The sequence below is a fragment of the Gossypium hirsutum genome, chromosome A13 (genome assembly GCF_007990345.1).
Source record: "Gossypium hirsutum isolate 1008001.06 chromosome A13, Gossypium_hirsutum_v2.1, whole genome shotgun sequence".
In the NCBI taxonomy this organism is placed as follows: domain Eukaryota; kingdom Viridiplantae; phylum Streptophyta; class Magnoliopsida; order Malvales; family Malvaceae; genus Gossypium; species Gossypium hirsutum.
In genome coordinates, this window is record NC_053436.1 from 7,008,410 (window position 1) to 7,080,498 (window position 72,089).

General features: G+C 31.6%; 4 protein-coding genes, 1 non-coding gene and 3 pseudogenes across 9 annotated transcripts; 4 read left to right on the top strand and 4 right to left on the bottom strand.

Moving 5' to 3' along the window:
* Window positions 1-10,068: 10,068 nt before the first annotated feature.
* Window positions 10,069-23,708, top strand: LOC107894681 (methylmalonate-semialdehyde dehydrogenase [acylating], mitochondrial-like; annotated as a pseudogene).
* A 5,756-nt stretch (window positions 23,709-29,464) lies between these two features.
* On the top strand, window positions 29,465-33,163 carry LOC107894173 (gamma-glutamyl peptidase 5). Of its 2 annotated transcripts, none has more exons than XM_041084656.1 (4): window positions 29,465-29,980; window positions 32,308-32,463; window positions 32,542-32,709; window positions 32,854-33,163. In XM_041084656.1, the coding sequence occupies exons 1-4, from the start codon at window positions 29,669-29,671 to the stop codon at window positions 32,962-32,964; spliced, it is 747 nt and encodes a 248-aa protein (XP_040940590.1). In that variant the 5' UTR covers window positions 29,465-29,668; the 3' UTR covers window positions 32,965-33,163. The 2 variants fall into 2 exon arrangements, with proteins under 2 accessions (XP_040940590.1, XP_016674878.1); XM_016819389.2 differs by having other exon boundaries at window positions 29,467-29,980; window positions 32,863-33,163.
* Window positions 33,164-33,490: 327 nt separating this feature from the next.
* Window positions 33,491-36,622, bottom strand: LOC107894174 (coiled-coil-helix-coiled-coil-helix domain-containing protein 10, mitochondrial). The gene is made up of 5 exons (XM_016819390.2): window positions 36,422-36,622; window positions 35,980-36,042; window positions 35,543-35,626; window positions 35,240-35,421; window positions 33,491-33,747 (listed from the first exon to the last, which is right to left on the bottom strand). Exons 1-5 carry the CDS (start codon window positions 36,438-36,440, stop codon window positions 33,649-33,651), a joined length of 447 nt encoding a protein of 148 aa, XP_016674879.1. The 5' UTR covers window positions 36,441-36,622; the 3' UTR covers window positions 33,491-33,648.
* On the bottom strand, window positions 34,394-34,487 carry LOC121212993 (small nucleolar RNA snoR1). Its single transcript, XR_005908360.1, has one exon. It is a non-coding gene; the product is annotated as a small nucleolar RNA snoR1 (small nucleolar RNA).
* Window positions 36,623-47,283: 10,661 nt separating the features above from the next.
* LOC107894172 (dynamin-related protein 3A-like) lies at window positions 47,284-54,969 on the top strand (annotated as a pseudogene). The gene is made up of 20 exons (XR_005907411.1): window positions 47,284-47,768; window positions 48,122-48,404; window positions 48,492-48,520; window positions 48,633-48,734; window positions 49,304-49,372; window positions 49,461-49,520; window positions 49,968-50,081; window positions 50,174-50,222; window positions 50,334-50,443; window positions 50,971-51,063; window positions 51,235-51,327; window positions 51,416-51,553; window positions 51,673-51,786; window positions 51,888-51,983; window positions 52,125-52,167; window positions 52,386-52,528; window positions 52,623-52,769; window positions 53,799-53,851; window positions 53,966-54,065; window positions 54,282-54,969. The product of XR_005907411.1 is annotated as a dynamin-related protein 3A-like (transcript).
* A 510-nt stretch (window positions 54,970-55,479) lies between these two features.
* Window positions 55,480-59,291, bottom strand: LOC107894170 (GATA transcription factor 28). Of its 3 annotated transcripts, XM_041084658.1 has the most exons (8): window positions 59,139-59,291; window positions 58,554-58,906; window positions 57,541-57,624; window positions 57,192-57,325; window positions 56,974-57,096; window positions 56,706-56,811; window positions 56,085-56,156; window positions 55,480-55,962 (listed from the first exon to the last, which is right to left on the bottom strand). In XM_041084658.1, the coding sequence occupies exons 2-8, from the start codon at window positions 58,872-58,874 to the stop codon at window positions 55,864-55,866; spliced, it is 939 nt and encodes a 312-aa protein (XP_040940592.1). In that variant the 5' UTR covers window positions 58,875-58,906; window positions 59,139-59,291; the 3' UTR covers window positions 55,480-55,863. The 3 variants fall into 3 exon arrangements, with proteins under 3 accessions (XP_040940592.1, XP_040940591.1, XP_040940593.1); XM_041084657.1 differs by lacking the exon at window positions 59,139-59,291 and having other exon boundaries at window positions 58,554-59,090; XM_041084659.1 differs by lacking the exons at window positions 57,541-57,624; window positions 59,139-59,291 and having other exon boundaries at window positions 58,554-59,091.
* Window positions 59,292-61,229: 1,938 nt separating this feature from the next.
* On the top strand, window positions 61,230-62,897 carry LOC107894171 (costars family protein). The gene is made up of 2 exons (XM_016819388.2): window positions 61,230-61,452; window positions 62,529-62,897. The coding sequence occupies exons 1-2, from the start codon at window positions 61,372-61,374 to the stop codon at window positions 62,721-62,723; spliced, it is 276 nt and encodes a 91-aa protein (XP_016674877.1). The 5' UTR covers window positions 61,230-61,371; the 3' UTR covers window positions 62,724-62,897.
* Window positions 62,898-64,386: 1,489 nt separating this feature from the next.
* Window positions 64,387-70,758, bottom strand: LOC107894169 (KH domain-containing protein HEN4-like; annotated as a pseudogene).
* Between the last annotated feature and the right edge of the window lie 1,331 nt (window positions 70,759-72,089).

The window sequence follows — 72,089 nt, forward strand, 5'->3', positions numbered from 1 at the left end:
GATGTATCCTGAAAGCGATCCACTATTATACACAGAGGTGAAGACCTCACAAAGGAATAGTTTCTCACTCTCACTTAAAGGGTGTAACCGTGCAGTCATGCAATGCAATGTGCAGGAATATACAAAAAACCTCGAAGCAAATAAAGAAAATATGAATAAAATGACGAAGATCATAACACAAAACAGATGAAATGCAATGAAAGGATCATATATCAAAACCAAATTTCAATTTTCGACAAAAAGACAAAAGTTAATCAACTTGTTGCTTGACTCTCTTATTTGATTCCACAGCGGAGTCGCCAAGCTGTCGAAACCATTTTTGAAAAAACGGAGTCGACTTGATTTTGAAAATGAAAACGAAAAAAGACGGGAGTCGCCACCGATCTTTAGTAGGTGTGATCGATCACCTCATAATTTTATTGTTTTAAAATGTTTTTTTTTTACTAAAACAACGATTTTGGTCTACAAAAATTGAAAAAATGGGTTTGGGAGTCGGTTACATATGAGGAAGGATTAGCACCCTCGTAACGCCCAAAATTTGTACCAAATTGATTAATTAATGTCTTAATGTCGAAAATTGAAATTTTGAAAAGATTTTAAAATACGATCCCTTGTTTATTAATGTTAATTTTACAAAAATATTTGAATAAATCAAAGCGGATGCTAAAGACCGTCTTATCCTGAAGTAATAAAATGTCACATCCAGCACGTTAGGACATGATAGTTTAAACCCCCGAAAAGAAGCTTGCCTTTTGATTTTCAAAGCTCACGCATTTTAATTTTAAAAGGATATTCAATTATTTCGGTTAAACGAGAAAAATTGAAACCCAGTAAGTTAGGGCACAATTCCTCGAGTTTCCAAATACAGATCATTGCCTTAATTTTTAAATTTTTCCGAATGAGTACACATGTAATGTTTAAAACTATGCATATTTATTTTATTTGAATTATAGTGTAAAGAATGGACATTTAAGCACGGCTCGTGACATAATTGGAATAGTAGTAGAATGATAACACGAATAAACGAAATGACGATACATCTATAATGATGAGACAACAAATAAGCAATGACAATGATCAATTAAATCTAATGTTAATTAAGTAATAATGGTAATAAAAATGAAGTACAATGGTGATAAGAAAATAGGTGAAATGCATATACATGAAGTTAAAGTTAAGTGTTTGAAAATGAAAGAATGAAAAATAAAGAAATTAGTATAAGCAAATATAAGACTAGGTAAAAAATGAACATAAAATACTAATAACAGTAATAATAGTAAAAATAATAAAAATAAATAATATAAAATTTGAAAGTATAAAAAAATATAAACAAATAGATAATGAAAATGATAATAATAAGGGTAAAAATAGAAATAAAACCAATCTATAAAAAATAATAATAAATAAATAAACAAACAAATAAATATTAAATATTGACTAAATCAGTTTAATAGTATAACAATAATAATAATAATAGCAATGATAATAATAATTTTGGTAATAAATAATAATAATAATATAAATAATAATATAAAAATAATAATAGTAATAATAGATTAATTAATAATGTAATAATAAGTAAATAAACACAAAAAAGAAAATATGGTTATAATAGTGATAATAATACAAAGTTACTAATATAATAATATAATAATAGTAGCAAATAAATAAACATAAAAATAAAATATAATTATAGTAACAATATTATTAAATTAGTTAATAAATAGCAAAAAGAACAAAAAGGGACCAATTTGAACTTAAGACAGAAATTCGGGGAAAATAAATAAAAGGAAAAAGGGGCGGGGACCGGTCTGAACACACGCATGACATAGAGGGGCTAAAAAGAAAATTTTCCCTCTTCCTCTAAAACGGCGTCGTTCATATAAGGATCGAATTGAAACAAAGTTAAAATTAAAAGACAGAAATTAAAAAAAAAAAGGAAAAGACTGGATTAAAACATAATAGAAATGCGGAAGGACCGCGCGCGCAATTATTCCATTTACAGCGAAAACACGCGGATCCTTGGGTATCGGGTCGGGTTGCGCACAGGTCAAGTGAAACGACACCGTTTTGGCGTTCAGACCCTAGGCACAAAACGGTGCCGTTTTACCCTCCTATAAAAGCTAAGTTTTGTTTTTAAAATCTCATTTTTTCCACATTCTTTCAAAAAAAATGAGAGAGATGCCTCTCAACTCTCTCATCCCTCCCCAAATATGGCCATCAAATCTGGCGAGATCCACGGTGGCCACCGGTCGCCGGCGATGAGCTCCACCTTGCCTGGTGGCCAGAAATCGCAAAAAAGGCCTCCTTTCTGACTCTATGCCTAGATCTAAGGGTGAAAACCCTAAAAAATGGAGAAAACGCTCGACCACACCCCTCGTAATCCCTCGTAAATCTATCTTGACACTCGAACGAGACTCCGAAGAGCTTCTGGGGTTTTCACGTCGAAGAAATACTCTGATGGAGGCCGAGTACAAAGGGAATCGGTGAGTCCTTTGTTAACTCTTTTCTTTTTTTTTTTAAATGTATGTGACGGAAACAACAAAAATAGGGAAAAGGAATCACCTTTTTTTGACTTGTAAATCTTTCTCTTTTTTTATTCGTAAAAAAAGTTACATTCATGATTCAGGGCTTTATAGCCGAATACAAAAGGTTTTTAGTCCACTGTTTTTATTACTACTCTTTGTTGTTTTCGCTGTCCTCTTTTGTGCTTGTTTGCAGGCGTTGACGAAGGAGAGAAGTGATGGGACGGGGCAGAGGTGTTGGTGGTAGCAGACCTCAGGCGTTGGAGGCACTGACAATGCACGTGGGGGTGTAGAGAGGCGCGGCGCCTAAGGTTGCAGAAACCCTAGGGTTTCTAATTTGGTTTAGGTTCTTGGGCCTTTTCGGCCCCATAGGTTTGGGCTTAATTTTGTAATTGGATTGTTTTAATTTTTATTTGGGCTATGTCTAATGGACTGTTTGATATATTGTACCCGGGCCGGGAAAAATAGGCCTATTACAAATTCTATCCGAAAAAAATTCAAATTCAAATTGATCCAAACTTAAAAAAGACTCTTACTCAAATTTAAAATGATTAAAGTTCAAAATAATCTAAAACCTATAATGATTTAACTTAAAACTCAAACTTTAAATCTAAATTGCACGAACTTGAAAATGACCCGAATTTTAAAATGAAAATTTTCAATAGCTTCAAATAAACAATTGTTTATTGTGCCGTTGATTTCCTCTTGTAGAAACTTTTAATTTTATGTTATGTTTGAAACATAAAATTATAAAGTTTCAAGCTGATGTTGCAAATAAAGATATTTTCCTTACGCAGCTGCTTCAATTGCTTCAATTAATATATATTTAATATTTTTCGTTTTCGTTTTACGGTTCATGTTTAAGGTTCATAAATATCTTTAAATTAAAATTTTATGTAATTTTTAATAAATAAAAAAAGATATTTTTATATATTTATAAAATGTGTTTAAAAAATCCAAAACTACCCAATTTTGTATTAAAAAATTTTCCTAATAATTCGTCTTTCAAATAAAAAAAAACCATAACACAATGGTGGATCATGGATGTGTCAATTCTACTAATATTAATAATTCCATTGAAACCATTGAAACAATTAAGCTTCAACGTTTATACTCAATTTGCATAAAAGCACTAATATCAATTGATTTTTGAAATTTTTACGATTGAATCCTTTTTCTTTAATTAACTAACCAAACGTCAAAATTTTTAAACCAAATTTTAATATGACACTATTGACTTCGTAAATATTAAATAATTAATATTTATGGACTCACACACTAAAATTGTGACCCCAAAACCACTATTTCTGAAACTATTGTAAAACAGACTGTTATATTAGATCCAAATAGGCATCCGGCGATAGTTTTCAAGGAAAATTCGAATCCTAATCTAGGTGGTTCTGAAACTTTTGATAACAGTGGTATTGTTTCTTCATGGCGTTTTGGTGGGGACAAAATTTGTGATGGAAGAGTTGAGGGGAAGGTTAACAAGACAATTCATGACCGGGGGTATTTGTTTCAATTTGTCAAGAGGCTCTCCGATTTCTTTATCGGATTCAGTTAATAATATGGTTGAATTCATCTCTGCTCAACTTGAACATGAAGCTGAAAATGGAAGTTTGAAAGTAATAAAAAAACAGTAAATTATTAAATTAATTCGAATATCAAATAATTTATTAAACTTTAAAAAAACCTCATTATTAAGTTAAAATACCCATAAATCTAATATTAATTAGCAAAATTAATTGAAATTAAGATATTCTACAAAGACTGCCTGGCACGGAGTTTGTTACCATGTTTTTTCTCCCACAAGATCAAGCTTATCTCCAAAATTTGACAAATTGATAAAAAAAAATTGTAAATTTGGCAACAGCTTGAAAACAGTCGCATTCTATTAATGCTGCTGTTTTATTTTTTAAATTAAGAAAGTTATTATTAGTTTTACTGTATGGAATTATTATTCTTCATATTTGTAATTGCCTAAACTCCATGGTTAAGCTAGCTTGAAGGTTCGGTCCTTTATTTCATTGCATGTAAGTCCCTCAGTTACTCTTTTTTAGTCATCTTTATGTTTTTAAAAGTGTTGTAATTTAATCTAGTTAACTCGAGAATCAATTCGTAAAATGGTTAAATATTTAAAATTTTACCATGGATGAATTTGTGTTGTTCTTCAAGTTTAATGGTAGATTATTACGCTTGGTTGTTGAATAGGATTATTTTGTAAAGTAATTTTGTATAATTTTTAAGTTTAGGGATTTAATTGAAAATAATGAAAATAGGACATGTTTTTCTTGTGAAATTTTAGCATGTGAGGACTGGTTTGGAGTAGTTATAAATTTGGTTCAATGGGTATAAGGTTTAATTGTGAAAATAATCATGTTTTGGTTTTAAGGATCAAATTAAATAAAATGTAAAAGTTCGGGGAAATGTGAAAAGTTGTAAATAGGAAGCTATATGCATTAAATTGAATATTATATAAAGTTGGAGCTAATAAATTGAAATAAACTATTTTATAGATCAAGAACAAGTAGATAATCGTGGAAAAGGGAAAGTTGATGACCAGTCCCTGAAACTTTTACTATCTCTGCAATCTAACCCTGGTAAGTTCGTTCGGTTTAGTTTAGTTTAATTTGAAATTTATATTGATTGTAAATTGTGGTTGTTGAATATTTTTGATATAATTGAATTGTTATAAACTGTTGTGAGTTAAGAAAGTAATTGACTTGAACATTGTTAACACGATGATATGTTTCAGAGCCCGGATGAATGTAGGATAGAGTACAATTGGCATGTCAATAGGTTATATTGCGCGCTGTACAGGATTGACTTGTGATGAGATGATGATTCCTGACTTGTTATTATCCACTAAATATACCGAAGTTCAGTATTTGTTGCGAACTATCGTGTTATATTTACAGTGATTCTAGTGTGTTACCGTGGGCTGATGTAACGCCTTCGGGCTTGGCACTTGGTGCCTAAGCGTGTTTTCGAAAGGATGTTAGCCTACGGGTTAGGCACTTGGTGCCAAGGCGTGTTCTCTGTAGGTTTGGCTCGTTTTAGCTTTCTAGCGTGTTTTCAGGTGGATAATCGTGTATACATATCTATTTATCATTCATCGGGAAAATTTCTAATGATAGATGACTTGTTATTGAATTATATAAATATTTACATGATTTTTTTTATATTGTTGTGACTTGATATCGAATGATCTCGTGTGATTGAATAGATTATGCAACTCATGCTTATAGATATAAACTCTCCTGTTGAATGATTGTTGGATGATAGGATTATTATTTATTAATCTTGTTAATGTATAATTGCTATGCTTATAAGATAAGTTTTATCATTTCTACTGTTGAACTTACTAAGCTCTATTGAAGTTTACTCGTGTCATTTTTCTTGTTTCTTTGTAGATAATGTTTTGTGGAATCGGACGATTAGATCAACCTGAAGATCACACTATCCAAATATCTTTTGGTAGATTTTGATATGTTTACTTTTGGGTTATATGACATGTAATAGGTGTGTCTTGTATATGTTTCAGATACTTATTACTTGTGATACATTTTATATATGGATGATGTTGTTTAAAGTTGATTTTGGCTCACTCGTATATATAACTTTGGCTTTTGGCTTGTAAAGGTCCATATGTATAGGTTTTGGTCATTTGTTTATGCTACTTATGAATGAATAGATTATGGTGGAATGAAACATGAATGGAAGGTATGAATTGGTAAGTTTAGCATGGGTTTAAAGTAAGAACTTGTGAACTTTGAATGTGAATTAGTTGGTACATAAAATGTGGTGCCATTGAGGACATATTGGTTAGACACTTAGGTTGTATGTTTTGGTATATTTTAAGCTTGCTTGAATGTATTTGGAAGGTTTATGAATGCTTGATTTTGGTTTGGCTTGGAACCTAAGGAATTGGTTTAGTTTTGTCTTGTTTTGGAGGCTACTTTAGGTGCACACGGCCTAGGACACGAGTTGTCACACAGCCTTGTGCCACATACGGTTACACCTCACAGTCATGTGGAATATTTAATTTTTCTGAGTGCAGGTTTTTCCACAAGGCATCAGGTAGTTACACTGCCAAGAGACACGGTCGTGTGACCTTATTTCGATTTATAATTAATTTATTTTGTTCATTAACGTGTTTTGTCTAACATTTAATTCGTAGGGTTTTACAGCAAACTTGGGTTGATCTAGAGACGGTGAAGAAAAATGAGCAAAAAGAGGGATAGCCTTGTGGGTTTAGGTTAAAAACTTTTAAATCTATCTTTTAAATTTTTGACAAAATAAATTATTAATTTTATAACAAAATTATTTAAATATTAAATATTAAATATTATATTATACTTGGACATGTGGCGTAAAAGGATTGATTGGATTGATTAAAATAAACGATGTTAGCCATGTATATGAAAAAAGCACGATTCAAGTTCAAGTACCAATTAGGGCAAAAAAAAAAAGTTTAAGTACCAAGTAGTGTCAAATTTAGGTGTCTCCATATATATTAACCCTTACAATTATAATTTATAATTAGTAGTTTAAAAATTTTTAGAATAAATTATAATTAGTAGTTTAAAAATTGTTAGAATAAACAAAATTGTGCTAATTTTATTTTAAAAAAAGTTGTGTTAATTTTATTGATTTAAAATAGAATTATTACTTAAATAGAATTTCAAACATATTAATTATCACTTAATTAATATTAGAGTTAATTATGTTAGCTAGTTATTATTTTGAATAATATTACTTTGCATTAATTATATAAAGTAAAACTATATTATATGTTGAATATGTTAAAAATGTGTTTTTTATTATTTGAAAATTTTCTATTATAATAGTTGAATCGATAAGTTAATATGTTTTAATTATATTCAATAATTCAAATAAGAAATATTATTTTACACTAATTATTACCATTAAAAATATATTTAAAAATTAATTAAATAGAAAAAATACATGCAACACATATGACATTAAAAATTAGTAACAGTTAAATCAATGACTTGATCAATTAAAGATATGGTTGATATGAATCTCATGTGATGACCTGATAGTCAAGAGTATTCACCGCCCTAAGTGTGGCTTGAGTTTAAGTTGCACTAGTCGCATATGTTATTCGGGCTTTGCCTTATTATTGTAATTCACAAAAAAAAAAAGATATGGTTGATATAATATTAAGGTAAACTACCCAGTTGGTCACCAACTTTTAAAACACTTTCATTTTAATCTCTTAAACTTTAATTCTCTAACTGTGGTATTCCAAGTCACTTTAATTTTGATTATCCCAAAAAAAAAATTAAAAGTATCGATAAGGGTAAAAAACATTAATGATAAAAGTGAAAAATCGAAACTAAATTAATATATTAAAAATTTGTCAAATTGTAGTTATCCCCTTGTTGAAAGTTCTTTTTTTTTCTTTAATACTAAAGTTTAAATTTCAAAACATCAAAGCAATTAAATAAATTATTGAAAAAATTGTATATCTTAATAATGTTTACCGATCAGTTATTATAATATTAAAATTAATTAATTTAATCTCCTTTTAAGTTTTAAAATTTTATTTTATTTTTTTCAAATTGTCCTTAATAAAATCAACTCAAATAACTCATATTTAATAATTATCTACGAAACTTAAATTTCTTTTGATTATATGATATTGAATTTTCCATGCTAAGATAAAAACAAAGTAAAACCCTTGCAATTAATTTAATTAATTAATTTTATCTTCCATGCCAAGATAAAAACAAAGTAAAACCCTTGCAATTAATTTAATTAATTAATTTTATCTTCCATGCCAAACAAAACCTATTTTTTTTTATCACTTCTTCACCCAAACGACGAACTAACAATTAATTTAATTAATTGCAAAGATTTTTTTTCTTTGTTTTTAACTTGGCATGAAAGATTTAAGATTATACTATTAAAAGAAGTTTAAGTTTTATAAAAAATTTTAAAGATGAGTTATTTGAGTTTATTTCATTAATGATAATATGGAATCATAAAATAAAATTTTAAAATATAGAAGGAGATTAAATTAATTAATTTAAGGGTAATCTAAAAAAATAGTCACTTTTGTTTGCCTCAGGTTACATTTTAGTCACTTATGTTTGAAATGTTACGTTTTAGTCACTTATGTTACTATTTTGTTACGAAGTAATCACTCTACCGTTAAGTTCTGTTATCTCTCTAACGGTAATCCTACATGGCAATCCAACTAGATTTTAGATGCCAATTTGGATTTCTAAATGGGATGAAAATAGATTTTTAATTAAAGAATTTAATTAATTAAAATTTTTAAACTTAAACCTTAACTAAAAAAACTATTCATCTCTTCTTTTTTATTTTTCTTCAGTCTCTTCTTTTTTTCAATGGTTTTTTTATCATTTGACTGGAAAAACTATTATTAATATCAAAATAGTTGAAATCAAATTGACTGCTTCAATGATTAGGAACAATAATGATTACCATCTTCTTATTTGTCGACAACCACTCCATTTCAAGTTTTAGAACATAAATTTGTCGGTGAAGAAGATATATCTGGACCCTCCATTGAATCCTCTTTTTTTTTGTAGGTGAAAAAAAAAATTTGATGATAATAGCTTTTTTTAGTTAATTCAAAAAGAAAACTAAAAAAAAGGGAGATGAATGGTTTTTTAACTAAGATTTAGGGTTTAAAATTTTTAATTAATTAAATTTATTTAATAAAAAATCTATTCTCATCCTATTAGGAAATCCAAGTTGGCTCTTAAAATCTAGTTGGGCTGCCACGTAGGATTCCCGTTAGAGACATAACGGAACTTAACGGAAGAGTGATCATTTCGTAACAAAATTATAAAATAAGTGACTAAAACATAACATTTCAAACATAAGTGGCTAAAATGTAACCTGAGACAAACAAAAGTGATTATTTTTGTAATTTACCCTTAATTTAATTAATTTCAATATCATAGTAACAAATCAGATGACATTATTAATGAATAAAAAAATTCAATAACTTATTTGATTGATTTTGATGTTTTGAAACTTAAAATTTTAATATTGAAAAAAAATAAATTTAGAGCTTTTGGAAATGGGTAAACAAATACAATTTAACAAATTTTTTAATGCATTATTTTAGTTTCTATCCTTTTTCACTTTAATCATTTTTTTTACCCATTTCAATACTTGAAATTATTTATTGGGATGAACAAAATGAAAATGTAAATATGACGTGGCATGTACCGTCACCCGTCGTTAGAGATTAAACACTTGAGTTACTAAACTGAAAGCACCCTGAAACTAAAATGAAAGCTCTGAAAGTTGGGTGACCAACTACGTAGTTTACCCTAATGTTTGGAGAAAATTAATATCAATTTAGACTTTAGGCAATGGTGTAGGGAGTTTTGATTGAATTAACCTCTTTTTATTTTTAATTAACTGTTCAACTGATGATACTGAAGCAAGCAAGCAACCAAATTCAAGAGGCACTTTGTTTTGGCTTTTGGGTTTCTCATAATTCAAATTTCACAAAATAGAAAAAAATAAAATGTTGATGCGATTTTCCCTTCAAAGAGGTAATGCAATAGTTGAAATTTGAAAACAAAATCAATTACAAAGAAAAAAAATGTAAGTGCTTTGATTTGTTTGTTTAATTTTGACTGATTTCGCGGTTTTATTTGGTCGCAGTGAAGAATTTATTAAGTTCTTCCAGTTATCGTTTCTCTACAGCGACTGAACCCTCTTTAAATCAGCGAAATCCTCCGGCAAGAATTTTTTGTTCTTTCTGGAATCATAAAATCAAAATGAAACCTTTGAAATGGGTTTTATTGAATATTTTTGTGTATTGATTGATTGGATTTTATACAGAGGGTTCCTAATCTTATTGGAGGTGCTTTTGTTGATTCGAAATCAACATCAACCATTGATGTTATAAACCATATGAGATCTCATATCATCTTCTTATGTATAGGTGTGTGCGTGTGTGTTGTTTGGGTAAAAAGGCAACACAAGAAGTTATTTCACAAGTTCCTTTAACTACAAATGAAGAGTTTAAAGCTGCTGTTGCTGCAGCAAAGCAAGCTTTCCCATATCTTGGCGCAATACCCCTGTAACAACTCGTCAGTGAATTATGTTCAAACTCCAAGAGCTTATCCGTAGAGACATTGTAAGCATGAGATTAGTTCAGGTCATTATTTGCTTAGAAATTTTGTTAAAATAGAGGCTTCTAGCTGATGAACACTTTAAATTTTTTTATAAGGATAAAGTCGCCAAGAATATTACAACCGAACAGGGAAGACATCGAAGGATGCTCATGGTGATGTCTTCATGGTAAAGATTAATAATTTTTTCATTTTTTTTCTTTATACTTTATGGACTTTTTTGTACAGAGGTGGTGGAACATGCTCGTGGAATGGCAACCCTGCAAATAGGAGAGTATGTCCCTAATGTATCGATTAGAATTGATATATATAGTGTTAGAGAGCCACTCCGTATTTGTGCAGGGAATTGCCCGTTCAACTTTCCAGCAATGATTCCCTTATGGGTAAGTCTTCTTACCTAGAAATTTTTATGTTCACTGCAGAGCTAGCACTTTGCTAACTGTATGAAGGTCTTTGATGTCTTTGACTTCTTATGGTTAAGTTTGCTTGATTAACTTCTACTATTTCTTAATGCACTTTATACCAGATTGCTGGTTTGAAGCTTATAAGACTTTATTGCTTATTAATCAGCATTTCAGCCCAATTGTTTTTCTTCATCATCTTAGGAACTTGTACTGTACAGTTAGGGTTTTTATAGTATTGATTGTATAGTCAGCTATAACTTTTGTTGCTTCTTAAAAGTTTTGGTAGTAATTCCTTACCTGCTTACCAGAAGACCAAATTTCTCAAATCCCGGAAAGGAAAAGTTAGTAATACTTATTTTATGATTCTACTGCAGATGTTCCCTGTTGCAGTGTCGTGTGGTAACTGGTAATACCTTTATTTTAAAGCCGTCGGAAAGGGATCCTGGTGAGTGCAACCTCATAACTACTATAAAATGTTATTTTTATACTTTTTGGTTTCATGGACAAAGGACAACTTGTTTCTCCATTATTTTGTTCTTACATCTTCTTTTCTCTCTTATCTCATTTTATAAAATTTTATTTTTATACTTTCGCGGGGGCATCTATAATGTTGGCAGAGTTAGCAATAGAAGCTGGTTTGCCTCATGGTGTCTTAAATATTGTTCATGGCACCAATGTCTGTTCTTCAGCTACATGATTTTATGAAGTGTTCTGTTTTTGTTTCTCCCTTTTGTCACTGTGATATCAAATTAATGATTTTTCGGCAATTGTGCAGTTTGCGTTTATCATCTTTAGGCAAAAATTCATATTTTCTTTCGTGCTGTATGAATGAAATTAACTTACGATGTTTCTGTGAATTGATTATACTATATATATGTCCTGGTATATTTTGTTGTGGCAGGACATTGTTAATGCCATTTGTTATGACGACGACATCAGAGCTATGTCATTTGTTGGTTCCAATACTGTAGGTATCCTTCTTGTATCCAAAGCACCTAGATGATTCTGTGTTCTCAATTAGATTTCATAATCGTTTTGGATCTAAACACAGTTCTCTTGCTTATTATCTTGGTTGCTTCTGTTAATATCACTGGTGGTAACCTGATATGCATAATTTTGTCAAGCACCAAAGTTTCTTTGGCCAATAAGGACCTAGTATGAAAACCTGATTTTATTTTATTTTTTTTAACATTTCCACTTCTTGGATTCTCTCTTTTAGCACGTTTGAATGTATTTAATTAACTAAGCCTTGGTTGTCTTGGGATTCACCGCTTCCCCATGTCCTTCAATATGGCCTGTAAATTGTCTCTGACGATTCCCTAGGCTTGTCTAGATTCGACTATTTTATCTTGTTAATTTCCCCCCTCATGTTTTATTTTATCTTACAATATGATTGGTTTTTGGGTATAATTTCTGTCTTAAACTTCTTATTGCAATCCATGAAAGGGTCATCTTTGTTTTGCATAGAAATTCGGTTTGTTGGTTATATTTGATGCTTTTATTTATCTTTTCTTAAAGGCTGGCCTGCACATATATTGTAGTGATAGGATCACTTATGTTAAGCTGTCATATCTCACACCAGTCTAGTTTACTGTTTGTTACGTCCCTGTATTTGGGTTGAGTCTCTCCACTTTGCCAATTGTGAATAGGTCAGAAGTGAAACTACTTCTGTGACTTCCTAATTATCTTTTCTTCTCAGTCCAACATGGGGGCCAAAAATCATGGCATTGTCATGCCTGAAGCAAACAAGGATGCAACATTAAATGCTCTAGTTGCTGCTGGACAAAGATGCATGGCACTTAGTACAATAGTCTTTGCTGGTGACTCGGAATCATGGGTATCATGTTTTTCTCCCTGTTTATTATCTTGTTAGTTTATTGTGAACCTATGATTAAGAGGGACAGATTTTGACCTTTTTCAGGAGAGCAACCGACTTTTTTATAAAATTAACTCAAAAAATTTAATTAATTACATAAATATCTCATTTTTTTATTAAACATGTAAATAATTTAAAATTTACTGTAAAAATTAATAGAGCTAATGAATTTAAATTAATAGAATTAATGAGTTTGGCGCTAACTAACAAAAAAAATTATTTTTCACTTGTATAAACATCAAAGAAATATTATAATTTCTAAAAAATGAGGGGATTTGAATAAAAAATTTCATTTTGTTGTGAAGCCAAATAAATTAGCCACCAGTTTCCAATGTAATTTTTTTTTAATTTTTTAAAATTTTAAATATATTAAAATATGTTAAAGTATAATTAATTTTAAAAGTTTAATATATATTTTTTTAAGAACATACCTTCAGGGTTTGCAGCCGAAGCAATTGCATGTTTACAGGCGGTTATTATGGGTAGGGATTTGGGATTAAAATATGTCGAAATCGAAGGGGATTCCCTGACGTTGATAAAGAAAACCAAAAGTACAGGAAGGGATAAATCGGTAATAGGTTCTTACATCCAGGACATTAAAGAACTGAGTAAGGTTTTCTATGAGAGCAAGTTTCAATATGCAAGAAGATCAGCAAATGAACAGGCGCACAGTTTGGCAGCAAAAAGGGTTAAAAATGGGAGAAATTGCTTACCTTGTTCACAGAAAAGCTGGTCCAAATATCACAGAAGCAGAGATAGATCGGGGATGGCGATGAAGGCTATCAAAAGGTTAATGGATTTTGAGAAGAAAAATTTTAATTGTTTTCAGTCTATTGATCTTCTCCAGGAGCTGTTAATGGTGAAGCAGATATTTTTCTTAGAGTTTTCTAGAAAATGACAGCTCATAAAGTTGGGTTGCTTTTCTTTTCTCGTATGTCGTTTTAGCTTCGTTTTTTGTTTTCTTCTGATAGGATCTGGTTGCCCATTCATTGTAATTGGGCCGTTTTGTGTTTTATTAGGATTTTGTTTGGACTCATTTTTATTTATACAACCTAGTATTATTTTTCAAAAAAAAAATTAATATACTTAATATATATTTTTAATAGGTATAGATAAAAAAATTTCTTAATATACTTAGAATTTTTAAAAATTAAATATATTAAAATTTTAAATATATTAAAAAATGTTAACTATAACTAATTTTAAAATTTTAATATATTTAATATATATTTTTTAAAAATATATTTTAAAATTTTAATATATTTAATATATTTTTAATAGTTAAAGATAAAAAAGATTTTTTAATATATTTAAAATTTTAAAAAAATTTAAATGTATTAAAATTTCAAATATGTTAAAGAAAATGTTGAGTATAACCAATTTTAAGTATAGTCCTTCCATTTTTTTAGAAATTATAGTATTTTCTTGGTATTTATACAAGTGGCGTCATTTTACATCGTTCCACTAAAAAATAATTTTTTATCCTAGTTTCTGACGTGGCGGCGCCAAACTCTTTGGCTCCACCAACTTTCACTGCAAATTTTAGGTCATTTACGTGTTTGACCTAACTTTTATGTAATTAAACACATAAATGACCTAAAATCTACAGTGAAAGTTGATGGAGCCAAAGAGTTTGACGCCACCAACATACCACATTAGCAATCAGGATAAAAAAAATTAATTTTTAGTGGAGTCGTGTAGAATGGAGTCACCTGTATAAATATCAGGGAAATAATGCAATTTTTGAAAAATGGAGATACTTAAAAATAAATTTTTCCTTTTTTGGTGGACCCAAATAAATTGCCCCACTTCCAAAGTTTGTTATACTTAAAAAAAAAATTTAATATGTTCAAAATTTTAATATATTAAGTATATTAAAAATTTAAAATTGTTATACTCAACATTTTCTTTAACATATTTAAAATTTTAATATATTTAATTTTTTTAAGTTTTTTAAAAGTTTAAATATATTAAAAAATATTTTTTCCCTTTACCTATTAAAAAATATATTAAAATTTTAAAATATATTGAATATATTAAATTTTAAAATTGGTTATACTTAACATTTTTTTAATATATTTAATTTTTTAAAAATGTATTAAATATATTAAAATTTTAAAATTGATTATACTTAACATTTTTTAATATATTTAATTTTTTTAAGTTTTTTTAAAATTTTAAATATATTAAGAAAATTTTTTTGTCTTTACCTATTAAAAATATATATTAAATATATTAAAATTTTTAAATATAATAAAATTTTAAAATTAATTATACTTAACATTTTTTTAATATATTTAAAATTTTAGAAAACTTAAAAAATCACCTTGGAAAATTAATTTATTTGGTTCCACCAGAAAATGAAAATTTTTTATTAAAGTCCCCCCATTTTTTCAAAAATTATAGTTTTCCCTGATATTTATACAAGTGGCGCCATTCTACATTGCTCCACCAAAAAATTGATTTTTTTATCCCAGTTGTTGACTCGCATATTGGTGGCTCCAAACTCTTTGGCTCCACCAATTTTCACTGTGGATTTTAGGCCATTTACGTGTTTAATAAAAAAATGAGTCATTTATGTAATTAATTAAATTTTTTAGTTAATTTTATAAAAAAAAAGTCGAGAACAAGCTGGTAGAACGTGCCAAAGCTCTGAAAGTGAATAGTAGAACAGAACCTGATGCAGACCTTGGTTCGGTGATTAGCAAACAGGTAATCCTAGGTTCAGATATTTACCACCATTTCCTGATTACTACTAGCTTTCAAAAATTTTAAAATGTCTCCTCCTCCCCCTCCCGAACAAAAATGGAGGATAGTGAACCTATTATTTACCCTAGGCTAGGGATTTAAATTGCGGTTGCGGTTGCGTTTTCAGCTGCATTGCGTCTATCGCGGTTGCGGATATAACGGATGCTATTGAGGTCATTGTAGGTATCGTGGTCGTGAATTTTTTTAAAATTCACACAACTGATAACAAAGTAAAAAAATAGGTATCAATGGGAATAGCGGAAAAATAACAGGAATAGCGGCATGTTATTGCCGTAAGTGGTCGTTACCCGTTAAATTGTAGCCGCAATCCACCGCTATTTTCAATAGTAGCAATTTCGGACGATGCCGCTACCGCTATATAGTGGCCGCTATTTCGCTACCCGAGTGCTATTTACATCCCTGCCCTAGGCCTATTCATATCAAGACATTAAGTCAATCATGGCGTTCCTAAAAATTTTGAAGCAAGCCTTCTAGCAAAAAGCAGGGATGAAGCTAGAAAATTGCTTTAAAGGGGGAATGAATAATAAATTTTTGAGGGGCCAAAGTGTAATTTTACCATTATATTAATTTATAATTTCATGAACTTTGAAGGGACTATATGGCAATTTACCTATTTTTGGGGCCAAGGCCATTGCCTGCCCCCTTTCTACACCCCTGTAAAAAGGTGATAGCCTAAGCCAATTTCACCCCATCTTAGGGGGATGTGGGCTAATGACCTCATATTCTATATTTTACGATACCTTTTAATGTCTTTGATTCATTCTTTGCCATCTGTTTTGATCCTTGGTGTTTTTTTTCCTTGGAATCCTTCTGCATTGACAGGGTAAGGAATGTATAAGCAGATTAATTCAATCTGGGGTAGACAGTGGTGCCAAGCTACTACTTGATGGGAGAAATATAGTGGTATTCAATGTTCTGCCATATTCATTTATCATATAATATAACTTCTCTTTTGTGACATCATATAGATGATACTATATTTTATCTTCAAGATTGGATGATCCTAATATCATTGGGTATTGGAACTGTAGCGACGTAAAAAATTAGCTCGGACGCTAATTGTGGCGATTTATTAAAAAAGTTTGAAATTTGACGTTTGATTTTTGAAATAAACAGGGAGTCGCCACCAATCCTTTTTCCTAGGTGTGATCGGACACCTATTAGATCTCTTATTAAAACAAATAAAAGCTGAGTTTAGGTCTACGTTAAAATCCAGAGAAAAATTTGGGTTCGGGAGTCGGTTACGCGCGAGGAAGGTATTAGCACCCTCGTGACGCCAAAATTGGTATCTTATAAACACGTGTTGTCTTGATTTTCAAAAAATACGAGTTCAATATAACATATAGTCGTGATTCATTTGAAAAGACAAGAATTTTCAATCTTTTTGATTTTTTTTAAGAAGGATATACCGTTTTAACACGAGTCGATTGATGCTCACCCAACATAGCGATAAAAACGACGACTTAGTGTTAAACCGATATGTTGCCTTTGATTATTGAAATTAATTAGAAACAAGAATGTGATTTTCGAAGTAATGTAAAACAAAATTGATATGGAATAAAAATAAATAAATGAAAGAGCTAGGTACACATTGAAGCAGATAATCAATGTGACAATAATATTAAAACGTAATAACAGTGCATGCAAGATCAAATGTAATGATAGTATCAAATACGAGAAAAACAATGAATATACATATAAAGATAATTAAGAGTATATATATAAAATATATATATATAAATAGTAGTAGTGTTAGAAATATACTATATATAGTGTTTGAAGTATATACATAAGATAGTAAAAATATATAACTAGTAATGTTAAAATATATACATAATATATACATATATATATAAAATAGATATTGGAAAAAAGTATGTACATAACATATATGAAGAATATATATATAATAATATTAAAATAAAATAATAAGTGATAATAGTGAAAATAATATGTATAATAACAAAAATAATAATATATAAGAATCGATATAAAATATATGTATATAATATGGTATTTAAACATGCATATGTAATATATATTAGGAAGAAGAATAATATTAAAACAACTATGAGTACATACAGTTACATACATGTATATATATAAAAAATCGAATACATAGTAATAATACTAAGAGTATGTACATGATGTATATACACGTGTGTACATGAATTAATAGCGGTAATAATAAAATAATAATGCTAGCAGAAAAATAAAATACGAAAAGCAAATATAACAAAGTAAAATCAAAAACAAAGTAATATAAAAAAAACTATATATAAAAGCTATATGTACATAAAAATACGTATATATATAAGTAAAAATAAGTAATAGTAATGAAAATAATATAATAATAATATAAAAGGTGAATATAATATAATAATATTAAAATAAAAATAAAAATAAAGTAATAGATAATAATAAATATAATAATAGAAATATAATATTAAAGATAATACTAAATATAATATAATAATAATAATATAATAATGATAGTAATGATGATAATAATAATATAAAAAGAATAGATAAAATAGTAGTAAAAATAGATACAATAATAATAATATATAATATGGTATTAAAATATATACATAGTAATATGATAGGAAAATAGTAATAACGTTAAAGCAAAAATTAATAATACTATATACATACATACATATTCATATTAAAGATATATACACAAATAACAAAACCTATATTAATAATAACAGTGATAATAATAATATAAATAGCAATAAATACAATAACATTAAAATGAGAAAAAGTAAGAAAAAGGACGAAATGGAATTAAAATCGAAATTTTTGGGTGAATTTAGAATAAAAACAGAAGAGAAGGACTCATTCGAACACGCGCTAAACATTGCGGGGCCCTAACAGTAATTTCCCTTACCTTTTATAACGCTGCGCAGCATGGAGGATCAATTTAAAAACAAACGTAAATTTCAAGGCCAATTTGCAAAAAATTAAAACCTGATTGAAAAGAACAGAAAAAGCGGAAGGGCTTAGAGCGCAATTAGCCCATTCAATAAAACCACGCGGATCCTTGGAGCGGGTCGGGTCAACGAGCGGGTCGGCTCCTAAACGACGCCTTTTTGGGGCATTTTACACTTGAGTTAAACGGCGTCGTTTTGTAATGTTATAAAAGAAAAAATTCTTTACAAAAATTTCATTTTTTGTGTTTCTAAAAACAGTTTGAGAACTCTCCCCTCCCCTCAGCCCCTTGTGATTTCAGGTGGGGTTCCAGCGTCCTCCTTCGCCGCCGACGATCGACGCCGGCCACCGTACACGGTGGCCGGAAAGGTAAAAATTTGTTTTTTTGTTTTTTTAATATATGTATTTATGTAATAAATTCGAAAGAAACAAAAAGAAAAAAGAAAAGGGAAGAAATGAACAGAATCGAAGAATAGAAAAAAAAAGATAAAACCACCTTTGTAATACTCTGATTTGGTCTTTTTGTATGGAATTCCTGCATTTTTTGCTGTTTGAGTCCCCTTTTATTTATCTATTTGTTTGCTTCTCTATACTTGTTTCTTTTTTGAATCTATTTTTATTTTTTGCTTCTGAATTTGAAACGATTTTTTTCTTATTTCTTTGCTTGAACTGTCCAACCTTTACAAATGTTGTGTTTGGCTCTTTATAGCCATTCTTACACTGTCTTGTTTTGATGTTTGCGTGTTCCCTTTGTTTTGCAGGGTATGGCCGGTGCTGAGGTGACCTTGGTGGTGGTGGCAGAGGGTTGGTGCGACGCTGGTCAGATGGCAGAGGGTTTTCTGATTTGATTGGGGATGGGTTAGGTTAAAATTGGGTTTGTTTTGTATTGGGCTAGTGGGTAAGGGTTGGTTTAAGTGGTTTTGGGTAGTTAGTTGGGTTTGGGTAGTAAATGGGTTTTGGGTTATAATGTAAATGGGCTGAGATTTAAATGGGTTAATGGTTTTGTAAGGCTAGTGGGTAAGGTTGGGTCTTGGGTCTGACATGGGATTCGAGTGTGGGTTTTGGCTTATTGGGTAGATTTAGTTGATCTATTTTTGGGGTTTAAGTTGTAAAAGGGGTAAATGGGTAATTGTTGAATGGCCCAAAATTGGCCTATAAAAGGAACTACTTTCAAATGAACTTGTCTTGGGTCGTTTGTCAGTTGAGATTGAAGGAAATTTATAGCATATAATATTATCTTGAAAGACTGATTTATACACAGATTTCTGGAGTGGCTTAGTGTGGTCCTTGTTTCCTTGATGCTAACTGGAATTTCTAATTTTTCAACAAAACCTGTTATTAGTTATCATAGTTATTAACTTTCTGTAAGTGACACAATAGGTTCCGAGATACGGGCAAGGCAACTTCATTGGTCCCACAATTTTATCCGGTGTTACAGCTGACATGGAATGCTACAAGGTATTACTTTTTGTTTATGATTTCCAATACATCATTTAGACTACTCTCCTAAAAGTACCAGTAGACTGTAGGTAAAGCAACTCTTGAACCTTTAAAGCAACTCTTGAACCTTCATAGAAGATACCTGATTTGTAACGCCCCAATTTTCGGGAATTCTGTGAATGTTGGCATAGGTTTAATTATGTTAGTGGGCCTCTAGAAGGCCCAAGCTTAAGATAGAACCCGGCAATTTTAGTTAATTTTTGTTCCATAAGAAAAAGGGGGTGAAATTATGAAATAAAACCTATGTGAAAATGTTTGAAAATGCTATAGGCTAAATTGAAGTGGCGAAATAAATAGGAGTGAAAAATAGGAGGATTTGTATGACAAACCTCCCATTTTACATGAAGTGGCCAGCCATCATGTTGTTGTAGACAATATGAGCACTTGATATCCATAATTCATGGTACAAATTGATAATGGGTTAGATAAATGTTCCATGATAATGGATTAGGTAAATATTCCATGATAATGGGTTAGGTAAATGTTCCATGATAATGGTTTAGGTAAATGTTCCATGATGGGCATTTCATGTCTTTTGTATTAAAGAATTAAATGGATGAAATATGAAATTTTATTAAAAGAAAAAGGGTGAAAAGAACAAAGTTTTGTCCATCTTTGTTCATCATAGCCGAAAGTTAGAGAAGAGAAAGGAGAGGAGAAAGCTCTTGAATGTTCGGTAACTTGGGGAAGAAAATTGAAGGTAAGTTCATGGTAGTTTGCTTCTATCTTGATGTTCATGAGTTCTTATTGATTCTACCTTAACTCTTGAAGCATATTTTGGTTTTTAGTTGTGTTGTGAGCATTTAGTCATGAATTAAAATGAAGGAAATGGTTGTTGTTTCATGTTCTTTGATGAAAAATGGAAGATAGGTGAAGTTGAGCCAAACAAATGAGCATGCATGTGCCTTAGATGCTAAGGGGAAAAATCGGCTAACATGTTATGCTTTAAAATGATGAAATGGAAATTATACTTAAGTAAAATCATAGATATGTGATGATTGATTGGTGATATACATGTTTAAATAACAAGCATACAAGTTAGGTGTGAAAGAGTGATTTGGTAATAAATCTGCTTGGGACAGCAGAAGTAACGTGACTTTGGAAAATCACCATAAATTGTGGGAGATGAGTTAGAAGCTGCATAAATTATGTAATTAAAGCTTAATGAATCTAGTTTCAAATGAAATAAACGAGAACATATTTTGAATTCTGTACAATGAGAAATTTGATTCGTAATGAAGAGTTGTCAGATTAGTCAAACAGTGAAACATGGGAAACTTTAAGAAAAATCTGGTATTGATTGCCTAAACCAAAAAATTCTAAAAATTTTATGGATAGAATATATATGAGTCTATTTTCAGGTAAAATTAACGGTACTTGATTTGGAGTTTCGTAGCTCCAGTTATAAATGATTTAGTGACTGTTGTTCAGGAAGACAGCTTGTAGTGAAATTATGATTATGTGGTAAACACTGACAAAAATTTGTTAATGAGTTGCTTATTGATTTCTTATAAGCTTACTCTGATCTGTAGGTGTGGTTGGCCGAATATTGTAAGGGGTTAATACGTAGGTCGTATTTGAATAGTTAGATTAATGTGTTAGTAATCCAATTGTAGGCAGTTCGTGTGTGGATCTCGTCAGCATATCGTCGCAAACAGGTGTGTAACTAACACCCTCTTTCTTAGTCTGGATCGACAAAAGTCAAAAAGCCGAAATGCCAAAAATCGGTATTTTGTAGATTTGCGAGTGTGCGAATGCTCGTGAGGTAAATTGATTAATGTTTTTGGTAAACTGCAAAATTTGGACTGCAAAGTGCATGATTTCTGTGCCCTCGATATTTTGGGGCTTAATGGGCCAAAATTGGAATGATGGGCCAACGGGCCCAATTCGGTAAGAACACTCGGTACGTGATTCTGTTAGTAGTGAAAAGTAGGAATATGCATGAAAAACCCTAAAATAGATAAATTACTGAAATACCTTTAAAAGTGGAAAATTTACAGTTTTACCCCTAGTAGATAAATTACCAAAATACCCCTAGGGTTAAATTGACCTAAATGCATGTTTGATTGTTGTTATTTACTGCATGCCATGTTGTTATTATCTGATGCATGGGATTGGGATATTGACGGAGGAAGTACTGAAAGTGGCTTGTCCACGTACTGGAGGCTTTGCCTCAATTTACTGTTAACTGAGCAGTAATGCTGTAACTGTGGAGTGTTGGGCTGGGTGGGTTGAGCTATTCCCCACATGGAGTGTAGGGCTGGTACGGGTGGAGTGTAGTGGTTAGTGGGTTGAGTAGTCTCCCCAAATGGGCTTGCATATATTATTGATGTTGCATGTATTTTGAAATGGGCCTATGGGCCATACTGTTATCTGAATAAGGGGCTAAGGCCCAGTTTATTGTAATCTGAAAAGGGCTCTGGTCCAGTACCACTGTTACCTGAATGGGCTTAGGCCCAATAGGCTTGAGCTGACTTGGACTTTGAATGGGTTTCCCTTACACACTGAGTTTCCCCAAACTCACCCATTTTATTTTCATCCACGCAGGTAATCCCCAACCATAGTGGGCTTGCAGCTGTGAGGGAATTCGGAGTGGCCACCCGTTCTGAAAGTTTGATTTTCTTCTGGTGAACTAGACATCCTTTTTTTTACGTTTGAAGTTTTGGGTTTTTAAATGTAATAAGGCCGCTTAATTATTTTTGATGGTGTTAATATGTGTTACTAAGATAAGTATTACTTATTTTAACTGTTGAAGTTGGAAAGCTTTAGGGCGCGTTTTCAAAAACAACAATTGATTTCAAAATACCACGATGACAAGCAAAGCTTCCGCAATGAAAGTATTTTCCAAAATTAATCACTTTTCCTAAAAAATACTTAATCAAATCGGTTTCCTAGAAATATACATGACGTTAAGGTGTGGCAATGGCGGTGTGCATGTCTAGGATTGGATCTGAAGGGAGCTTGGTACTTAAGCAGTCCGATGGACTCACCTCCTCTTTTCCGGTTTCCTACCTGGTGCACAGCTTCCATCCACTTTAACATATAATCATCTTTTAAAACACTAAGTAAGTTTTTCTGGATCAACAATATAAAATGTTTTGAATGCTTCGATGTGGCATGTCGGATCCGACCATAACGTCTGGGCCGGGTTTGGGGTGCTACATGATTTCTATATTTTGGCTTGCGCAGGAGGAAATCTTTGGCCCTGTTCTCATTTGTATGGAGGTGATTTACTTCAATTCCTATTCCTAAGCTAACCAAGCTTTTGCTCGAAGCATTTTTTTCACACCTATTCCTATTCCAACTGTTAACTGCTCTTTTTTTCACACCCAATGTTCAGGCTGACAGCTTAGAAGAGGCTATAAACATTTTTAATAGAAACAAGTAAATCCTGAATCAGTCTCTCTCTTTTGCTTAATCTACGTTACAATATTCACATTTGTTTTACGTGTACATTGTGCTGTGTTTCAGATATGGCAATGGCGCTTTTATACTTAATACATCCGGTGCAGCAGCAAGGAAATTCCCGACTGAGATCGAGACACGCTGAAATAAAAATAAAAATAAAAATACCCGCTTTGATAGCTCTATAATTTTTTTTAAAAACATTGTAATGAGCTCGAATTAAGCAAAATAATTTTAACTATTAATAATTAAACCTAAATTTTAAAATATAAAAAATAAAAAAAAATTAAATTCCTAAAAAAATATATATAGAGACTTACGGCATATTCTAACCAATAAAAATTGTCATATGTGAAGTGTAGGCAAAAAAAATTAAGAGAGTCAAAAGTAAATTATAAATTTAGAGTTTTGAATTAAAAATATTTTACTATTTATTTTATGTAAAAATGTACTTAACCTTGAATATATATTAATACAAACTATATTATGAATTATTATGATAGAAATATAGAATTAATTTAAAAACTTATGAGTATAAAATGTATACTTTTATTAAAAAATTCAATTTTTTTGAAATAAAAAACCTTTCAAATAGAAAAATCATTTTTAATTATTTATATGAAGATGGAGGATGACATAGGATTAGAAATTCCATAGAGTTAGCAAGTGGCATTGGACAAGTTTTTCAAGTAGAGTTGCAGACAAATGAAACAACTTAAACTTTATGATTAGGTTGATATTAGTATTTTATTAATCTTTTGTAGTTTTGTTATAGAATATCTTACAACCCTAAATCTAAAATGACCTTGCGACTTGAAATTCGACCGTTAGTTAGTATCTTTGCGATCTCGTGAAGTGGGCATCAATCTGTATCGTCAACTTTGTGAGGTGAAATATCAGCTCCTCGCGAGGAAGACATGCGAGCACGTATGATGATATTTGGGTACGAATCTTCTTAGAAATACATGTCTACGATACGTGTAAAATCTAACGAAGGTACGTATCGTAGTGAGTTATATGCATGATGCCTAACTCCTTTCTTAACATGTCACATCAAAAGAATCATATCTTATAAATAAAAAAGAACTGTTTCCAAGTAGGAGAGGTAGAAATAAACCACAACAAACTCAGGGGCGAAGCCAGGGGTACTGACATGGGCCCCGGCTCCCCCTAAAATGTAAATTTACTCTTTTGTCCCTTAAAATTTTTTAAAAATTTTAAATTATTAAAGGTAAAATTACACTTTGCCCCCCTTAAAATTATAAGAATTCAATTTAATCCTTTACAAATTATAAAGATATAAACTATAAAAAATTAAAATGTTATCCGACCCCCTAACAATTTGTTCTGGCTTCGCCCCTAAACAAATTATTTATAGATTTGATTTAAGTTATCAGTTTTTATTAATTATCTTAATCAGAACGTTATTTCTATTAGCTAATCAACACCAACCATGCAAAAGTTGATGAAAGAAGCATATGCAGTTATAAAATTACATCTTTTAAAATATTCGGATGCATAGTTGGGTCAACATACTTCATCATTAAGTTAAAAAAATCTAAATAAATATTAATAAATTTATTTAAATATAATTAACATTAATTATAATTATTGCATTTTTCTTCTAGATATTAAATCTTAATCTCAAACATAAAAAAATATAAAATATAATTAATATTTAACTATGTTTAAATAAATTTATTAGTATTTATTTATAATTCTTTTATTCTTTTATTATTTTTTGTTTTACATAATCATGATATGTCATATTATTATATTATTTTTACTTATGAATAGGGATTTCCTTATACATTTATAAAATTCAAATATTTTTTACATGTATAATTTTTTTTCTATATAATCAGTTTTTTTTTATAATTACAAATATTTTTATCCATTTATCTATTTGAACCAAAAATGATATTCAAATAAATATATTCACTTTCACCCCTTAATTTAACGTCTAATTTTGAAGTATATATTTATACATTTCTTTTTTGATGTAACAACACTAACTTTATTGATATAAAAGTATAAAAATTACTTAAGTGTAAATAATTTGTTAGGACTTTTTCTTTGTGGTTTACTATGTAGGATGCTTTTTTTTGTTGTTTATTTCAATACAATAAAAAATATTTTAAATTTCATTTAGATTTTTTATAAATAAAATTATGAATCATATTATTTTTAATCAATCTGATGCAATCGATATTTACCTTTTAATTTCTTCGAGAAAAAGGAAGTTCACCTACTTTTTCATTTCATGATGACATAGACAATAAGTAAAGCACTGAAAATGTGTTGGAATTTTGGTTGTGCAAATAGAAAAACTAATGTCATGTCATGTCCTGTCGATTAGATTTAATAATTCATATTTACGTCTTATATATATAAAAGTTGGTAATACAAAAAAAATAAACAATCCCACATTATTAGGAATAAACTTCTAAAAGGATTTATATATAGATTTGAAAAAAAAAATTATTTAGTAATTGGAGCTAAAGCTCTAACTCGTGTTGTCGCTTGGCCTAATTCGTGTTTATATGAACATATATTGTGCATGTTTATTTTTGAGTAAAATTTCTGTATTATTTTTTAAAAATACATTTATTTAGATTTCGAAAATCTAGTCAATAGAAAATATTTTTTTGTTGTTGCTAATTTTTAAGAAATTGTTTCTGTCAATTTTATCTTTTTGCCCCTACGTATTTTACTACTTTATCTTTCGAGAAATTGTATAAATAGGAGGTCATTTTCCTTATGTCATCCTTCCGTTCTTGGTGTTCTGTGAAATTACACGAAAAGAAAATTTTGTTTAGGAGGTTGGATTTTAAGCAGGACCATTTGTGACCCCTCAAATTGATTCCTTTCGAGAAGAGAAATGTCAACTGTATTCTACTTTCTTTATTCGAATTACGAATTTTAAAGTATTATGGTAATCTTGGGGAGCGACGTTCACTATACGATTACACCGATTAAAGCGAATATACTTCTAAGACAATGATTCTTCCATGACACAATGATTGTTATTTTATTTACACTCAATTTAGTTTTCTATCAACGCTAATGATTATGTTTTGCAATAGTATATTTTCAACAATTAACTATTATATTTGTGTTTAATTAATTTAATAATTTTTATATGTTGCATAATTGTTGATTCAAAGAAAGAAATTGTGGCGATGTAATTCGAAGGACAGAAAGTTAAAAGAGTTTTTTTTGGGAATAAGGTGTCTTCTTCCTTTTTCCTAGCACCTATAAGCATTTAAAGAGGTCTTTCTAGTAATTCTCGAGATGCCAAATATTAATTATATTAGTCTCAGATTCCTTCTAAGTTAGTTGATCGACGATGTCTTGTTGTTGCAAATTATTTTCGACAAGTCTTTATTATAAATTATCATATTTGAGGAATAAATATATATGACGTATGAATAGCATTCATCCCATCCATGTCAAGCAAGTCGATTTAAACTCGCAAAATCTTAAATTCATAATTCTTCTTCTTGTTCAAAATTATTGACCCATTAGTCACGACCTTACCAGATTAACAATAATTTGTGTTTATTTTTTAAAAATATTGATGAGTTTCTGTTATATTATTTTTTTAATCGTATTTATGCATATATTATGATATCCTACATTATTTGTCTTGTTCAATTATTAACGGAAAAACAAAATGGACCATATTGAGCTGCCTGCACATTACTTTCTGACATGACTAGCCATGCACCATTCCTTTGATTCATCCTTCCACTTTTGAATGATTCATGTTCCACAAAATTACAAAGCATGCATAAATTTTATTTAATCCATGTCAAATAATATTGTTTTAATAATTTCAATGAAACATAAAAGCTTATAAATGAGTAATGAATAAGAATAATAAGTAACATCAATCTAAAATATAATTTATGTGTAATTCAATTTATTAATTTTAGTTAAATGTAAATATACGAAATTTTAATTATGATTGAAATATTTGAAATTCTAATTTTGATTTAATTATATTCATTTATAGAATTAATTATATCAATTTATTTTTATATTAGATAAATATAATTACTTGTGTATGCTATATATAAATATAAAATGGTGTTACATCGATAATTGTATCAGTAATTTATGAAAATTGAATCAAATCAAAATTTGTAACATTGCTCGTTAAACTAAAATTCATTGTAAGTTTAATATTTATCGCATATTAAACAACTATTTTTTAAAATATATTATGATTATTAATTCAATAAATCATTGTAAATGAAGCTTTGATAATAAATAGAAATATCGTTATTATTTTTAGAAATTTTCAACAATCTCATTATAGGTTCGGATCATATTTGCTCTTCTTGGCACAATGTTTAAAACTACCCATAGCCACTCTCTAACCCATAAATAGGAGTATAATGCACTTTAGCGCACTCAAACTCACGTCCTCCTACATTGATAATAATACTCATACCAGTTGAGTTAAAAACTTAATTGATATATTGAAAGTCGGATTAAATACAAAAATTTTTTATAACAATAGTAAAACCGACAAGAAATTTGGGTTTTAAAGGCTAGTAAAGATACAAATTTTTGCCAAAATAATTGAATAGGGGACACCACATAGTAGTATTTGGGTGTTCAATGTTCTTCTATATTATTAATATCTAGATTATTGTTAGTTGCTAATATTAGACATAAATTGAATATGCGTCCAACATGAAAGGGATTTTGTAATCAAAATAAACATTTGTTATTATTTGCTAAGTTGATTTTATGTATTAATATTATTTTATATGCACTTATGATAAAAAAATATTAAGAATTATTAAATAACTCAAATAATTATTTAAAATGTTCTTTGTTGACACTTGAAATTAAGGTTTAAATGTCATGTAACTTTAATGAGTATATTGTGTTGAAAACATGAATGTGTTCCCTTTTGGTAATATTGAATAAGGTTTTTGTAATAGCTCATCAACGTCTTGAATTTTTTTTTCATGTTATCAACGCGATTATATGCGAGTATTTCATGCAAATCAACCATCTTGATCAGAAAGGAGAATAAGGAGGAGCTTACTCTACTTATAATCGAGGGGCTATTTCGTTCAAAGAGATTGTCTCGTTCGACATTGTATGATCACTAGACTCAAGTTAAGCCACTCTATAACATTTGTCTTTTGCATACTCAACACTAAAATTATCTATGGGTTAAGGTTTGGCTCCAAATAAATTCATGCCTAGGCCTGTTTTGAGATCGACCCAACCCGTCCACTTAAAAATTTATTATTTAAATTGAATTCAGGCTGGACTGGCTCAAGCCACAAAAATTCTTTCTAATCTTGACCCGAGTTTGAACTGAGCAGGCTACTTGACCCTTTACAAGTTTACTCAGCATGTGGGCAATACTCCAAGTCACGTTAGGCTCACTTAATTACTCCATAGTAAAACAACAAACCCTCCAATCACATCCAAATACTCGTATAGTAAGTTCACTGTGACTTAATTACTTATTCTCTTAGCAAAACACTTCTTTGGTAAAATCATGTGTAACCGTATAAACCCTTCATACTCGATTAATCACTTTATAACACTTGCAAACATCTAAATTTTAACATTTCTGTTCGAAACACGACTAAATTTATTATCAACACATCTTATATCTTCCTCAAAATTATAAATTATATAAGATTATTTTTAATATTTTAACTTTTATTATACAATTATTTAAAGAAATTCCAAAGTAAGCAAAGAAGCCAGGTATGAATATTTAGATAAGCTACATTTAGGCAAGCCAGCACCCAACCTAAGGAGGAAAAAAAAAAGGAAGCAAATTGAAGGACCCACCTCAGCGGAAGGCTATTTTCGTAAATTTCCTGGTCACCAAGACAATTTATAAACCTTGCCATTGTAGAAGAATTTCCATCGAGTCTTTTGCATCTCCATATCTCTCTCTCTCTAAAAGCCCACTCAGCAGTTTAAAGAGAGAGAAAGTGTACTTTCTCTCTCTAGAACTCTAAAGGGTCAAAGCTTTAAAGCCTTCAAATATATACATATAAATCGAGAGAGAGGGAGGGAAACATTTTTTTTTAAATTATTTTTTGGGAGAGATTTTGAATCATGGGTGGTGAGAAGAAATTCGGGGTTCTTCTATGCGCGGAGGACTCGGACTACATTAAGAAGAGGTACGGAGGGTATTTTGGTGTGTTTGTGGAAATGCTGGCGGAGGAAGGGGAGACGTGGGACGTTTTCAGGGTGGCGAACGGCGAGTTCCCCGACGACGATGAGATCGCCGAATTCGACGGATTCGTTATAACCGGCAGTTGCAATGATGCTCACGAGAATGACGTTTGGATCTGCAGGTTGATCTCGCTTTTGAAGAAATTGGATTCCTTGAAGAAGAAAGTTCTTGGGATTTGCTTTGGTCACCAGGTAATTTTCTTTTATATATTCCATCTTTTCTTTTCTTTTTTGAATTTATATTCTTATTATTGCTGCTGCTTGCACTTTATTTTTGTGGTGGAAAATTTGGTTTATGATTTTGTTTTTCTAAGTGAATGTGTTCGGCTTTTTATGAAGGAAAAGAGAAAAAAAAATACCTAAGAATTTTTGGGTAAGGTCTAATATACTATAAAATATAAATTAGAATTAGATAAATAATATATAATACACCGGTAGGTTTTTAACTCCTAACTATCCGAACCCTTTTATTGATTTAAACTAAAATAAAATTAGCTTGTTTAAAATTTTAATTGATTTTAATTTTCAAGATTTAAAGCTCGAACGATTTTTTTGTTACTATATTATTTTATTTATTATATTATATCACATAAAAATTAAATATATAATATAAACATTAATTTAAAAAAGTGGTTTTTTTTAATTTTAATCAAATAAAATAATAAAAAAATAAATATTGAATATTAAATAAAAATAACACAATTTTCAAAAATTTAAAAAATTATATGATGGACCAGACCCAAAATATGGTAGTACTATACATAAATCACTCAAGAACAACTCTGATCAGTATTTTTAATAGAAATGAAATAAGATGACTATATCAGGGCTGGGACTGTCATTTCCACCTGGACCTGTTATTCCCTTTCTCGTACAGTAACTTAGATGCGAGTGGCCCATTGATCGTTGATCTCTGAACTGAGACGTGAAATAGTATAAATATGATTGCTTATCTTCTACCGAAATTTGTGATCGATTGATTTGGTCAAACACGTGTACCCATGTTTCCTTTTTGAATATCATTTGAATTTGGAAGTTCTAATGATCCACATTTTGGTGTTATCATGTTAGCTGTCTAAAAATGGTTAAATGATTTTTGAATTGAATTGTTTTTATTTTATAAAAAAAAACTTAAATTGATATTTATAAATGAATTAAAAAAATTTCCTCTATGTTTGTATTCATGATTTTCATTTATGTTATTTCAGATAAATTTATCTATGATATTTTAAATATAATTTTTTTAAAAAAAATTAAAATACTATTAGTGTTATCTCGAAGTTCAAAAATTGTGGTCGGTCCATCTTTTTCAATAAGGTGGACAAAAGGTACACCACCGCACACGTCATTGTTCTGTGGGCCATTTTATTGCACATGGGTTTATGTCTTGCTGATGATCGAGTCATGCAAATTTAAGGATTTTGAATTTGAAGGGACCAAATGGTTGAAAATATTCTTTGAATGCTGCAGACATTTCACATGCTTGGACGTTGAGGGCCACTAGTTATTTTTTTGTCGAGGTCACTCATTTTCACTTTATTTTAGTTCTAATCTCTCTTTTTTTAATTTAAATGAAAGTGATCTGTGGGTTTTGTATTTTGTGTTTGTATGGATTTGAATTTACTTCCCACGAGATGCACAGTTGCATGTTTTCCTTGTAAATTAATACATCTCCTAGAATACAGTGTCAAAACTTTTTAATAGTATATATTTGTATTAGGTTCAATCTCCATATGGTCGTCGATAGAGGATTTTACGGGTCTTGTCAGATTTAAACCTAATTTTAGGTTTATTCATATTTTTTTATTTTTTAAAAATATTTATATTATTTTTAGTTTAATATTTTTTAATTTATTACAATTTTCATTTAACATATTTTAATGTTTCTATTATAATATTATCTATTAATATAAATTTAATTTTTATGTATTATAAATAATACAATATATTACTTGAAATTTTGAATATTTAGTTCATATTTTAAAAGAATGAAACTTTGGGCACTGCGCATGTTGGTCGATTATTACCAAGTTATGTAGACATACGCGTGATGGATGATAATTGTTGACAAGACAACTTCCAACTCATGATAAAAACACGTGGTTGCCACTTCAGGTTTTTTTTTTTCTTTATTGTCTTTTGTCATGCAATTGGGTTCCCTGTGGTATGCCTTGTTTGTCCCATTTGTGAGTTTTGGGGCGCCTAGTTTTGTCCATTTTAATCCACGTTGTTAGGGCTGAGTTGGATAGAGAACTCGGACTTTAATGCCTTGTTTGCCACATTTGAGTGTTGTGTACACATTGAGAGAGCTTGCCTTTTATTCAAGATTTTATTTTGGCTCAATTCTAAATTTTATCCCACTCTAGTTTCATTACTGAAAGCGGAGAAGTCTGGGCCAAGAAAAAAGAATCCGCCTTTCTCTGTTGCCGTGCAGCTGATTGATGTTACATTATGGTTGGACTGTCCCCAAACCGTATTCATTTCCTTTTGCCCTTTCTGTTGTTTGTTTGTTGGACCAGATTCTTAGCCGTGCGCTTGGAGGAAAAACAGGGCGGGCCGTTTCGGGTTGGGACATTGGAGTTACGACAATTCATTTATCATCGTCCTCATCGAAGTTCTTTTCATCACTTGAGATCCCCACCACTCTTCCCATCATAGAGTGCCACCGAGATGAGGTTCGGTCTTTCCTTTTTAATGAAGAAATCGTGAGTCATTTTGGTTTAGAACATAAACATGATTGAATATATGATTAGGTTCGGGAACTTCCACCAAAGGCCGAGGTGTTAGCATGGTCTGAGAAAACAGGGATCGAGATGTTCAAGTATGGAAGTCATATGATGGGCATCCAAGGCCACCCTGAGTACACTCAAGACATTCTGTTTCACCTAATTGATCGTCTCACACAGCGTGGTTATATTGAGGTACACTTGCACTACTCGGTTTTAATCCAAACTCAAAAGTCATTTGATTAATCTAAATTGAAACCTCAGGTCAATAACTCAAATCTACCTGTGCTCCTTCTATTGATGATGGTATAATGATTTGACTGACATTTTATATGGAAGCAAATGCAGGACTGGTACGGTGATGAATTGAAGGCAAAGTTGGAAGAAGTGGAGCCTAACAAAGATGCCTGGAAGAACCTCTGCACGAGCTTCCTCAAGGATAGATTATGAAGGTTTTTATTTTAACCAAGAATAAAAGAAATGTAAATAGGAACCCTTTTTCAAGAATCAAGTCGTTTTATAGAGAGGTTTGTGATAGAATAGCACAGATGCATTATTCATTTAAACATGTAGTGAAACCTGTGCTTAGGTTGGAACTTGAGGTTGTCTTCTCTATTGCTGCCTAATAAAATTTGCAAGTTTTTTTTAACTCTTTTTGTTTTCAACTTAAACACGTCCCAGTCAACAATCCAAAAACCAATCCGAACTTACCAAAATTGACTTAACCTAAAATAAACCGAACAAATTACTCTAAAATTATTCCGAGTGATTAAACTTGAAATCAAGTTGACCTCAAAACCCGCAATGGGAGATCCAAAACCAACCCAGCCACTAAAACTGAGACGACTATGTTCTAATGATGACTACTGATGGAGGGGAAGATGGTCAAGCATTGCATCAGTAGGCTATTCAATTGCATTTACTGAAAAAGTACAAATGATACTGAGATTGATTAGCGATAACAAAGGTTCAACAATTAAAAAACAGTATCACTCAAAGAGTGTTTTTTATTCATAGAGATTTATGGAAGAGTTCAGCTTCATCAATCAACCAAAGAAAAACAAGGGTAAATCTCAGCGCAAGTCCGAAGCTGACAATTTCAATAGCATAACAAGGAAAATGGTGAATAAACTTTTAGGCACCCAACATGGACCCTGTGTTCTTCCTGCACTCAGTCAACATATCCATGTAGAACTGACACTTGCTGAGTTCGCTTCCATAGCTATTCAGGCACTGCAAGTAACACAACAATAAAAGGATATCAGTTTATCATTGTCACCAGATTCCGTAAAAGTTCACCTGGCATCTGCCGCTAGTGTAAAAATTTGGAATCAAAACTATGATTTAACTACTTAGAAAAACCTCGGACAGTATGTAATTTACATTCCAGGTCAACTACACAATACTAGGTCGTTGGTACAGGAAACAAAATTAAACAGCTAGCATATGGGAACCATGCTTTTAAATAGGTTCTAATTAGCCATTAATGCAAATGTTTCCAACATTTTCATCAGGCTTAATGCATCATTTAGTCACTGAAGTATTCCACTTCTATAAACTTTTAGGCATCAATTTAACTAAATTTGAGTATAATTTGAAGGTCAATTTAAAAGGCAAAATTTTTTAATACTAACTAAAATTTTTAAATTTCAATTAAATATATTATCGATTTACAGTTAGGGTATTCAATTTAAACAAAGTTTTCTAGTGTAAATTTGATTTAAAATTTTTGGGATCAAATATTTTTAATATACATTAGCCATTGAGAATTTAATAAAAAAAAGGGTCAAAATGTCAAATAGTAATAAAAACTTAAAAAACTCCTAAGGTACAGTCCAAAAGAAACCCCCAAAAAATTAAAAAAAGAACAGAATTGGAAGGCTCAGAGAGTTTGCTATCTCTGCTCAACGAAAAGCTTAGCTTTTCTCATACAAGAGGTGTCAGAAATTCTTAAAGCACTCTTCATCTTTGCCTTCTCATCATTAATTTATTTCTTTTATCTTTTGTTAGGTAAGAAAGAAAAAAGAAAACATTAACGTAAAAGAGTGGGAGACCCAGAAAACGAAGAATGAAAAACAAAACCTGCAAGAGTGGAATAGATAGTAGGGTAGCTACTCGGAATTTATATTTTAACCATTTGAACTGTGAACTAGAAAAAGGTTTAATGCACCATTTAGCGCCTAAAGTGTTTTCTTTTTTATAATTTTTAACATTTTTTATTATATTGTCTGCATCTTTATAATTTTGTAAATTTTCAAATGCTGAAGTTATCATGACATCAACATCTGACACATAGCAGACAATGAGCGGATGAAAGCCTCAACCAAATTTTTTTTAATGTCAAAAGGACTAAACTGGTGAACAGCAAAATAAAAACATTAGGTCCTAATCATGACAAAAAACTAACCTAAGTAGGAAAACCAGTATACTTTAGGGACTAAATGATGTTTTAAGCCTTTTAGTTGCTTACAGAATCTACCACCAGTGTATCCAAAACAAAATCATATGATTTAACTACTTAATTGAAAAACCTGGACAACATGTGATTCATTTGAAATCAAGCAAAAAATGATAATCAGCAAACTAAAAATCCAGAAAACTGAATTGAACTGCTAAGCACAGAAGTTCAAAGTTTTAGTCAGCCGCAGCATGAAAAACACATCAACATTCCAACAAACTACTAAACCATAAAGTAATCAAGTAACAGAGGGTGAAGTTCACTTACATCCTGGAATGCCTTGTAGTGGATGCTGCATGAATCAGTGCCAGCTAAACTACTGGAAGTAGTTGCTGGTGCAGGGGCAGCTGCAGCCTCGGAAACCACAGTTTCATGTTGAATAGTACGAGGACCCATCACAGCATCCACAGCCCTGTGAGCTACAGCACTTCCAGTACCAAATGCCATGCCTGCAACATGGAGATAAAGAAAATAATTAACTAATAGTATTAACAGAGTAAGGAACCATCACAAATCAACCAGAGACATGTACAACCGTTCACCGTCTCAGAAGGATATCTATTCACATACCCTGAGCTATGGTAGAGCCTATGCCTCCGAGCAAGGATCCACCACTTCCACTCTGAGCAGGAGCTGGAGGAGGAGCATGATGAGCTGCAGCAATAAGAATTAAATACAATTAAACATGACATTCAATCAAAGAAATAACTACTACTAGCTTTTATCAAAACGAGTAAATACAAATGTTAATAAATCAATATGAACTTGTCAATTGGGCAGATCATGTTGATTTTGGGTAGTATCAATCTAAATCACGTAAGTGTGTTTTTGAGTTCAGGTTTCAAATTTGGGGATCAAATTTTTTGGATTGGATCATTTCTGGTTCTAATCACTTCAAGCTGAAGACATTTACAATTACTTGTTTGGATCATTTAAAGCCCAAGTCAGGTTGGGTTTCCGGTCTAGGTGAGAATTGACAGGTCTAGATCAATATAAACATCATTTACCTGGTTGAGGTGGAGGGTTGCGAGCAGGAGCAGGACGAGGGGCAGGGCGAGAAGCAGACCTTCCTGCAAAACAATTTACAACAAAAGCGGTATAAGAAGTAAAACAAGAGAAATTCCGTAAAATACCCAAATATGAAATTACAAAGCTGTCATCGCTCTCCAAGTTAATTGCTTGAACACATCCAAATATTCCAATAACAAGAGGAAATATATCAACTAATGACAAACCCAAATCGAAAATCTTTCAAATAATCAAAAATTACAACAATCCCAAATAAGCTTTAATCGAGGAACAAAAACTAACCCTAGAAATCGGATTGAAAATCGATGTGGGTTACATTTACATAGCTAAATACAAGGAAAATGAAGTGAAGAAGTTAAAAATTAACTTGGGGGTTAACAGATCTAATCTAAACGAAAGGCGATTAGATGAGAAACTAACCAGAGCTACGGCGAGGCATTTTGAATGAGGTCAAATAGCACCAGCGATGAATTCCGAATAAATTTCTAGGGTTAGGGTTTTAAGCTTAAAATCCCAGTCGAAACAACGCCCCCAAACCCTTGGAAATTGGTATTTATAGATAGAGAGATAAAGATGGAAGGCGGAGTGTGGATGTTTATCAAACACGTGTTGGAATATGATTGGATAGTTAATATTTATCACATCAAGCGATAAAAAAACTCGAAGATAAATTTTAAGTTGGGATTTTGTGGATGAAAAATATAATGTTAGAAAAGTGGATCCCTATTTAAAGTTCAGACTTTGCTTAATTTTAAAATACAAATTTAACTTTCCGTATTTATCTGAATTCTAAATATTTAAATTTTAAAAGTTATTTTAAGTTTTAAAAAATTTAAGATTTATAATAAATTAAGAAGACATCCAATCGTGATCGGTCACGTCGATGGATTATGTATTTTGAGAGTGCATTACACTAATTTCGATTTCGATTTAGTGCTACATTATTAAATTAAAAAACTATTAGAGTTCTTGAGTATGGATTTTAAAAGAATGAATTTTTATTAATATTTTTTTTAGTGATAAGATAAACAAAATCATTACATCAAATTAATATGGAATGAAAGCAACACTTAGTTATATCATACTCAAAGAGAGACATGAGTTTCTAGGAATTTCTTCAAATACCTAAACATTGTCTTTCCTATTAAAAGACATTTTGGTTATAGAATATGTAACTCTAATTGCCACCTTAGGAACATGCCGTAAACTTGAAGAATCCTACTTACCAAGGTTGAATTCAAACTTATAGCTTGAATGACTTTAACTATATTATTAGTTTGAATCATCACTCTGTCAAGATACCGCCTTTGAAAAAAACTTAGACAATCCAAAATCTCCCATAGCTCAACCTCCAACATTGAACATGCCCCTAAATAATGATTGTATTCAAGGATCCACTATTCATTATAATCTCGTTACACCCTAGTCTATCAAGGGAAAGTTTGAATCAATTTGTTGTTGTCCAGTTGTCGTCTTCATTTCCTACTACTAGTGAGTGGGATACCATATTTGGCTTTATATTGTTGGTTGTTATTGCAGCATCGAAATGCAAAGCTGGTCAATCTAGATTTTGTAAATTGGGAAAGTGTTATGTTTTAAAAATATTTACCTTTTCAAAAACCTCTACCTTTTTAAACTCTTTTTCATGGCTTTTCTCGTGATTGAAGATTCCGTCCTCCTTATTTATCAACCACAAATTAAAATTAAGTAAAATTTCTTCATTCTTTTTTATTAAAAATCTCAAAAAAGAATCTCCTTCAATTTCCAAAAAAGCTTTTCAATTTATGAAGCTAAGGTATTATGTTTGAAAATTCATTAGTTTTTTTGTGATTTTTTTTTATAAATATATTAGTAACATACAACCCCTGAGATATTAGTTTTACAAGATCAATGTCTATCTTTTGATTTATATTAGTTTTATAAGATCAATGTCTATCTTTTGATTTATGCTTGTATTTGTTAGGCTCGTGAATTGGGGTTTTGATAATTTTTATAAACTTTTTGAAAATAAAAGAAAATGGGGAAAATTTTGGAAATTCAATCTATATTGGTTCGATACTAATTATGTATTTCCACTACCTTGATATAACTCACCTAAGGATTTTCTAATTCAAAACTTTGAATTATACCTTTAAAAAGAGAGGATGTATTTGAGGATGTATAATCTTTCAACTTTTGTGGCTCATCTAGAACCCTCCCAAATTACAAATCGTGATTTGGCGAAGTAAACAAATAAAAAAACCGTTGTGTGGGTAGGTGTTTACAAATCTAACTCAATAAACAAACGATGGTGAGGTTAAGTAAAGATTTTTCGTACAAAAACTATGTACAATAGAAAAAAAATTGAACCAAGGATGTCTCTTTTGATTTGTATGTTTTGATGTAAATATTTTTGTTTTGAAGTGTTTTTTAATTGTATTTATATTAAAGAATGAGTTGCGAAACATTTGAAGTCATTAAGAGTGAATCAAAGCCATTACAAGCGTTAATTTTGAACTGAAAATGTATTCTTGCAACCCTGTATTGATACTTACCTATGTGGTATTGATACTTGACTAAAAAGTAATCCTTTATAACCGTTATAAATGCTAACTCTCAAGAGTTGTAGGCCAAATCTTGATACTTAGGCATTTAATATCTATACTTGGTTCCTAAATTCTTTATAAACATTAAAACACTTCATGAATAACTCAAAAACATTTGGTTAAGAAAATAACACATATTTAAAACATATTTTTAAGTATTTTGAAAGTCTTTGAAAATATTTGGTCACTAAATGACTTAGAAAATGAATAACTAAAATTTATCTTAAAAGTTATCACATTAAAGCTAACAGCATTGTCAATGTCTTGAGTTTGGATTTTTGTGTTTGTTGGTTCCTAGAGGGATTTGATATTCCTTGTGCTATTCCTCTCGTTACAATATGATATTCTCTAAATTTTTTAGAGTAATAATCTTGTCAACCCAAAGGTACATAATAACTAGGTTTAAAATTTGTTGTTATACTTTTTTTTTATGAATTTTCAACCTAACTTATGAAAATATAATAAACCTTATATTGATGTATTAAAGTTTATTATAGAAAAATTTTAGTATAGCGATAAAGTTCAGAACTACACACGAACTTTGATTCTGTAACACCCCCTTATCCGAGACCGTTGTCGGAGTCGAGCATGAGACATTACTAAACTTATTTTAGCATTTAAACAAGTTCAAACAATTCTCGTAGTAAACTGTCCATCTGCGTCACAGTCGCTAAAAAAATCATATCTCGAGTTACGAAACTCAAAATCAAATTCCGTAAATTTTCCCTGAAACTAGACTCATATATCTACTTACTAATTTTTTTCTAGAAATTTTGGTAAGTCCAATTAGTACAGTTTATTAGTTAAATTCTCCCCTGTTTTAGGGTTCGGCTACTCTAAACCCTGTGCACTACAAATCAAATTTCTTCCTGTACAGATGTCAAATGACCATGTCGTTTGTTTCTTTTAAAAATAGACTCAATAAGGAATCCATACATATAAAGTGCGAGTCATAATTATTTTTACACAATTTATGATGAATTTCTAAATTCAGAATAGGGAATCTAAAAATCGCTCTAACCCTGTTTCACCAAAACGTAAATATCTCATAAAATACAACTCTTTTACCTATTTTGTTTTTTCCACATGAAAATGGATTCATTAAGCTTCAATTCCATATTTTATTCATCATCTAATTATATCTCTACTATTTTTAGTGATTTTTCAAACTCACATCACTGCTGCTATGTTATTCTATTTTATAGCCAATTTCACCATTTTATGGATTTCCATTGATTAGTTAGCACATAAAGCATACGTGTTATCAAATATAATCTTGATTAGCCACTCCAATAGCTAATCATTCTCAAACATTTTCATGCCATCCATGAGCCATATCATATGATTATATACACAAAATGATTATAATGCTATACATGCCATATTCCCAAAATATACAAGTCATTATACCCAAATAGTTTGTTGATAGTGTGAGCGCGCCTCCGACCGTTCCCGATCTCCTAGTCGGCTTGACAAAACTAAAAAGAATAGAGAGGAGGGAGTAAGCATAATTGCTTAGTAAGTTCACATGTAAATAGCAAGTAACATAACCATGCACTAATACGAAATCCACATTTGCATAATATCACCAAAGCATTCATATCATATTTCTCATTCATGATCCTACCATATTATTGTTATATTGAAGTCTCAACCCGAAGGATAAGTATACACCTGTACAAATTTTCTCATTCACCACACTTACCAACATGTCACCTTCGTTTTAGGTACTCACCTTATCCACTTAAGATTTACCCGTTAAACACATCGGAATATGATTTGAATACACGGATTTCATGCACATAAGTGCCATACCCGTAGCTAGACAAACTCAATAGCCTGCGGAAATTATGTAGCCAAGCTACCATGTAACCCATCCATAAGTGAACTCAGACTCAACTCAACGAGCTCGGGCGTTCGCATCCATAAGTGAACTCGGACTCAACTCAACGAGTTCGGATGCCTAGTTACATCTCACGAACTCGGACTCAACTCAACGAGCTCGGAACTCAAATATCTTAGTGACATGTCACTTGTATTCTAATCTATTCCCAAGGTTCAAACGGGCTTTTTCCTCGATCACACATCTTTGCCGTCTTCCACGGAATATCAAAACCGATACTCGGTTGCAATTCATATTTAACAAGTAGCACACATAATTTGCATATTACTCAATAATAACCACAAAGCATAATATTTCATGATATTAATCATCATATCATATAAATAACATTAAATTACTTAAAATGAAAATTATGTTACTACATTTACACCTGAACTTACCTCGGTACAAAATAAAGAAATTTTACAATTTAGTCCACAATCTTTTTTTTCCCCGATCAGGGTCGATTCCACGTCTTTCTTGGTATAAAATAACACATTTAGTTGATTTAATACTCACATTTATAAAAATAGTCTTTAACTCTAACTTTGGAAAAATTACGATTTTGCCCCTAAACTTTTGCATATTTACACTTTTGCCCCAAAGCTCAAAAATTAAATTTTTTTCCAAAATTATTATGTTTTATGACATGCTGATCATTTTTCCCTTCTATGGAAATATCAAATTCTCACTCTAACATGTAGTTATAAACATTAGGTATTTTTACTGATTATGTCATTTTACTCGTTTTCACGTAAAATCGTTTAGCAAAAGTTGTTTAACACAATTTAAAGCTTCATATTCTACCTCATCCATGGGTAAAATTTTAAATATAAACCCTAGCTCAAAATATTGGTAGAAATAGGTAAACCGAGCTACGAAGATTTCAAAAATGTAAAAAACATTAAAAACGGGCATAGAAATCACTTACAATCAAGGCTTAAAAGTGTTGAAACCCTAGCTATGGTGGATAGCAAAATTCAGCAGCAAATTATGGAGAAGATGATCATTTTTGTATAATTTTTCCCATTTTATTTCATTTAATATCCAAATGACCAAAATGCCCTTCCTTACTAAACTTTCAAAAATTCTATCCATGTCCAATTTTTGTCCATAAACTTAGAAATTGGTCAAATTTCTATTTAAGACCTCCTAATTAATATTGCAAAGCAATTTCATAAACTTCTAGAATGCAAGTTTTGCAACTTATTCAATTTAGTCCCTAACTTCAAATTAAGCACTTTATGCATAGAATTTCTTCACGAAATTTTCACACAATCATGCAATCATATCATAGACCTCAAAATAATCATAAAATAATTATTTCTATCTCGGATTTTGTGATCCCGAAACCACTATTCTGATTAGGCCCTAATTCGGGTTATCATAAATTCAATGTGCAATGTTATACATGAACTTTAATTTTGTGTAATTTTATACATTAAATGTTGATTTGGTTCATTTTTACAAGTTACTCACACAATTATTGATATAACACCATTTTACATTAACTTATTGCATACACAAATTAAAATCAGAGTTTCATGTATATATTTGAACTATGATCAAAGTTTAATGTATATAATTACACTAAATCAAAGTTCATGTGTCAAATTGTACATTTGTAACACCTCGATACCTGACCCGATCGTCGGGTCTGAGTTACGAGATGTCACATTCATTCCCAGAGCAACTACAGTTAAAACCCAAACAATTCATAGCATTCAATAATTAAAATTCAGTTAAAACATACATTCGACATGAAATAGAGTCAATTTCGGGTTTTACACAAACTTACGTAAGCTTAAAAGCTAACCCAGGATAAAAATAGGACCTAATTATAAAGAATTCAAAATACAAAATCGACGTCGTGACGTCAACAAACAATTTGTCACGTTGAGACATTAGGGCACTAGACGTCTCAACGTCACTTATTGTAATGACCTCGCCGAGAAGACTGATCTCTCCTCGTACTGTGACCCTATAGGTCATTTATCGTCACGACGACATTCAAATGATGTTGCGATGTTGCATACTGTTTTGGCCAAAATGTACCAATTGGTACCTAATGCTAACCCATTCACAACCTTCAATCATTTGTACCTAAATAATCTTTCTTTACTTAAATTAAACGTGCCAAAAACATGTTCCAAAACATACATCCCTAATTATATGCATCCTACCTGCCAACTTTAACATTCAATCCTACAACTTCCTTGTCAAGAATACATGAAAAACTTTATTCAACTAATAAATGGTTCTTTACCAATCCACTTATAAAATACTAATTCATAACCTTTGACGTACCATCTCACATGCAATATTTGCGTTTCAATCATTATCAAAACATGCCATTTCCAACAACCATTACCTATTTATATCACATTTTCATGCCAACTTGCTAATATCTAATATATATATACATATCAACTTCCAAATTCAACATTCTGGACATATCAGAATACAAAAAGGACTGTATTAGGTACATGAAATTTACCTAAAAAAGAATTTCACCAACTTAGTTAAGCCCGAGATTTTGTCTAGATGTCGGAACTGATGCTTGCGAACTCATATATAACCTAACTTGTGCAAGGAAAACAAGATTTTACGCTGAGAAATTTACTCAGTGGTATTTCTATAATTCAAATATCATAAAACAACTTAAATTAATATATGTCATTTATATCAATAACAAACATTATGATAAACTCATCAATTATACCATATAATACAATCTTAGTATGTTCTATCAACTAACTTGATAAACATTACATTAACATTCCATATTCCGAATTAAATGTAATGATTGGTTAAATTTTCAAATCATTCAATATCCTCGTGTCGAAACATATCAATATACCATCCATAATCGCTTCATACATATTCATTTAACTAGTGTATAAGTAAAACATATTATTACCACAAATCCTGTATCAATTTGGTCATTTTATTTCAATTTCACCCAAATTTTTCGGATTTATAAATCTAGTGTGCATAATTTCTCACAATGATGATCTTTTCATACATCTTATCTATTTCACATTTTAATTCCCTATTAACCTAACTCAAACTCGAACAAATGCATGGATCTAACCAATCACACCAATTTGACACCCAGTACCTCATCGAACAATTTCGAAGTAAATAAATTGTGCCCTACGCTCATCGGTATAATCGAAGTAAAAATGTGCTCAACACTCATCGAATCGTAGTCGAAATAACCCCTCTCAATCTATCCTATGGCCGGCCAACTATATCTGACTTTGTCCAAACAGTTAGTAAGGTAATAATTTCTCAATTCCAATTATAACTCAATTTCACAATTCAATATTTTCATTTCATCGATTAATCATCAATTCATAGGCATAACAAAATAATTCATCTCATCACAAAGTCAATTTCACATTTACATCAACACAATATTTTCAAATCTATTCAATTTGGTTATCTATCTCAAGTAGACAATCAAATCATATCATTCAACTTGATTTAATAATTTCAACTCACTTCATATTCTTATCATACCAAATAGAGTATATACACAACATTTGAAGTGATTCGAATTATATAAATAGAAACCGTAAACTTCGAACTATTTGTTGACAACTTTATCTTTTCCTTTCCCTCTTGAGGATTCTGATTCGACATTAGTTACGGATTAACATAAACATACAATATCATCAATAATCAACCAAATTCACTGTCAATTGTTAATTTATACGAATTTTATATTTTATTCAATTTAGTCCCTAAACCGAGACTAACATAAATTTAAATTTACCAAACTAAAATTTGATTTCACTATAGTCCATTAGGGAACTCCTATTTCTTATTTCTACAACCGATTTTATAATTTTTTCAGTTTAGTACCTAATGTAAGAAGCTATCAATTAATTTCACAGTTTAGTCAATTTTCACATCCAAGCTTAAATTTTATCAATTTAGTACCTAAAATTTCAAGAAATTAATGATGATAACTTACTAAAACTTTAACAATTTTATAAATTGATACATGGACATAGCTAAATTAAACTCCCATGTTCACAAAAATATAAATTAGAAAAAAATGACTAGATTGAACTAACTAATTAAAGGCTTGAAGCTTAGAACCCTAGGCCGAAAGCTCTCAAATTTTGACTATGGTGGCTTCGGTTTTGGGAAGGAGGTGAGAAAAATGTTCTATTTCTTTCCTTTTTGTTTGTTTTGATTAACATTTTTTTATTATATAGTTTTAAATATTATAAAAGCTTTATAATATATATATTATATTCCATTACCGTCCATTAGCATTTTTTAAGTGGTATAGGTGTCACTTTAGTCCTTAGTCCATTATTTAATTAAAAATTTATAGTAATTGAATTTTATCATTTTTATAATTTAGTCCTTATGCCTTAGTTAATAACTAATTCAATAAAATTTTTCATCCAAACGTCAGTTTACTTATATAATAACTCTATAAATATTTATGGGCTCGGTTTATAGAAATAGGATCCCAAAATCGTATTTTCTAATACCATTAACTTTCGGGCCGCTACGACATTGGACTAAAATTTATGTATAGTTTTGACATTCATCCCTTTAATATATGATATGAAATGCATATATGAAAAACAAACGTAAATATCCCCTTCCCATGTAAGTATAAAAATATATTTTTAATAAATATTATTCGTTTTTTATTTTTTAAATTTTTTAGAATCAAGATCAATTTGACACTATACATAAATGTTGAGGATCAGTTTTCTTTAAATTATGATAAACTTGACATAATATATAAATATTAACGGTTAAATTTATTATTCTGTCAAATAGGAAAAATTTACGCCATTATTTCACTAGCCATTTAACATGTAGATAAAAAAGAAAAGCATAATTGAATGATCAATGGTATAGTTTATTCAAAATATATTTATGAGTAAATGGAGACTTCTAACGATAAATAAAAAAATGTATATTTTTATTTTGTAATATATATATATAACACTTACATATGGTTATTTAATATATATATATTCTAGTAATAACTTAGAATATCAAATTATATTTTTCTATTTCAGTAAAAGTTTTAGCTTGTACAATTATACAAGTGTATTTTATTTCGTTTCATCCATATCGATCTAAATAATATACACCAAAATATTTTATAACCAATGTGCGTATGCTATATGTGAGTTTTATTTGATTCTTTTTAAAATGGTGAAGCTTTGTATGTTGTGTGTTGTTCTGGTTGAATTCTATATTATAATTGGTCTCGTATATATTTTTACACATATTGTATTTGTAACTATATTATATTTGTGCTAATAAAAAGAAATTATAATACATTTCAAAATCAATAAAAAAGTTAATATCTTATTATTTTAAAATTAGTAAAATGGATTACTGAAATTTGTTGAATGATGATTGTGCATGTGAAGTTTATTGATAACATTTTATGAGTAAGTGTATAAATTATTTTTAAATGTTTTTGATAAATACATATTATGTATTTACTTTTTCAAAATTTAAAATTTTTTAGACTTAATTACTAATTTTTCCAAGGTCAATATTTTCAATCAAATTATTCCATTTATTTGAAAAAGTTAATTTGCATTTATTTTTTCTCTAAAAATGAATTTTGTTTCTAATGTTATACATTTATATATATATATATATATATCTACATAAAGTATATACACCTCAACAATTATTCCTTTTATTTTTTAAAATTGTTTTAAAATATTATTTAGAAGACGTATATAGATTAAAAGCCTTTAAAATTAGTTTTTGCATTCAATACTTCAATTATTGTCAAATTATTAATTATTAATTATTAAAATTCAGATAATATATATATATATATATTTTCAAACACAAATGTGCATGGATGAGAATGAAATATGAAAAGAAAAGGTTAAAATATGATAAATGTGGTGAAAGTACTTAACGGTAGAGTGTAATCAAGTTGGGTTGAACTCGAATAGTGGCAAACTTAAATTGGACTCCAAATTAAAGGTTCAATATTCAGTTTAAGTTCAACTCGAACATTAAATTTGAAGTTTGAGCTTCACTCGTAATATAATCGAGTTACTTCAACTTGATTAAGCTTATTTATTAATTTTTGTACCCGAGTTTGAGCTTGATTAAATTTAGTTATATTCAAGCTCGTGCCCATTTGTAATTAAATTCCTTTTATAAGGGTATAAATGTAATTTCATGATTTAAAAATATATTAAAAATGAAAAGGCTCAATTAGTTCATAAAGTGTTCAAATAGAGTATTACGATTCTCGAATTCGGCTCATCAATAGCTTAAACTCGACTAAAAAAATACAAAAAATTTTAAATAGAAATCGAATAGTTGCGATCACTAGTGTGGCATTTACATCCCTATTTGACAAGTCCTTCGCTTATAAAGAATGGTTGAAATTAATGCATATATTATTAAATGAGTAAATTTGATTTTTATACCATTAAAAAGGACAAATAAGTTATAAATTTTACTAGTGTTAAGTATAGTTAATTGATGAATTCATTTTATTTAGAGTTAAATTGCAAATTGAAAAATATATATATATCTATTTAAATAGTACATATTAACTAGGTTAAGATTTAACATTGTTTTTATTTTTTACCAATACATGAATTAAATTAATTTATTTAAAGTGCTCACTTGTCAAATGTATAGGATGAAAAAATTATGAATTATTGATGCAAAATTTAAAATTTATGGATGAAAATGAAATATTGATAAAATATTATGGAACATTCTTAAATTTTACCCTAACTTTTTAAAAAATGCAAGAAAAGTCAAAAGAAATTTCAAATCAGTAATTGCATTTTCTAAGATCTGTTTTTCTTCCAAAACCCTAGGGTTCATAAATTTTTCATCTCTAAATCTCTGATCTTCTGTCATCCATCAATTAATTATTGAAAGTCAATGGCTGAAGAAGCGGCAGCCGTGGCAGCATCGACGCAGCCGCCGCCGCAATCATCTGTGGCTCCGTTGGGATCTTCCGTTATACCGATAGTGAACAAGCTTCAGGACATCTTCGCTCAGCTTGGTAGCCAGTCCACGATAGAGTTGCCGCAGGTGGCGGCGGTCGGAAGTCAGAGTAGTGGAAAGTCCAGCGTGCTCGGAGTCACTCGTTGGACGTGATTTCTTGCCTCGAGGTAACGATATCTGCACGCGCCGTCCGCTAGTCCTTCAGCTACTCCAGACCAAGCGTAAGCTTGATGGTTCTGAAGAGGAGTACGGCGAGTTTCTTCACTTGCCTGGAAAGCGCTTCTATGACTTCTCTGAGATTCGCAGGGAGATTCAGGTTCTGTGTTGCTTGCATTTTATGATTGAGAATTATGAAGTTAGGCATTTTGATTCTTCAATTCAAAAAACTGCTAGGCATTTTTTGAATTTTCCCTGGTTGACTGTTGCCTAAGCACTATGAAAGTTGTGAGATAAAATTTTGAAGCGAGAAAGATGCTTATTCTATAAATAGGACACGATTAAGCTGCAGGATGAGTTGTGACTGGGGAAACCGGGAGTTGCAAAAATGAGTAATTAGGCTTTAGTGATACTTATATTGGAATTCACTGCACTGGAGCTTTTAGGAGACGAGATTCTTCTTTTTGAGCATTAAAAAATGCCTTCAGCTAAATAAATCCTATCTGGTTGCAGGCTGAGACAGACAGGGAGGCTGGAGGGAACAAAGGTGTCTCTGACAGGCAGATTCGACTTAAGATTTTCTCACCAAATGTTCTTGATATCACTCTTGTGGATTTACCTGGAATCACAAAAGTTCCTGTGGGTGATCAACCCTCTGATATTGAAGCTAGAATTAGAACAATGATCATGTCGTACATTAAACAACCAAGCTGTCTGATTCTGGCTGTTACTCCAGCTAATTCAGATTTAGCAAACTCTGATGCTCTTCAACTTGCGGGAAATGCTGATCCCGATGGTACTTAAACTAACAAAACCCCACTTCTGCTTGAGTTCCTGTTGATGTTTATTTAATTGACTAATTTTGCTAATTTTCTGCTGGCAGGTACTAGAACCATTGGGGTTATCACAAAGGTACATCTTTTAACGTGAAAATCTCCTTTTCAAAATATCAAATTATAGCATTACGTATACATAAGCTGTTCTACATTTCTGACTAGTTTTGGCTTCTTTGCTTATGAATCAGCTCGATATAATGGACAGAGGTACTGATGCTCGTAACTTGTTGCTTGGAAAAGTGATTCCCCTTCGACTTGGTTACATAGGTGTTGTGAATCGGAGTCAGGAGGTAAGAGTGTAGCCTAACTGAATTGAAGATATTTTTCATCAGTTTGTACATTTTTACTCTTTTAAAGCAAATAGTTTCCAAGTACAATGTTAATGGGATGATTTGTCATTTTTAGAGTTTTTTGTTTTTCTTAAATATTATGCTATAGTCACTACTTCAAGATTCTCTAATGAAATTTCGGTCTTTCTTCATATTGTCCCATTGGATTAGAACATATACTAATCTTTTCATGCTATTTTGCCTGGTGTGATCTTCACTCCCATTTACATGTCCTGCCATCATTCTTTCATGGTTAGAAATTATTATAGCATTCTTCTTGATGACTTCTTTTTAACGGTTAGTCATATTTTAACAATTAGTCATATTATTTATGCAAGAGCACTGATAAGGGTATTGCTGCCTGAAAAACCCTTTATTTCCCTCCAAAAAAGCAATTAAACGTTAATTAGTCATATCCATAAAAAAATTACTTCTTGATGACTACATTTTTTCTATTATGTATCATATACTGCTTATCAGGCATCTTATTTTACTATTGTGCTGATAGTTTGATTTGCATGTGTAAACAGGATATTTTACTGAACCGGAGTATCAAGGATGCCCTTGTGGCAGAGGAAAAGTTCTTCCGCAGCCGTCCAGTATGCCTGCACCAAGACCAACCTTTAACATTTGTTCATTGTTTTATACAGCTTCCATCATCAATTTGCTTATTTCTTTTTGCCATAGGTATATAATGGTCTAGCTGATCGTTGTGGTGTTCCTCAATTGGCGAAGAAGTTGAATCAGGTAAAATATTTGCAAATGAAGTTTCCAGGACTTTATGGAGAATAAATCACAATTTTTAATGTCAATGCTTTGTTCTAGCATTCAAGTTTTCTATTAATATTTACTTTCCCCTGTTGTGCTATTTATCCCCTTTCTTTATGCTAGGCACTTGGTGGAAACCAATAATAAATTTGAATCATTCTACTCTATCTAGACTCTAGAGCAACCTTTTAGGCTGAGTTATATCTGGAGGATTCCTACTTAACTTTTTCTTTTTACCTGAATCAAGCACCTTGGTGCTTATGGGATATATTGAAGGTTTTATGCTAGTCGGTGACATTTTTTTCATTCTTAGTTCAGCCTCATGACCCTGTTGTGCATGACATAGAGATATGTACTGCTTGGCATGGGGGGGTTTCTATATTTTTTCATCTTCTTGTTGAGTCTTTCTATGCTGCTTCAATGTAGATTTTAGTCCAACATATCAAGGCAATACTTCCTGGGCTGAAATCACGTTTTAGTTCTGCGCTGGTGTCTTTGGCAAAGGAGCATGCAAGCTATGGAGAAATCACAGAATCAAGGGTATGCATATTTGTTTGTTTACCACGAACTTGGTTGAAAAAAGCATCTGAAATAATTTTCTTATGACAAGATTATGGTGTTAAAACCTGTAGGCTGGTCAGGGAGCTCTTCTACTGAATATTCTTTCGAAGTACTGTGAAGGTAAATGTTTTTGTTTGACTGCCATAATTTTATTATTATTCTTAATCACCAATAGTATACATTCTAGTATATTGCTAATGATGCCATAAATTAATGCTTCATTGGAAACAGCTTTCTCGTCAATAGTAGAGGGGAAACATGAAGAAATGTCTACATCTGAGCTATCTGGTGGAGCAAGGATTCATTATATTTTCCAATCAATCTTTGTTAAGAGCTTAGAGGTGTGTAGACTGAGATTTGTGCCTTAGTATTTTTGTGCTTTTCAATCTGAGGAACTTTTATTTGTTTCCCATTCCATTTTATGTTGCTTTATCTTTAGGGTGTTTCTTCACATCATTGTACAAAAGTTGGTTCTTAGTTACTATTCATATCATTGTGCAAAATTATTGGTCATTAATTACTATATTCTGTCATTCACATTGCCACGGGTTCTCTGTGATGTGCATTCACTCCCTCAGGGATGATTTTATGCATGCTCTCTTCTAGGACAGGATAAAAAAAAGGTCAACCTTAGTTTCTTGATGTTAATAAGAGTAATTTTTCACCTTCCCTCTTTTCAGGTAAAAAAATAAAATCTTCATATTTGTTGCACACTGATACTGCTTCATTTAGAACACCGACATGAGTAGTCTTACATTGCAACTCTAGAAATTTTTGAGAGATAGATGTGCCTCTATACAAGTGCCTTTATGTGCATAGTTCTGAATGGTGCTGGTTTTGAGATTGCCGTTAACTGATTGTTTTACAGGAGGTTGATCCATGTGAAGATTTGACTGATGATGACATTCGAACAGCCATTCAGAATGCAACCGGTCCTCGATCTGCACTATTCGTACCAGAAGTAGGTTTAATTGGCTTCTAATTTTATTTTCAAAAAAAAAATGCTTCTAATTTAATTGCTTAATCGAAGAATATTTTTGTTTTTATGCTAACCTAGAGAGCTGTTTTCCAGAGTGTTGCTTGGAATTATTCTATGTTAAGCCTATTGTTATAATTCAACTTCTATTTATAGGTCCCATTTGAAGTACTTGTTCGAAGGCAAATAGCACGTCTGCTAGATCCAAGCCTTCAATGTGCCAGGTTCATATATGATGAGTTAATAAAGGTAATTTTATCTTCCAGCTTGTCATTGTAGTCTCGAAGCTGTGTTACTTGGTTATCTAGATTTTCTAATAGAATTGTCCTCTTCCCAGATAAGCCATCGCTGTATGGTTAATGAACTGCAGCGGTTTCCTGTTCTGAGAAAGCATATGGACCAAGTTATTGGAAATTTTCTCCGAGAAGGTCTTGAACCATCCGAGACAATGATAGGTCATATTATTGAAATGGAGGTATGCCTATGCTATTTTAATTTAATTTAATTTTATGTTTCTATTCCTAATCCTATCACAAAATATAAACTTGATACTGTCAATGCGGTAAACATGATATATGCCATTCTACTTTGCAGATGGATTACATAAATACTTCACACCCGAATTTTATTGGTGGGAGCAAGGCTGTGGAGCTTGCCAATCAACAGTTCAGGAATTCCAGGGTTGCTCTTCCTATATCTAGATCAAAGGTAGATCTCTGGCCGTACTCATTTCCCTGGTACTATTGCTACTATTAATCTTAATTCCTCTTTATTTTCATTCTTTTCTATTTCTTTATTGACTTAATCAGGATGGATTAGAGACTGATAAGGCACCTGGTTCTGAAAGAAGTGTTAAATTCCGGGCTATTATTGCTAGACAAGTTAATGGAATCGTGGCTGATCAGGCATGAAAATTTTGTGTTTCTGCTGCCACATATATGCTTCTCTTCTGTGCTGTTCCCCCTTGTTTTTCCAATCTTTTTCTCCCTCGTGTGTATATTACTGATGATAAATAACTTGCAACTTTTAACTCCATTTGAGTGCAGGGAGCCCGCCCTGTTGCAGATGCTGAAAAAGCTCCATCCACCGGTACTGCATTTTAGACTATAAATTTGAATTTTTTACACGGCTTTAATTTATGATATTTTGATGTTCTTTTTGGTATTTTTGTCCAATAAGGAGGTCAATATTGATGGTTTTCTCCCCTGCCCTCTTTTTCTTTTGTCTAGGGAATTTCTGACATGAATTTTTGGGTTTTTGATTGTTCTCACCAGTTATAGTAAAATGATGTTTTCTCTGTGGGTCAGGTACAAGTGGTTCAACTTGGGTTTCATCAATATTTGGTAGCAGTGATAACCGCTCATCAGCAAAGGAGAGCTCGACAAACAAGCCATACACAGAACCTGTTCATAACATGGAACAGGCATTTTCCATGATCCATTTGAGAGAGGTGCATGCAGTTAGATAATCCTACAAGGGTCCAGTCCTAAATTAAAAAATATAAGTATTCAGTCTTGACAAGCATTGTTTTTAATTCTTTTCAGCCGCCATCTGTCCTGAGGCCTTCAGAAGATCGTTCAGAAACTGAAGCTATTGAAATTGCTGTCACCAAATTGCTCTTGAGATCATACTATGACATTGTTAGGAAGAATATAGAGGACTCTGTGCCTAAAGCAATTATGCACTTCTTGGTAAGTTTAGAACCAAACATATTTGGTAGTTAAATTTTTGTTACGGTGCCAACTGACTTGTCACCGGATGATTCACAGGCAAACCGTCTGTCTTATCAGGGCTCTTTCCCTGATTTTTTTCCTTTTCCTCATGAATGACCTATGATTAACAAGTGGAACTCATCCAAGGGAATTCCAGGCCTTAAGACTGTTAGAGAGAATCTTAAATCTTCTAAAATTTGCTTAATCTGACTTAATTTTATTTCTAGCAATCAACCTCTTAAATAGAGGTTATATAGGTTTACTTGTTTGAATAAAATACTTATAACCTAAGTAAATTCAAACAACGACTCTGAATAAAGGAAGCCTCCTAATATCTCTCAAAAAATACTTTATTAAAAAAATCTCCTAGAGATATAAAATACTCATAAATAAAATCTCCTAATAAAATAATAATAAACTAATATAATAATAAGTAATTGACATGTAACAGTTTCATCGTGCCTTTTACTGTTTTAGCCTTGTTCATGTTCTAGGTCCTGAAATTGTGAAAAAAAACATTGTGGTGCTCCAGTTAGGAAATTGTAAATCTTTCTAGCCAAATTAATTTCCATTTTGTCCATATATCAGTTTAGCAACAATGTGAATTGACTTAAATAATATTTGGTGCTATGTTGATTTCTGTCCTGGCTATTTTTGATCTGGAGAGAAGAAGCTTATGTCATGAATGCTGAACAAGGTTCTATTCGTTTCTGTGTGCGATTGATGTGTTTTAGCTCTGGTAGGACGGTCCTTAGAATTTCATGATTGTATGAATATTGTATCCTGTTTTACTTGTACATTTAGAACATGGAGCGAGCCTTGGTCAAAAAGTTTGCTTTTGATTTAGAAGGTTATGTTTGCCATAGTTTTTTCTTTCATTGGAATCTGAAACTGTTGAAATTCTTGTAAGTACAACCCTTTTCTTCCTATCTATAGTTTGTGGTCCAATTTGTTAAGCTGCAACATTATATGAATATTGATCTGTTGGTTGATAATATCTATATCCAGGTAAACCATACAAAACGAGAACTTCACAATGTCTTTATCAAAAAGCTTTACAGGTAATACTGTGCTCTTTGGTTTGATTTTAATTATTCGTACTTTTGACTATCTCTTTGCTGACCTTTGAGTATCCTGTCTGTCTGTCTGTCTGTCTGTCTTATGATCTGAAACAGAGAGAATCTGTTTGAAGAAATGTTACAGGAACCTGATGAGATTGCTTCTAAGAGAAAACGTACTCGAGAAACACTCCGAGTTCTCCAACAGGCATTCAGGGTGCGTTCCCTTTACCACATATCATCATGTCATAATCTGTTTGTCAAAATAACAAATGACAAATGTCTTCGTCCATGTGTACTCTTGTGTCGATATGTCCTCAATCCCCTGGCAATTATGCTTAATTTTTGTTTTCATACTAAATTACAACATTAAGAAATTAAGCGACATATATACACGTATTTTAATGTACTTCCTCAAAATCCTTTTGAATAGACATTGGACGAGTTGCCATTGGAAGCTGAAACAGTAGAGAGGGGATACAGTTTGGGTTCGGATCCAACAGGCTTGCCAAAGATCCACGGACTGCCAACATCATCAATATACTCTACGGGTGGTTCAGACGATGCCTATGCAGCTTCTCCTAAAAACCCAAAATCTCGGAAGTCATCTCACTCTGGTGAACTATCAACACACTCGTATGCTAATAATACAGATTCAAACGGAAGTGGACGTAGTTAGATGCCAGGTCTCTATCCTACAGTTGATTATTAAGACGAATGGAACAGAAGGGTGCATTTCAGTTCAAGTTCCTTTCATCTAATCGGGAGGGCATTATATTCATTTGATTGCTCAGTCTAGTTAGCTATCATAATATGGGGTTATAATTGGGTTGTTTATAGTTTTAGAAAGAACAATGGGTTGAGAAACCTGTTCTTTTGCGGGTCAAAAACAGTATTTTTAGCTTTGGGTAATGCAGCCCGATGCTTACTATCATATGTGGATTGATGTGAGATTTGAATCTCATCTTTTTTTGGTTTTGCATGTAATTTTCAATTTTGCATTCGATTTTTTTTTTTTGGGAGAACATGAGATAACAATTGATTTGGATTCTGGATTCTTCACTTGACAATTTTTCTATCGAGTATGGGAATAACAAATTGAGTACTGGGACGTTTAAGCACGCCGTTTTTCTATCCACATTTGACACCTTGTTTAAAGGTGGTGGAGTTCTTGTGATTAGATCCAATTAATCTGAGATCCTTACCGACAATAATTTAAATCGTAAATATTTATACTGATAATTAGAATTGAAACGAGTAACGAATGTTTCAAGAAAAAAAAGCTTATTCTTCGAATAAATTAATTAATGAATAGACTAAGAATTTAAGAAACTGAAAATATTAACTGATGTCTACATGTACACGCTCAACTTTTTATATCACTTATGAAATTGCTTTTTTCAATATAAATATATATATGTCAAGAACATGAAATTTCATTTTAATATCTAAATCATATCTACTAATTTACCAATATATAATTAACAGTTAAAAATCTCTTACATTAAATAAAGAATTAAACATTTTTAATTGATTAAAAATTCTACATGCATTATCTACAATAAAATAATAAATATTAGGATTGACTTGCTAAAATACTAATCACAAAACTTTGTTAAAATATGCTAATATAAGTAAATCCTGTCAATTTGGATTTCCATTACTTCAGTCATCAAACCTCCCTCTGATAAATATATACACATTATGATCGGCTGAGATGGTTACCACCTCTAAAATTATCCTCATTAAGCACATTACATTCATAATTGTGAAGATCCAAAAAAGGGAAAAGAAATATGGGGACATTAATTAATGTTGAAGGTGAAAGTTTTTTTTTTTACTCCTAAGTTACATAAAACTAGTTTAACCTGTATCTCAAAATTATTTACACAAATGAGCAAGGCAATGTGCCATATATCTATTATATATACAGTCGCCAAACCATCTCGGATTATTACAAGAAAGTTTGACATCTGCCTTGAAACACCAAAGTAACATTGCACTCACCGTATTACTCATCTTTCGGAAGTCACACCAGAGTTATCTCTGTTCGATGAAGATACGACAACTGCAGTCCCAGTTACAGCCTCCGATTCATTAGCTTCAGCATCACTCTGATAAAACACACGCCGTGATGTAATAAATAGTTATGAGATTTGTAGAATGATTAGGATGTAACTCTGATGAATACAAGCAATGAATAACTATGATGGATATTGTTCTGAATTAGCAATACCTGTTCGGTAGTCTTCGCAGTTGGATCCTGGATTGCTACCATGGAGACCTTCGAAAGGTCTCTCAAAACACCCTGATAATCACAATTTCCCAAGTGAATAACTAAAGAATTACGTGTGATTGTTGAAAAATATCTTTTCCTACGAGCTACAAGTTAAGTACTAAGTTTGGTACTCGAGCACAATCTATAATGTTGTTCCCCAATTTCGAAATTTACTGTAAATTTGAAGCATAAGGTTGAAGCAAGATTGGAGGCAAGTTTTTCAACTCTAATCAAGAAATTGACATGCGAAGAGACAAGTGCCGGCAATGTCTGTTATCAAAGTCAAGAAATTAACAAAAAAGGGTTCTGCTGTTAATCTAACTAGCACTTTCTCTTGTATTCCATTCATACAAGAAAATAAGCAATTCAAACACTTGGACTAAATAAAATAAGCTAATGATAATAGGTCATATCACAATGATTAATCATAGTCTTGAGTGATTAAATATAATTCAAATTATGAAGAATATGTTATTAACAAAAGAGTTAATTGTCAATCATCTCATAGTAAGATCTTGAGTTCGCATGCATTGAAACAAGGAATAGACTTATAAAAAACTTTCTCCTATTTTAACAAACCTTATTTGCCCACTTGAGTCCACATGCGTTGCAAAGTGTCCTTGGACCAGCAGGACCTCGACGCATCATAGGAGTTTTCTTAGAACTGATTCCACAGTGTGAGCATCTACACAGGAAAACTAAACAATAAAGAAGAGAACCTAGAGAAATCCCTTTTATTGGCACAAAAAATATAATAGCTAGAGGACAAGCTAAACTAACATCTTTTAGTGATGAGTAATATGATCAATTGTTAGAAAGCTATTTGATCATAGAAAGGACTACTCACAAAGTTTCTTGCATGCTCTCGTCTTGTCCAAAGCCTGGTGTTCCACTCCAGCCTGAAGAAGCTGAAGCTACTTCATCAGAAATTGCCTTGGCTGATGTGAACTGGCCCTTCTTACGCTGCATCCTAACAAATCATAAATAGAGTGTTAGAAAGAAAGTGGCATGAACAAGCTACATTTGAAGAAAGAAGGTGGGGGGAAAATATGATAATTGGAATACCGGAGAGCCACTTCTTTCCGCACAGTATAGCGGATTTTCTTATCAAAGCACCGCTCTTTTCTCTTCTCCCGGAATCGGTTTAAAGAAGCAGCTCTATGGGGTTGAATTGACCTCCCAGGAAAGTCACCCATGCCCTAGGGGAATTGTAATAAAAGAAGTGAAAAAGTATAAACAAAACAAATCTTCCCTAAAGAATCAGAAGCAGCTCTATGGGGTTGAATTGACCTCCCAGGAAAGTCACCCATGCCCTAGGGGAATTGTAATAAAAGGAGTGAAAAAGTATAAACAAAACAAATCTTCCTTAAAGAATCAGTCACAAGATGACTAAGATGATTCATCTAATGCATACCCTTTGAGCAATAGGAGTTGCAGCCAATGCAGGAATGCCCAAAGGGATTTCATATCCACCTAGAAGTAACAAAACTGCCTGTACCTGAAAAATTCAAGCACTTCTTTATAGCTGAAACTGCAAGCCGTAATAGCACCTACTGCAATTTATCCACCACAGCTTAACATTCAATTATGTTTAGACGATCAACAAAAAAAATTCCATGTCAGTCTTGCATCATGATCATCTAAAGACTAAACTGTACACATTCTTCTTGTTACTTCAAGCAATAGTAGCGCGCACAATTCAATCATCCACAACAATTTTACATCTAAACATATTATTATGTTTAACGATCAATTTAAAAAAATACATGTCAGTCTTATATCATAATCACCTAATATTGAACCATACACTTGAATTTACAGAAATGCCCTCTGAGAAAAGTAAGAAATCAAAAGATGTAAATGACCGGAGGCGTAAAACTAACTGAGAATGTTACGGTTAAACAGCCACAACACAACTGCAACTAAATGTAACTTACATAATAAAAGGACAACAATGACGACAACTAGAATATACCCGAACAGAACCGTCTTGAACAAGCCTTCTTACACATAGGAAGGGACAATCAAAAGCAACAAAAATAATTAAAGGGAAGTAGATACATGAGACATAGTTAATGAACAAATGCAGAGCATATCCACCAGGTACAACTAAACTTTGAGGTGAAAAGGAAAGCCCTTTCTTCATTTGAAAAAGGCAATGGCATCACCACATTTAATTGACTAGATAAACCAAAACATAGATGCAAAAAAAAACAAAACAAAAAATTGTAGCAAAATTAGAAGTAAAATAAAATTGGCCGCTACTTAATAATTCTCACAACTTGACAATTAGAATCATTAATTCATCCAATTAACCTAAACCCAGATTCGAAAAGTAAACATTTAAAGGAAATAAATAGCTTCAAAACTATATTAAAAATAATACTACTAGAAAAGGACACATGAAAAAATAAAAAGAGAACGAACCTTGTCAGGTGAAACGGAATCAAAGACATAAACTTCCCCTTGAAACGAGAGGGTGAGCTGATCAGCACTTGAATTACCCTGAACGGCGGTTAAATCGGATCCCTGACCATAAAGATTGGCATGAGAAGCTTCTTCCATGCCATTATTCATAACCGTAACAGCCCTACCGTCGCTTTCTTGGTATCCAATCTGAGGGTTATCCACCGACTCTTCACCTCCTCCGCCGGGAACGTCCTCCTCCTCCTCCTCTTCTGGGTTTCGTTGCATGTTCATCGCACCTGAGCCGTACAATGATATTGAGTGGAGATTCGAATTCGCCATTCCTTTCGCATCGAAATACCCACAAATTTTGACTATAAAAAAAAAAATAACATTGGAAGCCAATAAAATCAGAGAACCCTAAGAGGAAAATTTCAAAACTACAGTTTAAAAGAATTTAATAACTTATTTAACTTAATAACGAAAACAAATGTTTTTTTTATTAATTAAAATGTGAAGCTATTGGAGAAAGGATGGGAAGAAGATGAAGGAGCAGATTGGGGGAAGAAGGAAAATGAAAAAGCCCTGAAGAATGATGATATTTACGCTTTATGCCACGATGAGCGAGTGACCAACCAACTCACTAAAACTGGTGGGGATTTGTGAGTGGTGAGTACCGAGTTGACTCACTGAGTTAAGGGAAAATGACGAAATCGAATGGTAGAATTTAGGGTTTGGGGACAAAAGTAAAAAAGGGCCAGCTAAAGGGTAATGATAAAACTACGGCCGGTTGTTATCAAATGTTTAATCACTGGCACATGGTTTAATCATAATTTTTTCTATAAAGGGAATTTTGTCGAACTTTCGGATGAAAACTGAATTTCTTTACAATTTGATCCCCCTATTCTCAGAATTTTGATTTAATTCTTCTACTTTTTCGATTAGAATAATGATTCAATTTTTCCTTAAAACTTTCTGACACATTTTTTTTATTTAAATAAACTAATAGCATTCTAATAGTATACAGATAAAATTTACAATATAAAAACTAAATCGGAGCCACAACCACAATTTCGCCTTTTTGTTGATAATGAATTATCAGCTTCACAGATGGACGTAATGATTATTTTGTAAGAGCTAGTTTTCCACCAAATAATAATATTTTTTTAAAAATTCTAAAAAGAAAAAATATATATATCATATAGTTAATTATACATTAAATTATATCACACCATGAGGTGCTATAAAACATTCTATGTATAAAATATATTCTCTTTTAAAATTTATTGATCAAAGAAAATATATATTTGATGCTTTTAGTTATTTTATTTAAAAATTATATAAAAAGACAATATCATTATAATGATATTAATTATCATTTAAAACAAAGTGTGTTAATATTTTTCTAACTAAATTGACACCACATAAAATAATGTTGTTTGGACCTGACCGGTCAAACTTGAGTATCAATTCGAAAAGGGATTTTAAACCAATTGACTCATAGCAAAAAAACAATTAAATCAAAATTTTTTAAATTTTTAATAATTTTTTAATCAGACCATTTGAATCAATCAGACTGACGAATCAATAGCCTAATTGATTTTACCAACGGTCCAATTTAAGTGATAAACTCATAACACCAACTCAATCAAAGATCTTATAAGTCCCAATCCTATCTATGATATATTAGATTATAAAAACAATATTATTATGAAAAATTCATATAAAACTCAAATAAGTCATTGGTTAAAACGAAGTCCAAATGTTAAAAATAATTCAAATGTATATATTTTAGATTGTATTAACTATAAAAAAAATACTTTATTGATAATATGTACTGTTGATGACAACACCAACTCATGCCAACTCATGCACAAAGGCATAGCTAGGGAAGCTAGTAAGGCTTCAAATCACTAAAATGAAAAATTTTCTATTTAAACTCTTTAAAAATTTTAAATTAAAGATAAAATTACACTTTCACTCTCTTAAAAATAATAAAAATTTAATTTAATCCTTTAAAAATTATAAAGATGTAACTATTAAAATGGAGAAATTATATAATTTAATTTTGATCCCTTAAAAAAAATTTTGACTTCCCTCCTGCTCATGCAGACTCCTAAATAATAATATTGAAAAAATGGAACTACTTTAAAGTCAAGGGCCACTAACCGAGAGCCCAAGAAAGACTCAAAAAAGTCATTTGATCTGACGGCCATTATTGGTTGAGCATGGTCAACATACATAGTGCCGTAGAAACTCTACTCCAGTCTAAACATGTGCTGGGCCACCACAGAAATGAACCCCTTTACATATGCCAATCACCAAATTCTTATCCCCAAAAAAAAGTTTTAATTATGTCTCCCATAGTTTTATCAAAAAAAAAAAAATTATGTCTCCCATAGTTATACTCTTCAAAATTTTAAATTTAATCCTTATCTGACTTAAAAGACTGTTAAATCTGAATATGTAATATAAATTGATTTTTAATTTTTAAAGCAGAGGCTTAAATAATGAATAGTCACGTATTCGAATTTAGCAACAACCTTTGGACTTAAATTTTTAAATAAAAAAAAAGTATATGTACTAAATTTCAAAACTCCAAAGAGTAGAAGGTCTGAGGTCATAATTACCCCCAAAAAAAATAATAAATCAAATGATCTGTAGTCTGTTTTAATTTCACTTTTATTACCCCTTTTTCTTTATAACCTCAGAGAAAGTTTCCTATAAAATAACACATTGATGCCAAGAACCCCATAAGAGAAAAAAAACCTAGACATCCTAAAACATACATTTGCATATATTATTGTTGTCTTTGTCATTGTTTTTCCAAGAAAGCACAATGAATGTAGACGAGGAGGTGGAGAGACTCAAGGAAGAAATTCAAAGACTAGGCCAGATCCAATCAGATGGTTCTTACAAGGTTGCTTTTAATCCTATCTTATTATTATATGATCTGGGTTTTTAATTTTATGCAAAAAGTTGCGCATTAAACCCTTGTTTGATCCGGATCTGGGATGCTTCAAGCTTTCTCCATTTTGTTTCTTTGTTTGTTCCATCTTTTCCTATATAGCTAATTTAGCTACATGACAATCAGATCTGTTTATTGATTTTTTTTCCACTGCTTCAAACTTTCCATTTAGATTCATTCTCTAATGGTAAGCTATGAAAACAGAGAGGAAAAGCATAGTTTGGGGCTATGTTTAATCATATTCAGGTGCAAGTGTCAAACAGATACCTGTATCCGACACAGGTATGGTCAGAGTTTCCATGTATTTCGAGGATCTTGAAGGTCATAGCTCCATATTATGTGTTGGCCACGTGTGTTGGGTATTGGGGGTACTTCAAGAAAAATTAGAAGTCCGAACAACATGGAGTCAAACTAACAAGTGTGTTAAGCTTATTTTACAAATATCATTGTCTGGTCGGATTCTCTGAGAAGGTGTAGTTCGATCTCAAGACACTTACTCGTTTGCTATTGTAGGATCAATTGACAATTTTCGTTTCAAACAATCTATTCTTCAAAATCAGTGAAACATACATATTTTGGTAGTTCATGTAACATACTAACTGTTTTCGTTCTTTGACCAACTACCATTTTTTTTTCTCTAAATTCAAGAATATATGCTTTGAAAATCTTATGGGAAGTATTTATGCCCAAATATTGTTCTGTTAATCTCCAGGTGAACATCATAGACGGGTAGTGTAGAAGACCATATTCTCTGCATTGCATTGAGATTTTTTAAGTGTGATGGTCATTAATATATATATGTAGTATTTCTTTCTTTTCTAAGTCTTTAAAGGGTTAAAAATGGATATAGTTGACATAAGTTTTAGCCATGTTTACATCATCTAAAAGTGAACTTTGGGAAGTTGGATGATTTATTTTGTGCTTCAGGTTTTTCCCATTTCATATTTTGTATATCTACGTTGCTACAATCTACTTTCATTTTCCAGCACAACTGTATTAAAATTTGTTGTTGTTTGATGTGTTCCAAGGTCACATTTGGGGTGCTATTTAATGATGATCGCTGTGCAAACATCTTTGAAGCACTAGTTGGGACACTAAGAGCAGCAAAGAAACGAAAAGTTGTTGCATATGATGGTGAACTACTACTGCAAGGAGTTCATGACAATGTGGAAATCATTCTCAAAGCTACAACACCAGCAGCAGCAGCTCAGAGTAGCAACTAATGCAGTTCTAAATAAATAATTGCAATTATAGTTTTGCAGCAAAAGTTTGATGATATTCTATGTAATTTTTCAATGTTTATCATGTTTGAAAGCTTGCTTCAGCATAAGTGCATAACAGTATTTTTGAATACTCTATTATGAAATTTTCCAGAGTGTACTACACCCAGATTTGTATATGTTTTCTTTTGGTTATGTTCAAACTTTGATGTCTTCATCTATTAGTTGCTTTTTATGGCATAAACTACACAGGATTGGATAATTATAAATTGAAAGGGGGGGGGAGGGGAGAAAGAAAGATAAATGAAATGAATTCCTTCAATTGGTAAAAAAATCTTGCGTTTAATGGAAATTATCCTTATGATGGACAAGTGAGGATCAACATAACAGTCAAAGCCCATGTCGAAATATGTCACAAACACAGATACTTTTTAACACTAAGTTTGGATAAACAAGTATGTGGGAAAAGAAAGTAAAGGAAAAGAGAGGAAGGCCATGGAAAAGAAATGATACATGCGTATTTTGTTTGGATAGCTATATTAGCATGAGAAGGAAAAGGAATTTTCACAACCTTTATTTATTTAAACAGTGGAAAGGAAAGCAAAAGTATGGCTTTTTTTCCAGTTGTACCTTTTTTGTAAAATAATTTATGTAAAAAGATTAAGAGGAAAAGTATGTATTTCATCTCTCCAAAAAAAATTTACTTCTTTCTCCAGCTTCTACAAATTGGGGTAAATAAAAATTGAATGCTTCAAGGGAAAACAAAGAATACTCAACTTTCTTTTCTTTCTCTTGTTTAAATAATATATATTCAAATGATTTCCCTTCCTTTACTCCAATCCAAACATAGGATAAGGAAACTGAAAAGTCCAGATAACATAGCATTCCACAACTATCAAACACAGATTAAAAGCTATTATAAGAGAGACAGGAGCTAACATTTTTTTATTTAGCATAAACTTGAAATACTTGAGTGAGATACTAAGTTATTGTTTACATACAAAATGGACAAGGACATGTAAGGGCAACCTAAAACCTCAGTAGAAGGGATGAGCCAAATCTAAAAATAGCAGTATTGATGTTCATTAATGCATGCATTACAAATTCTGCCAGAAAGCACATCTTCTAGACAAAAAACATATCCATGCAGGATAAATTTTTAATACAACTTTATCAATATTGGAACTCAGAGCTTGAATCTTATCTTTAATAAATATTTAGGAAGAATTCATAATATAACTTGATCAAAAACATCTACTCTTGATTTTTGGCTTATTTTAAATGTACTCCAGCCAACTTTTTATTGAGGATATAGTGTAGAAGTTTATTTTCAACTAAAGAGTTTCACAGTAAAATATCCAAGAGAACAATCCAAGAAAGTGAGTTCCTTCCTTTTAGGGGGTTTACGTATCACACATACTCATCTAATACCAAAATTGTTATTGAAGGTTAATTTGATTTGTACTTTGTGAATTGTGAGGCTGGATTCAAGCTCACTAAGAGCCATAGGGTAGCAAGAGTCCAGCTTAAAATGAAGCCTATGAGGGTGAAAATAACAGCATAAGAGGCCCATGACTCTCATCACTAAGTCAACTAATCATTGTAAATATAAATTCTTATCACTGGTTATAAAAGAAACTCAAAACTAGACAGTAGAAGAAAAATATGATAGAAAACAGTGATCTCCATAAGCCATTCACCACAGAACATTTTGTAAATGATTAGAACTAAATTATTGTCACCAAAGAGCAGGGCTTGCATAGATGGCTAGACTAGAGTACACTGCTTGAAAAATAAAAGAAGAAAAGCAGTTAAATAGGCAACAGCTTCAAGTTTTTCTTCTCCTTTTATGAAAACATTAGGTTTAAATGAAAGATTTCAGCGAGATGGACCAGTGAGGATGAATGCTTGTAGGAGGCTCTGAGCGGCCTGGGTTTGATCAGGTGTCCCAGATATAACAACAATCCTGTCACTTGTTCCTATTTGAGGTCCATGCACTATGACCTTGGCACCAGAAATCTGATTGAAGTACACCAAAGGAAAAGTTGATGTTGATTTAAGATAAGACATCTCATAGATATTGTACACTGACATCAACAACGGTATCTTGGTTAGGGATGATATTTAGATTTCTTGTTTTTTAATTTGCCAGTCTTTTATGAGTGCATGACAAACCAATAACCCAAAGGATGTGTATCAAATTCAGTGTAACCTTTAAAATATATTGAGAGTTTCAAAATTCTTTTTGTTGTAAAATTCAAGGTACGTGGCTTGTTCTTAACTGTTGCACAAGTGGGAATTTGAACAGACTATTTTTAGTAAAGACTTCAGAATATGTTATTAAATTGTGGCATGGTTGTGTTTCATCCGCAATGACTAACTAAAAAAGGGTTTAACTTTTTAAATTGTTAAAGGGGCATGATTTATCAATCACAAGCTTAAGTAATGACTTTTAGGAGTTTCAACACAGTTTAATAGAAGATAAATGTCTAGCAAGGGAATTTTTGTGGATGTGGTGAAATCAATTTAACTTTGATCATCTTTTTAGTCTCAAATTCATGTGGTTTGATTTTCTCTTCTCAGGTAGTGTTGTCTAAGTTCTTCATTAAGTTCTATCAAGAGTTGAGTTGTTTAGGCGGTGATTGTATAATTCTCTGTAGAATTAGGAGCAGAGCCACTCTAACCAACTAAACACTATACCAAACATCTTTTTGGAACAATGCCAATAAAATAATGCAGAAACAGTTGAAAAAACTGTTACCTCTCTTAGGCGAGCTAGATTGCGACCATTCTCCCCATAAACAGAGTCAATAACATTCTCAGGAACTCTAATCTCTACAGTTGTATTCGTTACAACAGCAGATTTGTTTCCACTGCAAACATGAGAAGAAAGGGACATTAGTTACGAGAAACTGTCCGAAAGCCTTACTTCTCATTCCCCACTCCCAATTATATTTGGCCCCATATAACACCATTAAGTTCAGCAATATAAAACCAACATCAATCTTCAAAACTTTTAAGTTCGAACCTAAGCTACCAACCTGCCAAGTTCTAATCCACCTCGAAAAGAAGTCAGTCCTCTTCCACTATCTATGATGCTCCTTGGATTCAGTCCAGTAGCCATCTGCAATTAAAATCCAGCTAGAAGTAAGTAGAACAGTGCAATAGTTTGATTCCAGCATGTATCTTTGTGTTCATGATTGAGATTAGGGTGCATGCATGTACACACTCTTGTCTGAGAGAAGAAAAGAAGACTACCTCTGATGTCCACAATCCTGGTGAACGAGGCCGATCTAAGCTATAAGAAAGTCCAAAGGAATCTGTATTACTCATTGCCAAAGAAGTATGCCAACCAAGACTGTGAGAAACTCCACTTGATGCTTGCAACTCAAGAGGGGAATTATCCAAAAATCTTTCATAAGGACTGGTCTCAGTTAAAACTGAGGAACTGCTTTTTGCTCCCACAGTTCTCATAGAGGTAGAAAAATGGTTATCTCTCAGTGTACCAGTCACACGATATATAGCATCTTTTACATTCGAATACGCTCCTGAAATCTGTTTACAAGAAATAAAATAAAACAATCAACGATTAAGCAACTGATGCCTCATGAAACACCAGGCTCATATCATATTTGGAAATCTCTCATGAAAAAGTATTACAGTAGATTAAGCGAAATGTATTTGGAGCAAGAAAATATAAGGAGGTCTTTCCTCAGCCAAAATCAAAACACAGGGAAATAGCAAGGAAACATGTTAGCTGAACTCAACAGTCATAACATGAAACATTGCAGGAGAACATATGTTATAAACAGATCATGCTGTCATGATTACCTTTTAACTCTACAATATTAGAATCATTTGTTCATAATTCTAGGACGTTTTCATTGAAAATTTGAAAAACAAAGAAATTTACAACGTTTTCACAAAGATCTCTTAAGGAAAAAGAAGAAGCTAGTTTTATATCAGTGAACCTATAAAATATTTAACAAAAACTCCAACCCACCTGTACCACTTGATCATTTTCACTGACACACTTAGGGACCTGGTCCTTCCCTAAAATCCGTATGCTGGTGGAAGTTGCTTTGCGCATTTCAGATATTACGGCCCCTCCTTTTCCCAACAGACAACCAACTTGAGTTGAAGGAACTACAAGCCGGGCAGTGACATTTGAACCCTTACCTCCGCCTGAATCTAGACCCTTCTCAATAGAAGCCTCAAAAACTTTTACAAAAACAAGGACAACAGCCTTTTGTGCTGCAGAATACTGTGATTCTGGGTTCTAAATGATATCAACAAAAGCATATCAATAACAGAAATAACAGCTTCAAGCAAAAGCAAAATGTCATAGAAGATCACAACATGACTGACCTCTGATGCAGTAACAGTAACCAACCGTTCATCACAATCAGTGATTGCAGCTCCAATGGTAACAGTAGCTCCAGTATCACTTTGAAGGGCCTTAATAGTTGCACCTCCCTTTCCAATAACACAACCAACCCTATCAATGAAGCAAAGAATTTTGAAAACCACTTCCTGCTGAAATGTTCTAGTATCCAAAGGAGGAGCCTTCTCAGGCTTCAGAGACAAAGGATGAATTCTGGTGGCATAACTGGTAGAGTCACTGGGTATACTAGGTACCATGGAACTACGCTGTGAAAGATGGTCTACATGCAAATCAGGTAAAGCCTCGTGTGAACCAGCCTCAATGTGTCTATGAAATTGTTCCTGAGGTATAACGTCAATAGGTCTGCGGAACGGGTCCTGAGGAACCACTTCTAAGTGTTTGTGCGAAGTCTCCTGAGGATATACCTCAATAGCCCTGCGCAAATTCTCTTGGGGAAGTAAGTCAATAGGTCTGTGCAAAGTCTCTGTTAGAATTGGTTCAATGCTTCTGTTTTCAATTGCCCTTGTTTTATTGACAGAAGGACAATCTTGGAGGCGGTGTGAGACAGCAACAAGCGCCTTTTTTACCGCTAAAACAGCTCCTTCAATCTACAAATATAAACAAGGGAACAAAAAGTAACGTTTCTACTTAAGTATAACATTCAAAAGCTTTAGAAAATAAGATAGTTGACCAATGCTAGATTGCATCAGTACTTCCAACAAATCCACTTTCAGAATCTTTTGACATTAAATACAGTGGTTGATTGTTAATGCAATGATTTGCGATAAACCAACACAATATAATTATTATACATCATAATGAACTAAACAAATTTGCCAAAAGAACTTATCAACTACATGTGGCAAGTTACAAAGAAACATATTCCATTTTTGATAATAGCTACAAAACCTAGAATCTAATAGTGCCAATGGAATAAAAAATGTCATCAAATCGTAAAACCCAGAAATCTTCATTCACTTGGGTTTCACGAGTAGCCAAAGGGCACTTCTTACAACTTCTTGTGACATTGACTGGAGAAAATTCCTTAAATAATAGCCATATAAGGCACATGTTACTTGTAGTCAACACTCTAATAAACAAGGGAACAACAAATAACATTTCTACTTAAGTATAACATTCAAAAGCTTTAGAAAATGAGATGGTTGGCCAATGCTAGATTGCATCCAAACTTTCAACAAAATTCCACTTTCAAAATGTTTTGAAATTAAATACAGTAGTTGATTGTTAACGCAAAGATTCACGATCAACCGAAAGAATCTATTTATTATACATCATAACGAACTAACCAACTTTGCCAAAAGAACTTATCAACTACATATGGCAAGTTACAAAGAAACGGATTCCATAGCTACAAAACCTAGAATCTAATTGAGCCAACGGAAAGATAGAAAGTCATTGAATCGAAAAAACCAGAAATATTTGTTCACTTAGGTTTCACGAGTAGCCAAAGGGCACTTCTTATGACTTTTTGTGACATTAACTGGAGAAAATTCCTTAAATAATAACCATATAAGGCTCATATTACTTGTAGTCAACACCCTAATAAACAAGGGAACAAGAAATAACATTTCTACTTAGGTATAACCATAACATTCAAAAGCTTTAGAAAATGAGATGGTTGCCCGATGCTAGATTGCATCAGAACTGTCAACGTAGTTCCACTTCCAGAATCTTTTGACATTAAATACAGTGGTTGATTGTTAATGCAATGATTCGCGATAAACCGACAGAATCTAATTATTATACATCATAATGAACTAACCAAATTTGTCAAAAGAACTTATCATGGCAGGTTTGCCAAGTTAGAATATGGCAAGAGCTAACTAAACTGGTTCAAAGAAATGGCTTCCATTTTTGTTAATAGCTACAAAACTAGAATCTAATTGCGGCAATGGAAAGATAAACAAAGAAACGGATTCCATTTTGTCGATAGCTACAAAATCTAGAATCTAATTGTGTCAATGGAAAGATAAACAAAGAAACGGATTCCATTTTGTTGATAGCTACAAAATCTAGAATCTATTGTGCCAATTGAAAGATAAGAAGTCATTGAATCATAAAACCCAGAAATCTTCATCCACTTAGATTTCACGAGTAGCCAAATGGCACCTCTTACGACTTTTTGTGACATTTGACTGGAGAAAGTTCCTTACATAATAACCATATAAGGTACGTGTTACTTGTAATCAACACCCTAATAAGCCAAAATTGCCTAAAAGCACTAACCAACTATGTATTCTAGGCTTGCCAAGTTAGTAATTTTACTGAACTAGGAAAGAAAGCCAATGAATGTAGTGATAAAGAAATCGATGTGCCAAGCTCTCAGGTTCATAGTTTCCGCTTAGGGGCTCAATTCCAGATTTAGTCATACCGAATGTAACTACCGAATTGCCAAGGGTTTTAGTCAAAAACCCTTGGCAATGAATGTAGGAAATAAATTGATGCGCCAAGCTCTTGGGTTCATAGTTTCCGTTGAGGGGCTCAGTTCCAGATTTAGTCGCCAAGGGTTTTAGTCAAAAACACTAGGAAAAAGAAAGGAATTTTGTTCTTGAGCTGCAAAATTTAGAATCTAATTGCCACAATGTAAAAGAAAATAAACTTTTAGAATATAATAATCAAGCCAATGAACCCCAAGACCAAGAAATAGAAACCCTAATTGAAGAACATACAGTATAAACCTCTTACCTCCACAATCTCCTCCTTAAGGCTAGCACAAGCCGGTAGATTATCCGTCAAAATCCTAATTTTGGTCCCAGTTTCTTCCCTTATCTTCTCCACTACTTTCCCACCTTTGCCAATCACACCCCCAGCTTGCTTAACCTCTGCCAACAACCGACAAGAAACCATCCCCAAGGCCGCCCCATTGCTCTCAGCCGCCACCTCCAGAATCCTCTCGAATACCTTCACCAGCGCCTCCTGCGCCTTGGACACGTCGATTTCCTCAACTCTACTACCACCCTCAACGTCGCCGCCAAGGTCAAGCACAACCTTGGTATTAACAGCATTAGGACCTATGATGGTAATAACCCGGTCGGGGCATTCGGCCGGGGCATCCTCGATTCGGATCTTGGTACCCGTAGCCTGTTGCAGTTGCTTGATGACGCTGCCCGACTTGCCGATGATGCCCCCACACGCGACACGTGACAAAGGAGACGGAAGGCCACCTGGCCGGGAGGGATGTAGAGAGTAGTAGACGGAGGCTTGGAACGCTTGGAGGGTCCGTTAGCAGAATGGGTCGGGTCGGGCATGGTTCGCTTTATTGGTATAGAGAAGAAGGTGCTGCCCATATCAAAATTAGAGCAAATTAAAACTTAAACAAGGGGGAAAAAAATCCACAACGCTTTCACTCTTTTATATTAATAGTGGGTTAACTAATTTAATTAATTCATATTGGAATTTTCTTCCATGGAAAGAAGCGGAAGCGAAAATTACAGAAAATAAATAGGCAAAGAGAGGGTTTTGGAGTTTGTTTTTAAGGGTGAAAGCGAAAGGGTCTACGGCTACGGGCGTTGGCAATGCGCCGTCGTTTTAAACGGAAGATGTTGGGCGGCTGGATTGTTTTTAAGCGGCAATAGATCCAACGGTCTGTACGAGTTGAATTGATTTTCTTTTCCTTTTTCCATTTCTTCAACGCCGCCAGCCAACGCGTTTTTCTTTACTACGGTCTTCTAACAGTGGCAATGATAGTGTGGTCGATTTCATTGGGATATAGTAAAATTTTTACAGGTTGATAAAATATAATTATATCTTAATTTTTTTATATCAAATTAACAACATAATTTATATATTTTTAAAAAAAAATTAATTATTACATAAAAGAGCATCAATATGATAAGAAAATTATAAACGAGTAATAAAAATTAAAATCAAATCATCACATGTAATATAAAAAAACACTATATGTAATTTTGTTTAATTATTTTAACATTCCATATTTATTTCATTTTTAACATTTAACATGTATTTCTTATTATCATCTGCCGATCCTTAACTTAATTATTCATCATACGAATATTTATGATTAAAATTATCAATATCTCATTTTTTTCATGTCCCCTTCGAGGTGTAGAGTATCTCAATTCCACTTAAGAATAAAGTTATTAAGTATGCAATATGTTATTATGGTTAAACCTTTTTCTTTTATGGTATACAAATGTGATATTGTTAATACGAGAAATCTTTTTTTAGAACAAGAAATGTCCTTTCGATCACATTATGAAGATCGGATTGTCTCAAATTAAAATGTTCACGAGTTGTCTCTAATGCTTGTGTTTAGCTTCATTATTTCAAACGGTGTCATTTCACATGATATGGTGCAAACAATATGTAATTTTAATTACAAAAACTTATGTAAACTAATTTAAAGAAAAACTTATGCTAAGTTATAATCATTTTTATAATAAAAAAATTAAATAAATAATAATATAAAATTTATAATATACAACTAGTATAAAAAAATTATTATTAAAGTATCCAACAATTTTCATATCAATTCTTATAAATAATATAAATTTTTATCATAATTTTAAAAAAGTGTCCCTAATAATTTAATTGTGGCTAAAATTTATAACATTTTTTATAAATAAATATATTATTATTACATATAGCACAAATAAGTAAAATAAGTTATGAGAATAATATTTGATACATCCTCATATGTATTAGTCCTATGCACCACAATTCACCACAACATTAATAAGTAAAATATTAAAAAATTAAAGACTTTCTAATAAACACTTAAAATTGTATTTAAATTTAATTAAAAATAATTATAATTTTTCATTTTCGTCTCTTGATAGCAATTTTAAAGTTTTAACTTAGGGTTTTAAAAATTAAAAAAAATTATATCGAACGAAAATGGTTCTTTTTCTTGTTCTTTATTGTTATTGATGCAATTTAATTTTATTAGCAGAATAAATTTAAAATTATAATTTTATTACACTATCTAAATTTAGCTTATATAA

What these genes read in the sequence shown, in the direction of transcription:
- LOC107894170 (XM_041084658.1), bottom strand. Translation starts at nt 58,874, where the DNA reads ATGGCGAATTCGAATCTCCACTCAATATCATTGTACGGCTCAGGTGCG. An exon ending in CAACTCCTATTGCTCAAAGG is followed by an intron (nt 57,326 to 57,540) that starts GTATGCATTAGA and finishes CAATTCCCCTAG; the next exon opens with GGCATGGGTGACTTTCCTGG. An exon ending in CTGCGAAGACTACCGAACAG is followed by an intron (nt 55,963 to 56,084) that starts GTATTGCTAATT and finishes GTGTTTTATCAG; the next exon opens with AGTGATGCTGAAGCTAATGA.
- LOC107894174 (XM_016819390.2), bottom strand. An exon ending in CAACCCTCCACCTCAACCAG is followed by an intron (nt 35,627 to 35,979) that starts GTAAATGATGTT and finishes TTATTGCTGCAG; the next exon opens with CTCATCATGCTCCTCCTCCA. An exon ending in AGGCTCTACCATAGCTCAGG is followed by an intron (nt 35,422 to 35,542) that starts GTATGTGAATAG and finishes TCCATGTTGCAG; the next exon opens with GCATGGCATTTGGTACTGGA.
- LOC107894173 (XM_041084656.1), top strand. Translation starts at nt 29,669, where the DNA reads ATGGGTGGTGAGAAGAAATTCGGGGTTCTTCTATGCGCGGAGGACTCG. An exon ending in GGATTTGCTTTGGTCACCAG is followed by an intron (nt 29,981 to 32,307) that starts GTAATTTTCTTT and finishes TTGTTGGACCAG; the next exon opens with ATTCTTAGCCGTGCGCTTGG. An exon ending in TAGAGTGCCACCGAGATGAG is followed by an intron (nt 32,464 to 32,541) that starts GTTCGGTCTTTC and finishes ATATATGATTAG; the next exon opens with GTTCGGGAACTTCCACCAAA.
- LOC107894171 (XM_016819388.2), top strand. Translation starts at nt 61,372, where the DNA reads ATGAATGTAGACGAGGAGGTGGAGAGACTCAAGGAAGAAATTCAAAGA. An exon ending in AATCAGATGGTTCTTACAAG is followed by an intron (nt 61,453 to 62,528) that starts GTTGCTTTTAAT and finishes ATGTGTTCCAAG; the next exon opens with GTCACATTTGGGGTGCTATT.